Here is a 72089-nt window from a genome sequence, read left to right on the forward strand (position 1 = left end):
ATTGTGACTGACTAAGACTAAAACTGACGGCAATTTTCTGTGTGAAAATTCAATTTTCTTGCCCAATAGCTGGAACTGTCTTTTTTCAACAAGAAAATTCCAAACCACATTCTACATGTATCACAAAACAATGGCTTCAATGTGACTGAGTCTGGGCAATGAAAAGAAAAATAAGACAAAGGAAGCCCTGAATTTTTGACTGGATGAAATCCTACATACAGAAAGAATGAAACCCCCCCCCGCCCCCCCATTCCAAAAACCGAAGGGTTATTAAAGGAAGAGGTGATGCAAGACGGTGGAAATTACTGTTGTAAGTCAGTGTCAGTGCACCAAAATGTGCAACTGGTAAAGTGTTTGTGACATCAAACAATGAATTATTGTATATTATGCACCACACCGGTCACAGAATTCAGCATTACATTACTTGTCTTACTTAGCCTGTTATATATTAATAAAGACTGAACACATACTGTATGTGTGCTTAGTGAGCACCAATTGTGGCCTTCCATGTTATGTTTACCTTAATGTTGTACTTCTGCTCCTCTGTTGCAATAACATGCCTAAAATTCTGTGTTTGACGATGCTATGCTGCTGGTATATTGAGCCATACCTATGGTTTGTTTACTTCTCATTTCTCTTTCAGCAAACCAAACTGCGTCCCTACAAACTACATGAGAATGTTCACTTTGGTCATTGGGCAGATGTATAAGGGCTGGGAGCAACAAAAGCAAATACACAATGGTTCAGATCGGGGCCTGATCACGTTCACACCATAAAAGAACCGCTCAGGAGTTCATTTGGAAATGGACCAAGACCACCTCCTCCAAAGGCTCTCGCGGTGCTCATCTCTTTCTCTCTCTCTCTCTCTCTGTGTGTGTGTGAGAGTATTTATATATCTTTTTAAAGAGGAAAGCCAAAACAGTAGCACAGAAACAGAAGTCATTCCTTTCAGAAGTTAAGTGAGGGTTTCACTGACCTGCCTCCATCCCTGCAGCTAGAGGATACAGCACAGCAGGTGTTCCACTTTGTGACCTGAACCATGCATTTTATTTTGAGTCTTGGAGGAACAGGTTTCACAGCTATGGTTCTGTGGTGGCTTGTATAGAACTAAAAAGTTTTTTTTTTTTAAAAATCAATAGATGCCAAATGAAAGGAACAAATAGGAAAAGCAAGACTGTGGGCCTGGTTCTTCTGCCAACAAAAAACGATGAATAAAACCCAGAAGAAGCCTCATCTAATGAAACATTAAAGGTGAAATGTTAACAATGAGGTATTGCAAATTTACCTACGTAGATATATGAACAGTCAGCAGACAGACTCTACCTTTCCCAAGTATGAATTTTCACAGACAAGACGTGAAAACGTACATTTGCAGTTTTGAAGAATAGGGCCCTGGATAAGACCCAAATATAATCTCTCTAGGTTTAGAGGTTACTATGCTAATCACATTTTTGACATGTTGAGTCATACTGAGCTGAGCCATGTGTTTGAAAAGAGGATAATACCAACAGAAAACAGAAATATTCATATGACTTTCTGTAATAGTTATGCCTAAATGCTGCTTTGAAAAACCCTCCACACTTACAGACTTTTTTTTTCTCGAAGACGACGTTCTAAAGAATATCAGATTCATCTAAAGCTCAAAATCTATACTTTGCCTATACCTCTAAGATGGTAATTTCACAAAAACAATACAGTAACATTACTTTAGTGTCCTCAGTGGTAGTTGCAGCGTAAAATCAGCATCCACTTTAAGCGAGGTTGCTTCAGTTCTGCAGCAAATGCTATTACCTATCCCTCCACTTTATTCAACGTAGAATAAACAGGGAAAAAAATCAAATCAAGTATTTTGTATCACTTTTAAAACCGCAGCTATATCTCTGGAGTCATCTTCAAGCATAAAAATACATTTGGGATCAGTCAGATGGCTCACCAATGCCATTGTTTAATAAATATTTTTTACTCAAATAAAGAGCACTAAAGTTTTGTGCTTTACAGCATATATGTGGCAGTGGCACAACCAGAGAGCTGTCAAGCAAGCAAGGGTTATGACACGATGACACGTCTACATTGTTCTGAGAATCACTACGTCTTTGTCTTACAGCGTAATAGACTGAGCCTGTTTCGGTTGCGTTCGTCCATTTCAGCCTTGTGACTGAAAGTTCACGAGGAAGAGAAATGAACTGGAAAATTCTGACAGCTGCTTCTCCAAAAGTCAGAAAACCAACGCTGCAGAGATGGAAGCAGGTGAGGCATATCTGTGTTTCGGCCATCGGTGCATCACAGTGTGATTCAAATCAAAGCTACAAGCGAGCCGGAGTCGGCAGAGATGAACGCAGCATGGTGTGGCAAAAATAATGTCAATCAGTGTGACAGCCGCACCATAACCTACAGCTCCTCGCTGACACTCACCCCTATCAGCCACTTACCGTATAAATAATTCATTACCAAATGAGGACATTACCACAGGATGCTGTATGACACTCTACATGACTGCTCTTGAGGACCACTGATTTTATTGTGTGTACTCCACTTAGGAGAAAGGTGCACTGAATTTAAAGCAGTTACAGCTACTGAGTGGGTGTTGTGGCTCTGTTCCTGCATATACAGTAGCCTTAGCTGTCAATGTTTTTGTTATACAAAGATTCGTCTGTCAATCTCAATGTTACACCTTGTTGCTTAAAACCAAACAAAATAAGGTGTGAAAGAACAGTGTGCACCAGGTTTGACCTTTTGAAACATGTTATCTAATACGTTAACTGCTCAGTGAATCTGCAGTAATAAATAAAAACTCCCCAAAAAATTGCAGAAATGAGCAATATGCAGCTCCTCAAATATGCTCAACACATATGGATTTTATTTCTATAGCTAATTTGTATGTATAAGGCAGAGCCTGGTGATGGGCCTTTTATATATCGACTGTGATCAACAGCCAAACATTTCATCTTTTGCTTGTGGTAAGAAAAAAAAAAAGCACGTTTGCTTTACAAATTATAAAAGCACATATGCAAAAAAACCACAAGATCAATGCTGCCACTGCAAGTGATGAGCTATTAGCAGAAGGTTATTTATAAAGGTTGACTACCTGGATCAGTGGCTGACATAATGGCACCAAAAAGGAGGCAGTGAGTGAGGCAGAATTCTTCTTTTGGTTTGCTCAACAGTACCATCAGTTTGGTGAAGCCGTACATGCAAGCCCTGGGATTGAGGACAAACAGACAGAAGGAAACACTGTGAGGTCATCAGGGAGCGCCAGCCAGAGCAGGTCTATCAGTCATCCCTCTAACCACAGCAGGGCTTCCCCTAGAGTAGTCTGGGTAATGGGGCCAGACGCTACCAGCAGGTGAGTTGACCCGTTTCCAGGCCGTAGCTCCTTTTTACACAAGCGAACACACAAAGCTGCGACTGTGCTGGGAATTTTATTATTTTATCCATGTTAATGCGAATGAGTGTGTATATCCATATGCTCCGAACTCGACCCCACATCCACCTACTAAATGGAACCACCCACGCACGCACACACACCACAAACCATCTTGGGGGTCAGTATCCATCTATCCTAACTGTTTGCATTCTTTTAAGACACTGTTATATACGGTACTCTCCAACATAACAGAACAGCATAAGTGTGTATGTGTGTGTGCATGCACAATGACCTAGAAGACTAAATATAACCCACTAACAGTCTTTGTGAAGGGCACTTTGACAGAAATATAAATGACACAATATTTTTATCAGCTCTGGAGCCAAATACAAAAATAAATCTAGTATTGTATCTCCACTGTGTTATCTCACTTATAAAGAAAAAAATAAAACTGTACACAAAGACTTGATAAAGCGTCCAGTCAGTTCAGCTCCTTAGTGATAACTGATGTATGCTGAGTACTAATCCAGTTAGTGTGGGGCATGCCATAATAATCAGTATGCCAGTGTGTCCTCTGGGGAACCTTTCTGTCCACTGGCATAGCTCTGTCGGTGACAGCACATGACCTGCCCCCTGCAGCCAGTATTTAAAGCACTGTCCTTAGGTCAAGCAACTAAGCTGTGTTATTCATGTATCTTTAAGGAAGACTTGCGGTTAAGATGATTAATTGTGCATTGTGCGTTTGTGTGTGTGTGTGTGTGTGTGTGTTAGACATCCAGAGAGAGACAGAGAGAAAATGAGAGAGTCAGGCACAGAAAAAGACAGGAAGAGGACTGTAAATTGAGACAGAAAGATTCCCACACTCTCACGACACTAACTCCCTATGGGATATGACACACTAACAAGCAGCAGGACTGGCCAGCTCTGATGCCTTAGCATTAAAAACGGAGCACATGAGGCGCCATGAACAAAACCTTTCCTGCTTCCCAGAGGGAACGGGGAAGTTTGACAAATGCTGCTCCAGGTAAAGGAATAATAGATGGAGCAAGGAAAGAAGGCAACATCCTTTAGCCAGTTAATTCCAGGCAATACTTTAAGCACATGACCTTCAAACCCACTTGTTTGAAATGACTGACTGGGGGAGTTAAGATCATTTATACATAAACAGAAAACACAATAAGTAAAAATGACAACTAGTAGAAGCTTTAAAAGCCTATTAAGGAAATGTTAGATGAAATAATGCTGTGGGTTTTGTTTTTTTGTTTTTTTTTTGGGGGGGGGGGTGTAAATCCTGGACTGTTCAGTTTCTTCTAACCACAAAACGTGTTGAAGTTAAAGCAAGAAAATAACAACTAAGGAATTCTGAGGTTTTCTCACTTGCTCTGTGCAGCAATTAGAGCATCAGTGACAACTGGTTTAAAAAAAGCCTCAAATTCCTTCAGAGTGTGAGAGTGCCATCTAGCTATGTCAGGCTACAATAGCATCAGTAGATATCTGTACTCTCTCCAAAATCAATATTACTTGTGCTGAGTTTGGTGCACTGTAGTGTTATTACCGAAATTTTGATTAGTCGTAGAACCAAAAGCACAGGTGTAAGCACAGGATTTGGCTTATGGGGGCATTTACAGAACACTATTTCATATTACTGGTGACATGTGTTAGATAATGTCCATCAACGTATCCAATTCAGGGTCACGGAGGCATCTGGAGTCTATCCTAGCTGTCACAGGCAAGAGGTTGGGTACACCCTGGAAAGGTCACCAACCTGTCAGAGGGCTAACACACATGACAGACAACCATTCCCACTCACATTCACACCTACAGTCAATTCATAATCACCAGTTAACCTAACCTCAAGCATTCTTTTGGGCTGTGGGAAGAGGCCAGAGTACCCAGAGAGAACCAATGTAGAGATGACTTGCAAAATCCATACAGAAAGCCCACATGCTAGATTCAAACCCAGGACCTTCTTGTTGTGAGTCAGTGCTAACCACTGCACCATAAAGCTATGCCTGAATTGTTTAACCGCATTTGTCTGTCATCTCAGTATTTCTCTTACTTCAGTTTATTTGCATAAATAAACAAAGAATTCTTACCCTATGCACATGCAGCTGATTATGGTACCTGCAAAAGCGTAGGTGAGAACAGATCCCAGGTTTGCAAGGAATCGTTTCTAGAACAACAAATAAAAATTTGTCCAATTAGTAACACTCACAAAACAAACAAGACAACAGTTTAGTAGACATTAAATACATCTGGTGTAAGAATCAGTACAGTGCACCATATGGGAAGTCCTTAACAGATGGACAACCCATGTACATTAAAAGAAATGGCCTTTTACACCCTTTTGGGAAACGTGTCAGGAGAGCAGTCTCACCTGATTAAGAGTGTAAGCTCCATGGAAGATGATGGGTGGCAGGAACAGATTGAAAAGGACCTGCAGATCAAAGGTCTCCTGTAAACGACAGAGCTGCTGTGTTGGTGACTGACAATGTTTCACGGGGAGCAAGAGAGTCTGACTGACAGACAGATTACATACACAAACACACACACACAGTTCATTTCAGCAGCCCTGTTTTGGCAAACATGCACCTTTTCTCAATTGTGTTCAAGTACCTGATATCTCCTTTCTTCAAAAAACAAAACAAAAACACAAAATCAAATTTTGTAAATAACAAAAGTGGGATATGTGCTACGTGCATAGGCGTGCCTTAAACCTGCATTCTATCTGAAGGCCGCCAGATGGCGATAGTTTTGCGGCCTTATAGAATTCTACTGGAAAAACACATTCCTGTTGAGATAGCGGGCTCACTCACTCACTTTGGGTCATATCAAATTAGCCTATTGTGGTCATACTGTGCTTCAAAATGGATCTTATCTGAGCAGTAAGACCTGCTCCTTCTCGTCACATGTGTGTTTTTAAAGCCAGGATTATGATCGTAGAAACGGTCATATCAAGCCTTCAAAACAAGTCTGCACAAACTATTTGGTTACATCCATCTTTTATACATTTTCCACACCTGGAAGCAAAGGTTACCAATGAGTAACCCCACCCCTGGGTTCCTCAGTGCAACACTGGAAATGTTGCATAGTGATAAATAATACAAATAAATAATGTTATAATAGACTTTTTTCTAGTTATAGATGAAAATATTAACATTTTAACTTTATGATTTGGTTTGCTGCCCACTATTCCCTCAGTCCTGGTTTTTGTGAAAGTGAACTTAAATCAAAGTATGAGTGAAATACAGTGATTTGCTTCTAATGACCAAAAAGCCTGTGCTGCATGTTGTTAGTTTAGTCTTTATTGTGGCATTTATATTTATACAAGCCAGCTAATGCTGAAGTTTTATATCAGTTTCCAAGCTGTTTAGTAATTATTTCTGATTGTTTCCTATGGCTCACCCTCACTGGCTCATGGTCTACCCGGTGTCACCCCGTTTTAGAAAATCATGGAAACACCCGTGTTCATTCTTATGTACCACTTTTTTTTTCTTTTAACTGCTTCCACCTCATGATATATAGCAAAAGCAGGCTCCCACCTATCTAGATCTGTGTGCTCAAAAACATTTTAGTAATAAAATGCTACGAAATCTTCTCAACAACAATCTGAACTTTCAATCTGGCAGCTACAGTGCGGTTACATCACTTCAGATCTCTCAGTAGCTCGATGATATAATCACTGTGTACTGCCCAAGTCTTCTGACTCACACTGATTAAAGCAAGGCATAACAAGAAAAGAGAGGTCTAACTGCTTCTGTCAATCTTCATCATAGCAGCTCCCAGAATTTATGGTAACCCAGTGCTACATCCACACAGAAAACAAGTAAATGTCATTAAAACACAATCTTAAAAAAAACCCAACTGCATTACTGTCAATACAAATAAAAACCAGCGCGCACAAGTATTTTTGTACATAGCGTGCTCTCTCGCTGTCTGTTTCTCACCCAAGCCGATGTGATGCAATGCAAGCAGCTAAGCAAGGTAGCCTTTCATGTTCTTCATCCTTGAATCCTTTTTAAGTCTATTGTGGATACATTTTGAAGATCAAAAGGCAGCGATATTCAATTCAGATCAAAATAAAACTACTTTTTCTTGGTTCCTACATTGCACAGGGTCTTACATTGCTCAGAACCTTACTCGAGTTCAATTACATTTCAGGCCAAAGGAGTGAGACGGGGGAAGTGACGCTTGCTGACATACTGCTGTGGTCACAGGCATTTAAGAACGACCTAGATTTGGCTTGCTTTAACGAAGCTTTATGGAAAAAAACAACAACACAGAAGCATGACTATTTAGATGAATGAAAGTAGGCCTCTCTCTGTAAATCCTATTTCCAGGATGCACTGCATTTTGGTGAATATTTACCCAAGTACAGGTTGGGGACATTTGGAAGATTGCATTTTTGTTTTTAAATTAATATTTCGAATGCTGTAGAGTCCCCTATAGAGTAAGGAAAGCCAATATGCTTTCTCAGTAATTCACACTTGAGGTGCTTCTAGAGCTACAAATTGCTCCTTTCTTTGCTACCATAACCCAGCTCAATACAAATTACTATTTTGTGGTTGCAATTACCCACACAGCACTATATATATATATATATATGTTTTTTCCCCATTTATGCAGGCTGTGTATGACAAATACAAAACTGTGCAACACATACTAATACAGATACACTGTAATCAATAAATTATGCATATGCTGGGGGTTTTATACAAAGGGCCACCTGCACCACAGACTTGAGAATGGAGGTGTGGTGTATGCACTAATTGCCTCTTCAGCTGAGCAGCACTAAATTTAATCAGACCACAAACTTTAATGCCTTACTCCCCAGTGGCACGTAATGGACTCAGTAATGCAATGAAATCCTTATCTCTCCCTGCTAGGACCCCATATGTATCAGGCTTAATGGCGTGAAGGCAACACAGAACAGGTCTGACCAATGTAATGGCCTTTGTGGTAGCCTCTGCTGGTTTGCTAATGAGACCCCCGCATTCAAAAGGGGCCAAAAAGTCCAAGCCATTAGCGAAGAGTTACACTCGACCGGGATGATTCGCAACGTTCAAGCCTCACTGCTGCCTTTCTCTTTCGGTGAAATGTGGCACCGAGATTAAGAAACACAATTTAGAACGCCCTCGTTCCGCGTTCTCTTAAGCTCGTTGGTGCATGTGTGGCTGAAGCTCCGGTTTATCGTTTGGCTTCTTTGATATGACAAATCTCTGATCACGGCACTAAAATATGAAAGCGTGGCGGAAAAAAACAGTGTTCATGCTGATGACAGCCAAAGGTCCGCTCTTGAGGCTTAGGCTTTTCTGCTTAGAAGTGATGTTAGAGTCTCTGCTAATTCCTTTTTAACAAATAACTGCTGTGATTAGTTTGCAGGCTTGGGGCTTAAGGTTGCAGCATTACTCCTGTTGCACCTCAGTGACAGAAATAACATGTATTTACGGTACTTGAATAATCCGAATCATTGTCTGTAGGAGCTCAAACCAGATTTCGGATTTCAAAAACATCAAACCTGCTTCCAATTAAATGATTTTTAATCATACCATACCCCTATTTGGGTCTTTTTGTTATCATCAGCAGCAAATCCTTGTGTTTTGGTGTATTATTTACTTTATCATAGCCCCTCATTCTTGCATCATTACTGTGTTCTCTGACACAGATTGAAGCGTCCAACTTATTCTAAGAGCAAAATGCTACAATGCCTGTTGAGATGCTATCTTACATCTTTCCTGCACTGCAGAGAAAACTGCTTGCAAGAGTATCTCATTATAAGCTTGCTGCATGTAAACAAGCAGGGAAATGTCTTGAGAGCGCAATTTTGCGAGAAAGCGCTACAGTTGCTAGCAAAAGCTTAATTTAGTTGTTTTGTTGTTTAGTGATTAAACCCGTGTTGTGTTGCTTCATTTTACTTGACTGGAACTGTGTCCATATGTGGTCCCTTAAATTTAATTTCCCTCTGTATGCACGGCACACCTGAAAATGTAATCCCCACTATCTGATCCTGACTAAAACCTTAATAAAGGTTAAATTGCTCTCTCGTCCTCCCTTTCCTTGCACCACCACTCTTGACTTTTTCTAAGAACAAACAGACCATGAGAGTTTAAAGGAAAACCAATAACTAAGAACCATTAGAGGACTCTGTTGATGTAAATAGCCAGCATACTCAAGAGGCACAATATGGATCTGATCCAGGAAAAGACCATGAAAACAAAAGCTATTTCAGTCAAAAGAAATTACATCAGAGGAAAAACCATCCTGTATGCAGCTATTTGCTTTCAGATATTCTTAATGGGGTTTTTATTATGTAGTTTATTTTTGTTTTCTTGAGAAAATGTTTATTTTAGGGCAGATCGCTGGATTTATTCTGTTTTGATGTGTTTTGTCAGGGAAGGTGAAATCAAACAACCACAGTTACCTCAGGATGTGAGCTGAACTGGTCTTTTTCATTTCCGACATGTCCGTGTGGTGTGATGTTGACCATCGTGATGTTAGAAGTGTTCGCTTGCTCATTTGCTGCTGTTGTGTTCCCCGGACACTGCTCTCCTTTATCAGTCCATATTAATCTCACAGTTAACCCCAGAAGCAAACCTGCAAAAGAATTACAAACAGCAAAAACTGTTATTAAAGGGGTAATTCACTATATTACACTAAAAACAAAAACGTTGGGTTCTGGAAAAGAATGAAAGTGCAATGTGCCACATGTTGACATAAATGTGCACATTTTAAAACTATCTCCATGCATCAAGTATAGGACAACTGATTGCTTGTTACACCTGCATATCAGGAGTCACCTAAAGATGCTGTGTTCTCGTATAAAATGATGAATAAAGCAAAATGAGATGCCGGTGTCCAAAACTGCATGCCTCTGAAACCCCAGAAATGTCTTCTATAAACATTTTCGATACATCTTTCAAGCCCCGAGTCCAGGAAGTATTGCTTAATAACGGCTTCCGTAGTCTGTAAATATTTAGGCTACTTACCATAAAACATTGCAACCCCAGCTTCATTTACCAATTTATATTTGAACTGCTTTAACTTCCACACACTGAGGATGGTTATGAGTGCCAGGGTGACAGCAGCGAACACCGCTAACGCTACAGTATCTTGTTTTTGCTGCACAGCGCCCGACATCATCAAAAGCCTGGGTCAAACTTTTCGGAAAGAACTCTGCTACTTTTTTGGCTCAGACACAGCAACATCCGCATCAGCAGCGCCCTGAGAGCCCGTGCTGCCTTCAGTAATACTTGGAATTTGCAGTTTTTTCGTGCGAAGGCTTGGAGGGGGGAAAAGCACCATATTTTTAATTAAAAAAAGAAAGATAAGATAATGTAGGGCAATAAAAATGTGTTGGTATGCTTTTTGGGTTTTTTTTATTTTTATAAATGACGAAATACAGAGCTGCTTTATGCTTCGTCATTAATGCCACACAAATGTAGGCCGATGAAATCAGATACAATCAAAGAAAAGTTAAGCACACGCAAGAACTGGACATTCAGAGAGAGATATATTAAATCCTTTATCGCGTGGGAAAAGAATACGTGTCACAGTTACTTACCTGTTCTGCTGACATTATGTTTTTGCAAATCAATAAAAAATATTGACGTTGTTTTCGTAAGCCACAGAAAATAACACACGTTGGGTGTCATCCTCCTATTTTCCAGAAGATGGCAGACAATGCAAACATATGAAAGCGTGATTCTCAGCTGCGGCGATATTTGATCGTACTGTTTATCGTTCTTTATCAGTAAGTGAATCATTCATAGTCAGAAATTAACAGAGAATAAAATAAAATTAAGTGGTTTATGAATTAGTCTTTATTTTAGGCCACATTGACTGAGCACGACATCTTTTACTTGCAGTGTATTGTCTTTATTTTATTTTATTGTGCGCTTGTTGACTGAAAAAAATGAAAAAAGTATATCAATTAGACCTTGTATGAGTTTACTTTAGCTATGCAGCCGTTTATATTAGCAGTATGTTTTTTTTTACTTACCACCTCTAGCATCTTTCTTTCCTTCTCACATTAAACTAAACGGTACAACAATCTAAAATGAACATTAATTTCAGGTAATGCTACAAATTCTTTAAAAGGCTGGTGTTAGCCTAATTGGAGCGACATGAAAGGAAAAAAAATAGAAATTCTGGTAAAGTTTGCACTGGGGGCGGCATTCCAGACAAGACAATATTAGAATAATCGCTTAGCAACCGTGCCCGTAAACAGAGAACGGTTGTCGTAAAGAGTAAAGAGGCTGGTGTTGAAAAGAGTCGAAACAGAACCCATTGTGGTGTTGGAGAGGAGTGAGCAGCTGCCTGAGAGAACAAGAAAAGAGGCAATACCGTGACCGCGGACGGGACTCGCAACACGCGGACAGATATGGACGTTAATTCACCGCACGGACGCTGTTGTCCTTTGTAAAGAGGAGTCCGTCGTCCAGTCGGAAACATCCGGTAAACGAAGAGTTAAGGACTCGACAGCTCAACTGTTTATTTCAGCGGCTAGCAGGCTAGCTGGCTAGATACCTAAGAGCTAGAAATGGGAAGCCCGTTTGAGTGTGCTTGATAGAGATCTTCGTCGAGCTTTGAAGAAGCAGCTTTCGGCTGAGATACAATCGCCGGTGTTTTAAAGTCCCCTCTCGTCCGCCTCGTAAGTAGCCGCAACTTTGAAGAATGATATCAGCTGAGCGCTAACCATTTCACTACTACAAAGCCGGAGAGGGGGGAAAAGTCACAGGTTTGTTTCACAGTTGTTTCTTCTCTTTGCAGTCCGTGCTGCCTTTGAACTCTTTTTGTTTTTTGTTGTATTTTTTATTTAAAGCGAGAGGAGGTAAATTGTGCATTGCAGAAGTCGCTCACACGTCTATTTTTGAGCAGTTCGATAAAGGAAAAAAAAATAAATCCATAAAAGCAATAAAAACTCAATGTTTGGATTTTTTTTTTTTTTATATCAGTAAGAGGATGCATAACAGTTCGAGTGTCTGTCGTGTGACATTAGATCAAGCAAAGATAATTAAAGCAAAAAAGGACAACAAACCTCAGCGCTTTTTAAAAACAAACTCTTATCAGATGCCCACATCCACTGTGCGGTGACAAGAAGCATATTATTACCGCTATTACTGCTGGTGGTGTCATTTTAGTTGCAGCGGAACCGTCTAAGCATAGGTGGTTAGTATGTTTCCCTCTAATTACACGCTGTTTTTAATCTTTTCGTTATTTGCCTTGCACTAGAGAATATAGCAAGACTCCTATGCACAATTTGATGTTGAATCAAAAAAGGGGGGAAAAGCATTATGGGGGAAAAATGGATGAGAATGGATACACTGTAGAGTGAAGACAATGTGCTGCCCCTGAACTCTATTTGTATGCAGATCATACTAAATTACAGCAACAACGCTGGTGTCCAGGAGGTATCATGTTTGCCGGAGGCGCTATTAACGTTTTAGTATTTATTTAACAAAACATTGCTCCCCCCTTAATTTCCCACTGTAGTTTCAAGCTATTTAAAACACTTCATCTCAACAGGTTTGCTTTGGATTCGCCTTCCTTTTGGCAAAAACACAACAGGTTGAACCTGTTTCTTTTTCTCCATCAAGCCTAAAAGCACCTAAAATACAAGCTTAACTTTGAGAGGATTTAAAAAACAAATGAATAGATCTGACCATGAGATTTCTGTGGCATAGTAATAATTGCACTTTCTTTGAAAACTGCTGCCCTTGATTCCTTCAAAGGAGGAAAAAAAAAAAGATTAGCACAAGAGTTTTAGTGTTTGGTTCCACACAAAGCTCATAATAAGTCCTATGGAATTTCTCTTTACAGTCTAATGAATAGGACGGGCTGCTTAAAATTAATTTTTCTATATCGGGAGACTAATTGCGGAGGCTTTCTGCTAGGTTAGTTGATGAGGGAACTATGAAAATAGCCTGATACACTTAAGGCGTTCTGCTGGTGGTTGATTTGAATGTTTCTGAGTGCTCGGCAGGGGAACGTCTCATAATTGCAGCCTAAAAGCTCCCACAGCAGCAGTATATTTTTGTTTTTGACCTCCAGACTTGCCAAATCAGTTTCAGATAAAGTAACTTGTAGAGCAGACGGAGAAACAGACAAAGGTGGGAGAACGAATGTCTTTAAGGTAATCGATTTCATTTCCTCCCCATCCAAATGCATTTCCCGATTGTTTAAACTGCAGCTCGCTTTGACAGCTTGTTTTAATCATTTCACTCGGCTGACATGTTTGCCTTGCAGTAGCATTAACATGGGATTCAGATTCATGCCAACTCCCCAAACTTTTCCAGAGAGATCGTGGGTTGTGCAACCGTGCAGCTGTTTAAATTAAACAGAAAAGGGAGAAGCTGTTTTCAGTTGGGGAATCCAGAGTAGGTCTTCGCAGTGTGTTCTTAACAGCTGCGTCATTTTGGCGCAAAGCAGATACTATTGATATTCTCATTAAAACCCCTCTCGTGTTTGGTTTGGGCCAGAGATGAATGGACTAATGTTCATTGTGGGGATGCTGCTAATTGGTACTTATAATCCGAGGACTCAATTTTCCATTAGGCGTGCGAATGTTACTGTCATTTGTATCTATCCATCACTGTCTATGTGTTTGCTGTACTGAGGCAACCCGGCTGCGGCTGAATGTTTTTGTGATCAAACATTATTGACTCCCACGGTCGATAATCCTGGCAACAGTAGTTCCTCTCTCCAGCTAGAACCACACATTGCAAAGCAAGTGAGGTGGCGGTGGTGGCGGCAGCGGTGGTGGTGAGGGGCAGAGGTTACTTTTTTTTCCCCCCCTCCAGCTTTGAGGATTCGGGGGTAATGCCAGCGGTCCTGCAGGTAGCCGCTCTCGTGTGTGTGTTTGTGTGCATCCATTCAGAGATGGAGAAGTGCTGCTCTGTATTCAAGTGATCTATTTCCAGTCATTTCAATCACAAGAGCAATAACTCAAAGCTTCTCTTTTCTTGCTGGCCGCTAGTTATACATCAGTTATCTTTTTTTTCTCTCTCTCTCTCTCTATTTTACCGACTTCTCCACTGTATTTCAGTCCTTTTCCCCACTTCCCACCGTGCACTCTCTTTTGCATTTCCATTGGAATTAATCAAGCATGTTCTTGTGTGGCTTGACTTCATTATATCATAATGAAGTTTAGCCTCAGGTGCAGTCAAGAAATGGGTTAGCCGGAGAGTAGCCTTGCCCTTGCACACCATTATCTGAAGCTGGTTCTTACACAATGAGCTGTAGGAAAGATTATTCAAGAAAGAAATTTCCTTTTCAATCCCCTCCTCTTTATCTGAGTTTTTCTTTTAAAATCTAAGTTTAATAAAAGTTGAAATATTAGAATATTACCATGTCATCTTCCTCTGTCTCAACCTTTGTCATTCTGTTTTAAGCCAACATGGGGCCTATTGCTTCATCTTGTGCCTTTTCAGTCCCAGTAATGAGCCATTTTGCGGCTCTTAACATCTGCCAAACTTGGAACATTTTGAATGCGGGACTCATCTTCCATGCATGAGGAGTCAGGCATCCTTTGATTTGCCCTCTTTTCTTTGCTTCTCTTTCGAAGCGCTCACCGCTATACTTTGTAGACTGAGTACGCTGAAAAACTTTCTTAGCCCACTTTTGGCAGCGGCCCTGTATCATGAGAAGTAATTTGGTGCTTATTCTAAACAGAGTTTTTTCCCCTCCTCTTGGTATTCTACATCCCTCCCATCTTTTGAAGAGGCACTGTGACGGTTGTCTGGTAGGAAAAAGGGGGGGGGGGGTAATTTGAAACAGTTTTCTGTGGGCACAGTGAGGTTTGCCCCAAAGAAAACACTGCTTTAAATTTCAATGCCCTTCAATAAAAACATCTGGCTTTAATTTAGAACTTTAAGTGAACTTTGCCCTCAGCAAGAACCTGAGTAGGCAACCTTGCCATGGAGCCCTATGCAGTCTGCCTTTCTCTCTCGCCACGTTCTCTTAAATAACTCCCATCATACCGCAATAGTCAGTGAGGGGAGTTAAATAAATGGTTTTGCAGGTGTAAAATTCACGAGGAAGCAGTCTAGTGGGGTAATTACCAGGGAAAGAGATCCCCGTCTTAAATTGCCATGTCATTCTCCCAATAAAGCTGAATGTTTTCATCTTATTCCCACTATTACTGTGCTTGTAGCAGCAGCAGCAGGTTATAAAAAACCCTCAACTCCAGTAGCATTTCAAACTGCACCCGCTCATGCGCCATGCTAATCGTGGCACGCTATAAACCCATAGATGGCCGATTTGTGTGTTTCATTGACAATAATTTGAGTGTTAAAGTTGTCTTTCATTAAGAGGAAGAAAATGATCCTTTCGCATTGTGTGATTACTAACATAATGCAGGTAATGCTCCTTATGTAATTGTGGTCTAACGCTTTTTCTGGCAAGGAATACGAAGCGATGTATTCTCTTCATGCCGGCTGCCAGCTTGTGCTTCTCATTACTCGGCGCTGTCCAGGTCTTGTTCAGGGTTTGTTTAAGCTTGCCCTGGCTCTCTGTTTCTTTCTCTCACGGATGAAGAGGTGAAACACTTCTTGGCCTCGCTGAGGTTATGGTTCGTCCTCTCTGAGCCCTTAGCTCATCCTAGATAAATTTCATATCTGCTCCCAAGATCTTGCAGTCACGTCAGTGTCATGGCTGCCTGTGTCAGATGCTAAATGGCACTTGAATCGAGATTTTATAACAACAGGAAATTCAGTTTTCCCCTCAAGCAATCAGCTTTCTCTCACTCCCTGTAGTAAAAGGCACAGACATGCATCCTTTTGAATCCTTTTGTCTAAGACAGCCCAGTGTGGGCCTACTTTACTTATGTATTTATCCCCCCCTATTCAGAGAGCTAATTTCAAATGCTGTCTAGAAATAAATTGGAGGGAAAAAAAAACAGTTTCTGTTCTGCTCTTTTTTTTTTTCTTTTTCTTTTTTTTTTCCCCGCTTCTGAGTTATCTTGAGATGAGATAATGTGAGAATCAGTAGCACTTGCAATATATTCACGAAGTGCTCTCTAGATGATTCCAGCCAAATATTGCCATCATTAAGGATGCACCATTTGTTAATTTGAGGCCAATGGTAAGTCTAATGTTTAAAATAACAATTTAGCCAAAGGCCACTCCAGATACAGATGTTTTGTCATTGTGTGTCTCTGTAGCTATACATTATCCCTTTTGTGCCAGGCAATGACGGCTTTCCTGCTTTTTATTTCACAAGAGTCCAGGTTCAATAATACGAGTTAATGAAAAGCTGAATAATGAAAGTGGTCGATATTGTCTGATAAATCAGTGCATCTCCAACTTTCAGTGTAATGTGTTGTAATAGATGAATTTTTTTTTAAAAATGCCGCCATAGCACTTAAAATCATTGCATTTTAAGCTTGATTGAAAGGTTTTTACCCATGTAGAAAATGCAGGTGTAAAGTTTCTCAGTAACTCATTATCTCACTCTTTATTTATGTCAGAAAAAAAATCATATCCTTATTGCTGTGTTGAGTCACATTGTGCGTGGTGTGGCGAGAATGGGGGGGAAAAAAATGCTCGAATAACATTTTTCTTTGCCTTTTAAAAACATGCAGTGTGGCACTCTGTAGTTCCCTATTTGGATATGGTCTATTTTTACATTAGGCAACTTGGCCTGATCAGCTCGAGGTATTTCCAGACAGAGGTGTGGGGTAAAAGCTTCTCCATTCGGCTCTTATTTGGCGTGCTGCAGGCCCACGTTTCTCACAGCCGCCGCTTTCTCGGTTGCTTTTAACCCGCGTGTCCTACCAGAATCTCCGCCTCTTCGATCTAAAAGCAAGGGAACCCATCGACACACAAACTAATCACACTACTGTGCCTGCTCGTTAGCCATGCCCTCTCAAGTCAGCTGTCCTAATAGGCATGCCCTAATGAGCTCTAATTGAGGATGGCTAATTTGCATGGTCTGAGTCATTGTATTTCTTAAAGCGACTTAAAATACTTACTGCCTAAAAGCTGGATTGGGGGTAGGGGGGGTCTAACATGGTTTCATCGTGGACAGATTTTAGTGGGGCTTGTGGGGTTTTTCTAAGTGCTTTGTTCTCTCACTGTGATCCCAGATTTTTTTTTTCTTCTTCAGATAGGGCTTGCCATCCCCCTTCTTGGCTAAAATTAATAATCTCAGTAGAAATATTCAGATTCATTTTTTCCCCCTCTCAACCAGAAACGTTATTTTAGCGACAGCAGCCATTTTCAAAGAAACAGCATCAAAGCGTGATTAAAACGAAGCAGGGCAGCTCTGATCAAAGGTTAAACTTTGCACGGTGTGACTCTCATCACAATGCAAACCGAGATTCCTCCATCTGAAGCAAGAGAAACAAAATCAAGATTCCTGAGCTTAGAAGTAACCGTTGAGGTATTCAGATGGCAAGTTATTCTGCAGTACATCTTAGAAAAAGTGATGGATATTTTTATTGGTGCAGAGGGAGGGCCCACTGAGGGACTCTTCCTCTGAATGCAGGACATTTTATTTTAATACTTGCGGACGATGTTTTACATTTCCCCTTAATTTGATTACTGACACTTTATTTTCCCTTTTTATTTATTTTTCTTATACTTTGAGTGTACAAGAAATGATTTCCCAAAGAGAACACACTCAAACAGGCACAGGCAGGTTTATTGCATTGGCTGTGGGCCATCTCATTTCTGCTCAAAAAGTAATGAAATCTCTCAAATGACCCAAGCAATTCAAATTTGTGCGACTATTTCATATTCCAGAGAAGCTGCATTTTGTTTTACAAGGTGGGATCACATGTAAGCATTTAGGGTGAGAAGGAAATTAAATCAACCTTTTTCCACTGTTACTTAAGGCAAGGCACTGGAATTTTGGTATTATAAGGTGTAGCTTTTATATTTTCCCTCATGTAATGATTTTTTTCCGTCTCTTTGTCTGTTTGATTTCAGAACTGCTGGCCCAAGTTTACATACAAACTGCAGAGAGAACATGACGCACTGGCCACTGCCAAAGTCTGGCACAGTGCAGCTGTGCCAACCTCGCCCCTGTCTGCCGCTTTAGAAGGTTCCCCTTTGCACCATGACGGAGAGGCATTGAGGTTAGCTCCCTGACGATCATCTCAATACCTCTCCTCCTCCTCTTCCCCTGTCCCTCAACACCCCACTCCTGACCCATCCACATCATGCTGCGCTTCCTGCCTCTCAAACTTGGCCGCCTGTACCGCTGTCTAAAGCTCCTGTTGGTGGTGGGATTGTTTGTCATCTTGTTGATGAACACCCACAACCTGTTCGCGTCCTTCCAGAAGAATGAGCTCACAGACAGACGATTCATCAATCTCAACAAGTGTCCCGCCTGCTTTGGCACCAGCTGGTGCCGCAAGTTCATGAATGGCCAGGTTTCCTTTGAGACCTGGGGTCGCCTGCGGTTTCTAGACGTTTTCAATGTCAAGAATGTTTACTTCGCGCAGTACGGAGAGCCCAGGGAGGGCACTCGTCGCGTGGTGCTCAAACGGCTGGGCTCCAACCAGGAGTTGGCCGAGATAGACCAGAAAATCTGCAAGAGGGCCACAGGCAGGCCGCGATGTGACCTCATCCAGGCAATGTACAAGACTGAATTTGCCCGGATCAACGGCGATGTTCGACTGCTTACTCCAGATGTGGTAGAGGGCTGGTCAGACTTGGTGCACTGCCCCTCTCAGAGACTGCTGGACCGTGTGGTCCGCAGGTACGCCGAAACCAAGGACTCTGGCAGCTTCCTGCTAAAGAACCTCAAGGACACGGAAAGAATGCAGCTGCTCATGACGCTGGCATTTAACCCGGAACCACTCGTATTGCAGGTACTGTCTACATTTGAACTTCTTAAAATCTGGGTGTTTACAGGGTATAAAGCAGTCTTAGAGCTGATAGGGTTGTTGTTTTTTGTTTTGGTTTTAAATCATGCTCGACAAATACACGCTTCGAGGAAAATGTTGCATCTGGATAAAGATGCACGGATCATCTGACAAAGACCTCTTTGTCAGATGATCCGTGGCGGCAGCTGGTTTCAGAGCAGATGATAAAACACGGCTCCTGGATTACTCCCGGAGATTCAGAATATCAGTGCGACAGCGTGTTGGCCCACAAAGCCCCTACTAAATTACAGGGCGGGAATCCCTTTCCTTCCTCTTGCCTAGATCTGAGACAGGCTATCAAGTCCTCCCTAAACTCAGGGCTACTTCAAGGCTGCATGCCGGCTATTTGGAGCAAGAATATTCTTCTGCTTAGAATGGAGAAGGGTTTAAGAGCTGTGGCCTCTGAGAGGGGAAAAAGGCGATTTTTGGCTGGCGGCAGTGCTGCATATTTAACACCATATGTAGGGCAGTTTTAAATTATTCAAGGATGCATCTGTAAATGGTCCAAGTTGCTTTTAATTTTAATATAAGTCTATGTCCACTGGATTGTCATCATTTGTGTGTGACTGGCACGGAGCAGTCTCTGCAGGGCTGCTAAACTGTATCAGTGCCAGTATTCTTGATCCTTAATTTGTCCTGCAAAATATTTTTTAACTTGTTTTTCTGTGTGAATTTCAGTGTTGCTATAAGAAAAAACAGTTTTAAGAAATTGTTTTACTTTATCTATGAATTTTTTTTTTAAAAGAAGATTTTGGGATATGTACTGTTTAGTTTTGATGAAAATGCAACAGGACGCTTTGTTGTCCGGTACAGGGAAGATTAGAACATTCTTGATTTTGACGCATTCTAACCAAACAAACGGTTCATCTTGCTGAAATGAAATGAATGCTTTAAAAAAAAAAAAAAAAAAAAAAGTTTAACGTCTAGCTTTGACACGAGGAGAAAAATCCTGACCCACCTTTATTCAGTCATCCTGATGTCAAAGCAGGCATATTCCTCTGCGTCCGCATCCTTTTCACCCGCTGATTAACGGGCGGCCAATCAATTCCAATTTCTGTTTGGCATTGAGGGTCTCACGAGGGGACAGAACAACAATGGTCTTGGCCCGTGTAGACATTCAATAACTTGTTTTGACCTCCACCACTAGCCCCACCCCCCACCCCCCCCCTGCCCCCGCGCCTCACTGTCCCCCACATGTGTTACTGGACACCTCCAGGCATTTCAGAGGACAAAAGGCGGGATCAGCTTTTTAGTCTGGTCAATCTATAAAATCTGATTAGCTTTGTCCGGTCACTCAACCCTCCCCCTCGCTTCCTTTCTCCCCTATTCTCACAACATCCCTTTTTATTTTTTTATTTTTTCTTTCTATGGCTTCCTCCCCTACTTTTTCATCACACGTGTGCAGACAATTCCATCACTTCAGTTATATTTCAGTTCAGAGGCATAGGGAATCACCCCTCCCACCACCACCACCACGGCCTTAGTCTTATCTTGGACACACAGTTTAAGACATCACGCACAAACACATCATGCACTCACATTGTCCACAACTCTTTCCACTTCCCGCTCCGTGGAGACTTTACATGTTTACAAGGACTCATGAATTGTTGATCTCAGTCTGAACTTGTGACCTGTGGGTAAAAGAAGGAACCGTTGGGTCTCTGCTCGCGCAAGGCCGCAGGATAGCAGATGGCGCGCGCAGACTGCCGGGATAGATAACGCACAAAGAAATGTGCGAGACCTCTCAGAGACTCGCAGATCCTGAGTACTTTGACTGTTCGTCAGCATCACTAACCTCAAAAGATGAAAAAATTTGCTGTGAGACTGAAAGGGCCCTATGCACAAGGTTGGGCAGCAGCAGACCATAAAGAATTAATAGCGTCTATAGAGATTGAACAGAAGACGTGCTGTACTACAACACCTTGGTCTACCTATTTTTTTTTTTCCTTTATTTTTTGCTAGAGCTTTGAGCTGCTGTGTGGGGACAGGCTTTAACAGAAGATATAGAGGAATGTGGGCCGAGTTTTATGACTCGTTATTTAATCTAACCCGGGCCTTTTTTTCAACTATTTATCACTCTGCCTTCTTGTCAGGTCATGAGTGACGCTTTATTTTGCCTGGTTGTAGTTAAACACCTCTCCAGTAGGTTGAATAAAGGAAACTCTCACTCATTTTATAATTCAACTTTGCTATATTTAGCGTAAATAATTTCCTTTTGTCATCAGCTAGCAGTGTTGTTGTAACGGGATCTTTTTTTTTTCCCTTTCTCTCTCCTATGGCTTTATTCAGTTGAATAATGCGAATAACATTTCTGCTGTCTGCTCAGCGAGCTGCACTCTCTCTTAGAAAGGCTTCTGTTTCCAGTCTTTTGAAGCCACAGGCAGTAAATCGGCCCTGATTCACTATGAGAAACCAGACCTTCTTTGTCAGTGGGAAACAATCTGCTGTGTTGTTTTGGGTCTGGCCAACAATGTGTTTTCTGTGTTCTCGGTGTCTATGAGTGCACACTTGTGTGCTGCACGCACACACACCACCCCCACTTTTCTGTCACGTGGAAGACAATTTGGCTTTGGGGAATAAATATTTTTGGAAGACAAAAATGACGACAGCCAAACAAGGAAAAATCCTTGTGCAATGAGAGTCGTCTTATCCAGTTTCATCCATTTTTCCCTCATTTCCTCTTAGCGGTGCAGTTTAAGTTACCCTGGAAAGGTTTCTCTTTTACTTTGATAAATCTGCTTGTTCAAGAGGTTGTCTCTTTGCCAAGCGGCGGAATTACATGATGCTGTTTAATTTTTACCTCTTATTCAACAATAACTGGGTTTGCATGAGAAGCGAGTAATTCATTTTCTCATTTCCATGGCTCGAATCTTACTTGCCATCCTTGCCGTCTCTCCTGCAGCTAGATGACTCACCGATTCATCAGGTGATGGTTGTGTTTGATGGAGTACATCTGTCCCAACCTTAAATTAGTACAATTTAGCCTAGTCCTCGCTTCCAAATCATTAAGCTTAGCGAGTTTGCCAGAAGCATGTGACTGTACTCGCACCCTTTTTGGTCCTCAGCCCTGTCTTGCTCAGTGGAGCTGAGAATAGGATGTGACAGGCCTGTGGGGTTAACTCAGTCAGTGGCGCTCTCATCTCCTCTAAACTCAAATCTGTGCACTCCCAGACACCCCACCTCTCAGCTCTCTCTGCCTCTTTTTCTATTACAGTCTCTCCCCACCTTTCGCAGATCCACTGACTCGTTCGACGCTCTGGCCCCACCTGACATGGAGACACGCTCCTCTCACGTAACACTGTATTTTTTTTTTTCCCCCAAGAATTCTGACACTGATGCTAAATCAGGGGAGAGATTACATGGATGACCTTATCTCCTGTTCTTCCTAACAGTTTTGACAGCAACATTTTAATGCAAATATGGAAGGAAACATTCACAGCTCTCTGAGCAAACACACCAGTAGCTTGTTTGAATCTCTAAAAAATGGAGGGGGGGTGCCTCTTTGGTATGCTGCTGATTAATGAAGCTCTGCATAATCCATTACAATGTTCCGTCACTTCAGGAAGCTAAGCCAGAATAAACAGTTTGTGTTTGGGGTTTTTCCTGGCACAACGTGAGGCAAATGTGGTACCTCAGCTGCGACCTGCACAACCTCGATTTATTTTTGTGTTGGTAACATAAATTTAAATCCCTCAGTTTAAATGACTATAACTGTAAATTTAAAACGGTGGTGTGGTTTTAAAACATGCTCCAAGAGTCTTGTTGGGGAGATTTTTTATTTTTTTGACTAATATGCACATAATTTTCCCATATAACCTTATTTGTTGCACAGAAGCAATTATTTTTACAATTTGCTGTTGAAAAGAAATGAAATGAGGAATTTTTTTGGAGACAATATTGAAGTTTATAGACAGGTTGTTGTGATGTTTCGTGCAAATATCAAGGAAAAAACAAGTAGGAAAAACTGTTTTTTAAGATTTATGTGGATTGTAAAAAAAATTTCAGTTTATGCAGGGGAAAAAAAAAATTTCCTTTTTGCAGCATATGCTTGCTCTGGCAAAGTATCGACAGAATTTAAGCCTTTATAATTTCCGTGCAGGAAAACCCTTATGGTCTGGTTTTCTGGGTCATCGTGCCTCTTCACAAAGAGGATCAAAACCTGTTTTGTTTTTAGTTTTATTTATTTCTTTTCATTTAATCACACGCTGCACGCTATCGCAGCTTAAGTGAGAGCCTTCTGTCTCAAAGGCTGGCTCAGTGGCTGAGGTCGGCCAGTAAATAGTATTTAAGTTGGTAGTCTGTGATTAGTACCTTTGTTTTTGGGTCTTGGGGATTGTGACGCTCTTAGCACATAAGAGAGGAGGTTGTGTACGCCGCTTAACCCTCCTTCAACTGCTCCCAAACCCCCTTTCATTATTCTTATAGGCCTTTGTGTACAGACTGAATCCTGTTAGGATAAGACGGGGAGTTATCTGGGCTCGACTCCCCTCTTTTTGGCTGCCCTCGCTGGATGGAGGCCCTGGTGGAAAGGCGAGAAGAGAAGGAGGAGAGGAACCGAGGGTTTGTGTGACTGTGTGTGTGCGTGCACACGGGTGTGTGTGTGTTGTACAAGCCAGAGCCTTGTGGTGTTTTCCTCTGTTTGAATGAGCCAGACTGCTTGTGTTACCATAATCCTTTCTCTCTTTCTTCCTCTCTCCAAACACGCGTGCACACACACACAAGTACACACAGTCACACACACGCCTGACAGCTGTGTTTGGTTAGGTAAATGCCTGTGGCTAACCCCCCTCCCATCCCACCCACTAGCTTCTTTTTTAGATTTGTCCCTCAACACCCCCATCAAAGCTTCCTACTGTTACAGTGTGCACCCCAGCCTATCTTATGCCCTGCTCCTGAAGATACAGTTCTGCAGTGCAGGAGACAGTCATTCACAGCTCTCCCTGGACCCCTTAAGATAGCCAATATTGATCTGTAACAAGCAGCTCTTTACTATCCTCTGTCCCCTGGAGAGCCTGGGCCCTAATGTTAGCAAGAATATGCCTTTCAGCACATCAGTTTGCTTGCAGTAATAAAACTGCCCACTGCATTAAAGCAAAAGGCACTTGGTTCCTGTCAGAGAAATTATAAGAGGTTAGGGATATCTGTAGCATCTGTACAGTTTTGGCATTTCCACCCCTGCTAGTTCTAAAACTCTCTGCATTTTAACTGCTCACTGTATGTAAAGGGAAATGTTCACAGGCCCCTCTTTTAATGTTTGACTCTTTCTCTAGCATGTCGAATAAATGAATAAATATGTGTGTATATATATATGTGTATTTGCTCTTTGTAGAGGGGAATTCTCTTCATGCATCCTCTGGTCTGTAGAGAGGTTAGAGTACAGGGGCAGTGACAGCAGTCTCCCTGCTCAGTATGCTTACATGGTTGCCCCTGAGATAATTGGCACCTGCTCTGAAATATACAACCCTTGATGTAGGCCTCAAACCCACAGCCTTCAGGTCTGAGGCCAAACTGTGTGGGCGGCAATACCACCTAGACTGAGTGAACACTGCTGCCTATGACTTAATACATTCCTCATCTTCCAGCGGAGGGGATTTATGAGGTGACTCCATGTGCAGTGGCTCAGGTTCAGGTCGGCAAAGGGTTTCAGCTATCAGTAAGCGGCGGAGTGTGTACTAGCAACCCCGAGCTGTGCCGTCCTGTGCACTCATTCCTCATCCTGCTCTCATTCTCTCTGCAGAGCAAAGACCTGCAGAACTCAAAGAGCCAGCTAACCCATTTCTATCAAGACTTGAAGTAGCTCACTGAATCATGTGCATAGTCTTTCTGCCCTGTACAAGCCAATTCTGCGTGGTCTGATCGGTTATTATACTCGATGTCTTGGTTTTGTTTTCTCATATGAGCCGAGTGTCTTTTTTGATCTCCCACTTGGCACAAGCAGTCCTTTCAGTTTTTATACATGCAAAGATTTCTGATATTCATAAGGCTGTTCATACGCTTGTCTAGATGGACATTAATTGACTTTTAAATGAAAAATAAAGGCTGTCATAGCATGTATAATAAGATATTAAACCAGTAATATGAACATCGTCCATTGTCAGATGAAGCCATGGGAAAGGAGTACTCAAACATAAAGAAGGAAATTACCAAACCCTACCTGTAATATATTGGCCTAGTTTTCAGTGTTTCCTGCAGAACTGCATGGTATTTCTGGTGGTATCAAGACAGTGGCCCTCCCATGATTTCAAATCCACCACTTTTGATTGCAGCTGGCGACATGTAGAGCTAGTGCCACTAGCTCTACATGTCGCACTCCCAACCCCTTACCTTAACTCAGTCACCAGCCTCAGTTCAAGAAAGTGTGGTTAGTCTGTTTGACTGCAGAATAAGACAAGAGACAAGTGATTGAGATCAAGGACTGCTCGACAGTAGCAAAATACCAGTGAGGGCACTAGAAAAACCTATCACATTTTTTCAGACAATCAAAAAAAAAAAAAAACTAATTCCAACTATACTTGGGTGGTCACAGCAAGTATAGTCTTATGAGTGGGGAAACAAAGACTTGTGTGATGCATTAAACCCAATCAGAGATTAGTTGTCTTTGTTATCCTTCACAAAGGTATCACTTTTTGGCCATCTGTCCAAGGAACAGCCAGATCAGCATGTTTTCCAAAGCCTCTTTTATAAGGGTTCTGAATGGTGGAGTTGTACACCAGTGGATGTGGATGTTCCCCAAGACTGCTGCCAGTGGTACGCGCTGTAACTTTGCAGCCTTTGAACCATACGCCTGGATAAAGAAAGAGGTCAGGCTTATTCTAAATTCAGAGATCTACACAGTTGGCTTGTCTCAACCAGCAGACATGTATGCACTCCTCAGTGTGGTGCCGTGACTCGGCATTTCCTGGATCCGATGTCTGGAACATGTGGGATCATTGCCCTGTATCGCAGGTTTAGGGGCGGAACAAAGGGAGAGAGGGAGGGGAAACTAGGTTAGCAGGAAATGCAGCAGCGGGAGACGTGCGACACGGAAAAGAAGTTGCACCATGTGTGCTAGGATGAGGCTGGTTCCCCTGTGGTGTCTGAGCTCTCACTGCAGACTAACTGACTGGATTTTAAACATAAATGGCCAGCAAAGTGCCAGACGGGGTTCGCCAAACATCCTCCAGACACACAAGGTCAACAGGAGAGCTGCACAGAAAAGCAATAGGTTTTTTTTTTTCTTTCTTTTTTCCCCAGGTCCAGCTTGGCAGCTCCTGCCTTTCAAGCCTTGCAAAACAGATGTGGCTCCTTCTTAACACTAATCCCCCCTGATAAACAGACTGAATAATGTTCATTTTGTAATACTGAGGTTCAAAGTTATTTTTTTCTGTCTCTTTCGTTTTATCTGACTGATTGTGTCTATCCGCCACGTGTCATCAACTTTACAGTTTGATCCCAGGACTCTTTACGAGTCTTGTCCTGGCTTGTTTGTTACAAAGAGGCGAGGTTTTGTTAAAGACAGAAAATGTCGAGAATTTACGCCACGCCCGGCTTAGGGCTTTAACAAGCTGCACACTTTGGTTGCAACTACTAATTTCCTTTACGCAGAAAGTAGCTGTGGTTGCAAAGATGAAGGCAACTGCTTCCTTTTAAACTCAACTCTGCGTCCAACATATACGTGTGTGTGTGTGTGTGTGTGTGTGCGTTTGATGGTCCAGTGTTCTCTGCAAGCCAGCCAAGGCAATATCTTGGGAGCCACTCATGTTTACTCGGCCCTTGAATAGAGGTTGTTATCAGCCCTGGTCACGTTGCGTATTCTCATTCACATGCACTCGGATGGCGTTTCACGTAGACACACTCACACGCACACCCAAACAAGGAGCCTCTTTTTGAACGCTTTCACTCACACGCACGCCCACGCCCTCCCCAAGTGGCCCTGTAGAAGGGCATGCCTTTGTCAGCAGATGTCAGGACGCAGGTGTGTGTTCCTGTGCCTCTCGCTCCATTCGTTTCATCCTCTTCTCCAGAGGCTGCCCATTTGTCTGTGGCCCTGTTACATTTCAGCCCAATCCAATCTACCCCCGAGAGAACGCCAGTGTGTCTGTATTACAAGGGAGGGGGTGGAAAGCACCACAACCCCCCCCAGTCACTGCTACGGTGGCGAATTGGCACAACCTTAAAGATTAGATTAGTCAGACTTGGGCCTAGAAGTCACTATGAGGTCGTCTTTAATGAGAAGAGTCTGTTTTCCACCCTTGCTTTCATTGTCTCCCGAGCCCAGCTCATTATTTCTGTGACATGGCAAAAAAATTTTGCAGGGGAGGAAGGGGGGGTGGGGGGGAAAGCATTGGGCTCCATGTTTTACAAGTTCAAGGTTTTGCTAAGCAGGAAATAAAAGGTTCTTATCCAGTGAAGGGAACAAGAAGTGATAAGACTTTAAAAAGCAGTAAAAGTTGCTGGGATGTGTCATTGGCAGTTTTGCACCCTCAGCATTTTTAAATAGCATAACATGATTGGGTGACGACTGGTAAAATTCACTACCTTTGCAGTAACCCCACACACACACACACACACACACACACACACACACACACACACACACACACACACACACACACACACCAGAGTACCTCCCAGGTCTGCTCAGAGATAGTGCAGTGGATGTAATATTAGGCTGGGCTTTCCAATTTATCCCCCCCTCCCCACTCAACGCCTCATTGCGGACGTTAATGACTTCTGCAGAGTAACCGTTTAAAGAGCGCTAAGGGAGAATGATTGGTGGGACACGTAGAGTATTTATCAAGCCTTGCAATAGGCGAGTTTGAATCCAAAGCTCAGGTGCCCACTCTCGTGTGCCTGCCCACGCTGTTCGGTAGTTCTCACTTTCAGACTTATTGTGTATAAAATTTAAATACAGGAAGCTCATAAAAATGGCACCGAGGTAATTGACGCAGCGCAGCGAGCCTTCTAGCACCGCGAACGAGCAACATCTATGTTAAGAACCACGAACGAGGACCAGACAGACATGAAGGCGTTCTAATAACAGCCGTTGACAGTATATGAAAGTAGCCGTAGGGCATTCATCCTTCTCCTCCCTCCCATCAGCTATCCCCCCCATCTGCTGTCGCTCTACTTTTTCCTCCTATTCAGGGCTGTAACCTGACAACAAAGAGAGAGATGTGTTTAGCAGGCAGGTCTTTGCTGGTTTATTCCTCCTGTCTACTGGAGCGTAGAAGTGAAAGACACTCTGTTTGTCTCTTCTGTTTGCTGTCTCCATCGTATTCTCTTCTTTTCTCCGTTCTCTGGCTCTCAGGCTGGCCCCGCAACCCCACATCTCACCATCCACCCTGCAGGCGTGAGAGAAGAGGTTGATGCTTGGCAAAGGAGGTTTTAGTCATAATGTTGGACAGGGCAAGTTTTGTCATTGTGACAGAGAGCCGCTTAGGTTTGCAGCAACATAAAGGCTTGAATTTGGGTCAAAGGGAGGCGAGCCTAAGAAGGATATACCCCCTAACTGATCAAGCTTCAACTTAATCTTTATATACCACCCTCAGAAATTAGAAAGCCATTTTAGATATTTAGCCTATTAAATCTCTAATCCTAATTCTCTTAGCCCAGTGGCTAATGGCATCTCAGTAACCTGGGATTGTCTCCCCTCCAGCCAGTATTTGGGAGTGCAGTCAGCCCACCATTATCATTCATTTCTGAGCATGTGATGGACTTCCTTTAATTTCTCTTCTTGTCGAGTTTGCTGTATCTAAAAGTCTAGACAAAGGTTTTTGAAGCACAGGCTTTTGGAGAAGTTTGGGTGAGTCACTGCCAAGTCTAGTGATGATGAGCACAGACAGACAAGGCAGCAAGAAGCAAGTAGTGCTTCATGGACAGACTGTTGTCTGGCCCACGATTGATCGGGTCACCTCAGGGAAATGGGTTCGACCTACACCGCATGCAACTTATCATTGTCCTTCAGTCCAGCTTGTGACTCTTTCTTAAAACTGATGGGAACAAGAGATACACCTAAGGTATAGATTTACGCCACTTAACAGACTGATAGGCTGGAAAAAGTTTGCTGCTGTCTGGATTCGTCACATTGAGTCATCGCTGCTTTACTTGACTTTGTTGGGCTTAGAATTGCCTTGACTTCATTGCATCATGCACAGCATAGTTTGCAGAGTGTTCAAAATAAAACACCCCAAAAATAGTCAGTGGCACACAAGCAAAGCTGCAAATCGCACCATAGTCATCACCTGAATGCCTTTTGGGTTCCAGATCACTTGCATCCTCCCAGTGCCACAGTCTCCATGTGGCAGGAGTCCAGCTGCTGTCTTTGAGATAGCAGCTGCGTGGTGTGCGGGAGGAGGCGGATGGAGGGGGTTAAAATGTATGTCTTTAAATAATTTGTATTTCATTAAAGTTTAAAGAGTTGGGGCAGCCATGCATATTTAACCTCCTACCCTCATGACAGAAATTGAAAGCTGGTAAAGTATTGAATTACCTCGAGTGTAAAGTGAGATGCAACACTGATAGTAGTTCACACCTTACCTGCAGTGTCACGATGTGTTCCCTGCCTTATCGCAGGTGCGATTGGGTTTCAGAAAGGGAGGGCGACCGAGGCTGCTGTGAAAGACAAGTGCTCCCAATTCTCAGTCTGTGCCCATGTGGCGGCTGCCTGCCAAAAACTGCAACCCAGGAGAGATTTGTTACTTAGGAAATGCAGGCAATCATTAGGCTAGCATATGGACGGGTGTTTATTATAAAAGATGGAGTCCTATGGCAGCGGGTTTATAGGGTGGAGGGCGTACCGCTTGCAGCAATACCCATGTGTCTGCGGGAAAAAAAAAAACGAAACAAAAGAAAAACAGGCTTTCATTCTATTATTTTCTATTAATTTGTCTGACCATTGTGGCAGCCTGCGACAATGAAATGGGCCCCAGAGAAAAGAAATGGATGCAGGGAAAGTGTGAGACACGAGAGCTCATGGAGGGAGATCGAAGCGGTAATGAGACTTAGAGATTCGAGTCCCCCAGCAGCCTGCAACATTTGCCAGATACAGCTGCTTCATGCCTATCTCATTTAAGTTTCACATACGTTTGTACAACTGTCCACAGTTGTGTATGTGTTTGCCTGTACCAATGTGACCACTTGATTAGGCAATTGCAGATGATAGGTCACACATGCATATCTGACCCCAGCAGAGGCAAATAAATCCAAGAGAGATTAGGCTCTAGTGCGCTAGTACAGCCTTCATCTGGTGGTATTACCTTATTATTAATCAGTTTAACCTATAATACACAGCGATTTCTTGTCAGCATGCCCAAGCTGCATTAACTCAGTTAGTCGACATCACACAGCAGTTTAAATCGCCCCACAGCTGCATCACAACACATAAGGCTTTCCTGTTAACTGCTGTTACCACAAATCATCTCCTATCAGTTCTCTGGAACCACTGAATATAGCGGCGTACATCAACTCATAGCTGTAGGGCTTTAACACAAACTGGCTTTTGCTTTTATTAAATTTAATCCGTTATACCCACGTGATCCTTGGCAGATTTTCAGCTATTGTGCTTAGAATTGTGTATAAAACATCACCTCAGGCTGCACACAGAATCTTTGTGTTTGCTTTTTGGGATTTTTGTTTCATCTGTCCGTGTTAAAGAAGCCAATTCGTGTGCAAGTTAAACAAATATTTTCTGAATATTTGAAGGTTCTTCCAATTCATGTGTTAACCTTTGCTGTTCAGAGCCACTGTTATTGTTTTGTTTTTGGGTTCTTTTTTTCTGTCAGCCAACTACATTACACAGCCTGACTTCTTTTATCTGTTTTTTTTTTCTTTTTTTTAAATAAACTGCCTTCCACGCTCATCTGTTTCTCCTTCCCAGAGCTTTCCGTCAGATGAAGGGTGGCCGTTCGCCAAGTACCTGGGAGCATGTGGGCGCGTGGTAGCTGTCAACTACGTAGGTGAGGATCTGTGGAGCTTCTACAATGCGCCGTGGGAGAAGAGGGTAGACTTGGCACGCCAGCTGATGGACATTGCCGAGCAGCTCACCAACAATGACTTTGAGTTCGCCCTCTACCTGCTCGATGTCAGCTTTGACAACTTTGCGGTCGGCCCACGTGACGGAAAGGTCATCATTGTCGACGCCGAGAACGTTCTTGTGGCCGACAAAAGGCTCATCAAGCAGAGTGAGTGGCACTGCCAATAAATTTCCACACATTCACTTTGTGTGTATGTGTACACAGACATGTACATCCATAAGTCTGTGAGTAATGCCTCACAGAGTCTGTCCCTACAGTTTCCATGACAATAAGTCATTGTTCGTGAACATGTATGCATTGACGCCTTTAAACACAACCACTTCATAAAGAACTGCTGCTCATCTTTACAGGGTGTTATTTACATTAGCACATAAAGCAACATGCAGAAATGATGGACCTGTCATTGATGCTTCTCTAACGTTATGACCCCCCAATAAACCATTATTTTTATTTATAACATAATTACTCGTGAATTAATCCTCCGTCTGAAAAGTTTTTCCGAAGCCTGAGTGTGATTTTAAACGCTGTCCACAGTTTGTATTTTCTAGAAAACACTGCATTTGATGTCAGAACTATACCCGCAAACTGTAGCTTATGAGGAAGTGATGAAGGTTTGAGGAAAGGCCTCAAGGGACACGCATGCTCGAAGCCTCCTCTCTTCTAAGAATATACACTCCTCCAGCACCCCTTCTGCCTCTAACGCGCACGTCCCCATCAAAGCTAAGATCGTTCGGATAACGAGCCATCTCCGCTGCCCTAGTTTTTTTTTTTTTTTTTTTGCTTCTCAGAATAAACCTCATAACAAGGACAGAGATAGTTATACATCACACGCTCAGTGCTGCGGTTTCCTACAATTCTGTCCCCCTTCTAGGGGCCACTACAGAGAGAGGCAAGGCCACCTAGTAAGGCTCTTAGATTTGTCCCTTCCTGCAGAAATCCTATTAAAGTGATAAACTGTTGTGTCGCTGGGTGTTGAGATTCCACCATTATGCCCTGTGACAGATAGGAGCGTGTGTGTGTGTGTGTGTGTGTGAGAAAGAGAAAGGGGGTGTGTATGCACTTTTTTAGCTGTAGGCGAAGGTATTGTGATGAATTTATCCTGAGATAAAGTGCCATTTTGCCAAATTACAAGATCTGACACCAGAAAACTGCAAATTGATGTACAACATGGGAAGGTACTCCAACATGCCCTGGAGTTTTTGCCCCTTGAGTTTTTCCCTCATTTGGTGCGCGATAATGCGATATGTCAATGCACCACACTAAAGTGTGTATATTTGCCTTGGTGCCAAAACCTGCAATTTTCCGCCCTGTCACAAGTAGTCCTTTTTGCAAGCCCTAAAGCACAATCCAGGTTGAGACTCCCTTGGTCTGGCCGACACATTTAGAGGTTGACATCTCAAGCTGCTTACCCTGGCTATTCAGAGTTTAAGCCCCAAGTTTATTTTCTTCTTGCATGTTTGCGCGCCTGAATCTCTTTGTGTGCGTGCCAAGTGCCGGGGCGCAGCAGGACGAAGAGGGACGACAGCGATAATGAGTATTACGAGGTCAGTGCCATGTGTTGGACAGCGGTAGGAAATAGCCACGGTAACTTCCCAAGGCCCGACAAACAGAATTCAATCCCTACAATTAGAGCCTGAGATTGAAAGCGAGCTAAGGAGTGTGATGTGAATCTCATCAGTCTAAACTAAGGCCAATTGATTTGCAAATCAAACACGCAGAAAGCCGTGTGCTGTTCCACCCTCTCATTAGGGGCATCCATATTGATGTGATGGGTTTCGGCGAGATAAAACGCATGCTATGTTGAAGTTGTGCTGTGCGCTGTGTTTGCACAGTCCAGTGGTGCGAAAGGAGCCATTCCCCATCATTGAGTTTATAGCATTTGAGGATGTTTTCACCCCTAGTGGCTTTTGGAAACACATGCTGTATAATGTAACGCACACTTCACTCACTCTCTCTTTCTCCCTGACGCTTGCTGGCTTACACAAACACACACATGCAGCAGCACACACACACACACACCGCCGTTCTCATTCTCTTACATTCAATAATGCACTCTAACACAGGCATACATTGTTAAAACCGGCTCGTACTCTTGAATGCCACTAGTAAGGCCGCGCTAACAAGCATTTCAGGCCCAATGTCCCCTCTCAGTGCAGCCCAGTGAAGCCAGAGGTGTGAGGAGAATGTATACAAGTCAAGCCTGAGCTCCTTAACATGGAAGGTACCAGATATGCAGGAGACAAGTGAGGCTAGGCAGCCTACCTCATGTGCTGCTCTCCACTCATTTGAATTGGAAATTATTTAGTTTGTGTTGGAAATCTTCTAGCTTTGTTACACTCGCGCTTGCAGGAGGAGAGAACTGAAGGCATTGAGGTGCAAGTAAATAGACCTCGTAGTTCTTTTTAGCCTTTAGTTGAGTCTCAAAGTACTTTATTTTTTTTTTCTTCTTCTTTCTTTGCTGTGCTCATCTTTGTCCTTGAGAACAAACCTATTGCTCTCTTCTTCTTTTTAGGTGTGTGTGTGTGTGTGTGGGTAAAAGAACAGGACATTCTCCTGATGCCATCTGTCAATCAGTGCTGAGGTGTGATGCATGGCCAGCTCCAAAACATTAATTGCTTTCACCTCACCTTGCTGCTTTGGCGTGTACGTCTTTATATGTATGCGCCTGCTTGCGGTATATGCATACGCAGGCATATCCATCTTCATCACCCACACTGATTGAGGTTGATGTGCCCCTCCTCTTCGGGGGGCCATGGAGGCCCCTTGCTAACAGGGCAGAGTTGGATGTTTGATTGAGTTGTACTGATGAGCCAGAGGAGAAGTGCATTACATCGCTGATAGACTGATTATGTGTTTGCATCCTCTGGGTCCAAACCCCACCCCCTCCCCACCATGCTATTGATCTGGCTTTTAATGCACAAACCAATAGCTCTCTCGTCATTCCAGGTTATTTTCTTGGCCCCCTTCTTTCCCAGCACAATCCTCTAAAGGGGGGGAAAAAGCAATGTGAAATGAGCTGGAGAAAGAATTTTATTTGCTCAATAAATCTGGAAAGTGGTTCATTTCTGTCAAATGAAACTGTAGATGAGTTGTTTGCCTCTGGGCTTTGAAAATAGTATTTCGCATTAGGGCCTGTGGGGTGTCAAAAGTGGCACCTTGGTCTTGTCAGCTTCTGCTGAGGCTGATTTCATGGGTAATAATTTGCACAAACTAAAAAAAAATAAATATTCTTCACGGTCAGATGCGGTGGAACAGTTGACTGTAATTACCAAAGTTTCAAGTTTAGTTTTTCTCTTTAGTTTCGAAAAAACAGTTTGCTGAAAGAGAAATGCTCTTACTACACCAGGAAAGAATTCATCTAAAACTGCCTGCCTAGATCTGAGGGAGCTCTTTAGCAGAATACCCCGAATGCAAAGATTGAACCATTTTTGCGTGACTTACCCAACAACCCCCCCAGGTTTCATGTTTGTGTATCACTCTCAATAAAGGTGTAAATGCTAAAAGATTAAAAATGCTCTTGATTTTATAGCTCCAGGAGTTTCTTAAAGGTTTGCAAGGCCTACATAACCCAGCCTCACTTCATTACATTCACCTGGGGAAAAACAAAGCTTATGATCCACTAGATGCTTTTTTTTTTTTTATCTGTTTTAACTAAATGCTGTTAGTACGTTTTCATAGCCGCGGATTCATTAACCTGTGTATCTGTTCTCTTGCAGACAAGCCGGAAAACTACGACGTGTGGTACGAGAGCCGGTTTGAGGAGTGCGACCGGGAGGCCTGTCTGTCTTTCTCCAAGGACTCTCTTTGTTCCAGGGTCACTGTGGACCACAACTACTATGCCATATGTCAAAACCTGCTGTCACGGTATGCTACATGGCGGGGCACCACTGGAGGTCTCCTCCACGACCCGCCTGCCCACATAGCCAAAGATGGACAACTCAAGGCTCTGTTGGACGAGTGCACCAAACCCAAAAAACGTTACGGCCGCTTTCAGGCAGCAAAGGAACTGCGCGAATACCTCACACAGCTAGCTGCCGCTTCCTCCTCTGCCATGGCCAGGTAATGAATGGAGTCTGCGTTAGCCTGACGCAATGAGAGACTGAATTCTGTATTTTTGTCTCTGGACTCTTGAGATCCTGGTTCTTGTTCATGATGTCATTTGTTCTCCTTTATGCTTTGGAGCTGGAAGGTGTTAGCTCTTGCATCAGGAAGGGTAAGAATCAAACTTCAAAGCTGATTTCTCAAAGCTGTAGCTTTTACCTTACTTTGCTCCTGTGTAAAAGAGGAATGTGGCGCTATAAAATTCTGGTTAGAACCAGGATGGAGAGGGAATTGAGGTAAATTCTCCCCACCCAGGGTGGGCTGCCATCTCTGGGGGATGGGAAGATGAGAAAGGGCTCTGGTAAACGCATCCTTCACTGGACACAGGCTTACACAAACCAGAGCGTCCAAGCGGCCGCGGCAACATGACATAGCCCCGACCACGTCGATCCTCCTGCCATTCCTCAGTCCATCCGAACTGTTGTGTTTGATCGTAACACTAATTTCTCTTGTTTAAATTTGCTGTTCTTTTCAAAATTGAATCCAAGTTTAAGTTTTTCTTTTATTTTTTTCCTTCCTTTTTTTGCTGTGCCATGGCTTTGCCCCCCTCTGTAGCATTGCTGCAGAGAAGGTGGAAGTAGCATGAATCTGCCGTCTGGCAACAGAAAAGGCCAGGCTGCATCAAGCTTAGAGGATAAACAGAAAGTTTGGAGTTTTCATTTTCATGCAGGACGAAAGGAAAACCCTTGATGTCTGTAGAAGTATAATTCCCTGCTATTCCAAACAATCACCTGATCTCAAAGTTATAGAATTGATGCAATCATCCTGGACTGTCCACCCCCCCCAATCTTTCCCTTTTAATGGGACCAGTGAGCTTGAGACAGCTGTTTTTAGGAAAAAGAAGATACAAATTGGACATTGGTGGGTCTCTTGATGCAGATTTGCCTATACCAAAGAGGCTAGTTGTAAAATTAGGAATTCTAGGCAGTACAGAGAGTTATATTTTTGGTTCCCCACCAGAGCTGTCCAGAAAAACTTTAATGTGTACACACATCTTATGTGAGCTGTCGGACCTGCATACTGATTCTCCTCTCCTAAGAACCAAAACTCTAGGCAGATCTAAGGCATAAATTAGCCATATTAAATGTCACAAAACCCCCTCTACTTTGTTAGCATCTTGATAGGATAAATCTTTTTTTTCCCCAAACTTGATAAAAGTGAATAGTAGTGGCCTCTTCTTTCAGATTCTGTTTTTGTTTGTTTTTTTAAATATCTGTAATTATAAATGAATTCTTCTGTGCTATGCTCCCACTAATGTTGACTTCAGTAAGCTCCATCTAGCCAACGGTATAAAAAGCAATGAAGATAACCAAATTACTTCTTTGCTCCAGAAATGGCTTCTGACCTGCACTTTTTGAATCCCAGAAATGTCTGCTGAATATTTAAACACTCGGTACCACTTAGAGGTTGGGTTGATTTTACACTTGGTGGGCCAACAAATTAAAGCGTAATGAGCGCAGGATCAGCTGGTAATGCATTGTGAGAGATCTTTCTTTAAAAAAAAAAAAAAAAAAAAAAAAAAAATCAAACCCGTCTCTGGCTCCATATGTTTTATATGTCAACTGTTTTGATGTTGTGAATCAGATGCCCAGTGGAGTGTTGTGTAGCACAGTCAACAGACAGGCGAATAATCAAAAGTGAGCCACTCCACCTGTGGGGAAAGGAGAAAGCACAGCAGTTTTTGTTTGTTTATTTTTTGGCCTTCTCTGAGACCTGGAGAGCTGATGTGACCTTTTGCCAGTTTGGAAAAGCAATAAAGACAAGTTTGGCTAATGGATTTTTGTTTCTGAACCCCCTTCTCTTTTGTTGTGTCAGCTGTATTTCTGTTTCCCCGAGTCTGGAGGATGGTCAACTTGGAAGGATTTGTTCATGCGTAACTAACTGTCCTCTTTTTGTACTGTAATATATTTTTTCTTTTGAGTATTATATCAGCATTGTCTGATTTTTCCTGTGCCTTTCATTCAAAAGTTGTATTTACAACTTTTAGTGGGTTTAAATATTAAAATAAATGAAGATCTATATATAGATATATACACACTTATGCTCTGCGTGGCCTCTCTTTGATTCTGCCTTAATTTTCCTTTCATTATTTCCCATCTATTTATCTTGCAGGTGATTTGGCTGTGGCTCATATTGCCTTTTTTTTTAATTTTTTTTTAAAAATTTGATTCACTGTGGCACAGCTGGATATCGGTGTTTGCCAATTCCCTTTCCCTTTTTCTCATTCCTCCTTCTTGGTTTTGATCTTTCCTTTTGTTGTGCTCTCCACTCAACTGCGGATGCAAATCCTCGTCTTTTATCTACGTTTGAATAGATTGTTTTTGAAATAGTTTACTATAGCTACGAATTCTTTTGTGAAACGTTTATAAGGACGTTAGATTGCTCAAAATAAGCCATTCATGGAGGAGGGCTGTACTTGTTTAAATACATGACACAGAATTTTCAAATATACTCATCACCACTTGGAGTTTTTAGTTTTTTATTTTTATCATAAGTCTCTCCTCCTCATTGTATTTGTATGTAGTATATTTTTAGTGTGTGTGTGACTGTGTGAGTGTGGTTTTTGCTAATTCGATAGCTCTTCTGAGTCTCTCTGTCTATCTTGAGCCTGCTCATGCTTGTAGCATAAAAGCCTGTGGTGGAACAAAGTAGTGCTCGAGCCATAACCAAAATTAGAAGCTACATGACTGACACTCTTTGCCATTCTTCCTCTTCCTCTCTCTCTCTTTCTTTATTTCTTCACGGTCATTTTTCCACCTCTTTCCTTCTCCTTCTCCTCTGTAATTGTGCTACTCTTTGACACACCCGCTGGTTTGTGTGGAGAGCTGATGTCACACTCATTGTGGTGAAGTGCTGTTTAGCCCTCCGTGCTGTAGCTACACTTAGTCCAGCTGATGAATGGCTCCGGGGTTGGCTGGCTATAAGAAAACACCACAGAAAATGAATGGGGCACCAGGCGCTCAACTGCTGCCCCTCTAAGTTTAAATAAACATGAGGCCATTTCAGCGTGCAGCCACCAGGGACTGACACTGGACATGGAGAGGAGGAAGGTGGTCGTGTCGGAGGGGGGAAATTGAAACAATATGGTTTTGCAGAAAAAGCAAACTTCTTGTCCTCCAACTACAGCAAATAAATAAAACCCTAACTGCATTATCCAATTTGCTGTGAGTAAGCTTGCTTCCAAAAACTGCAGCCCAAGTTGTCAAAGTGAAAGCAGAGGAAAGAGCAGCTTCTCTTTGTATGTGTGCGTGTGTGCGTGCGCACTCTGTTTTGAAGCTTTGCAGCCACTATCCAAAAGGGAGACTAGATATTGTTGTAATTCACCTGCCAGTCATTGAGCGGGATGGCTAGCGTCACAAATGGGTAGGAAATAAATGTGCTGTCATGTGACTACCTTTGCATTATCACCAGGCTCTTTGCAAATCCAAAGCATTTTGAAATCCACCCCCGAATTCCCGCTTATCAGCACGGGGGAAGTTTGAAAGGCAGAGGTGGAAAGTATTGTATAGTGTTCAGCAGTCGCATTATCTAAATCTCTACATGACTTTAGCCGCGCCTGTCATATTCCAAACCTGGCAAACTGCTGATATCTTATTCAGGTCATAAACTGAAAGAGAAGGAGGGGGGGGGAGTGAGAGAACTACCATATGTTTGATTACAGCAACAAAGAGAGGATGAAAAATGAGCAATGACCAAAAAAACTTTGTTCGTCGCCGTTACTCATTCTAACCTGATGTAAAGTCTATTTCATGCTCTAGCAGGCCACAGGGACAGGCAGCCATTTTTAGAACCAGAATGACCCACATATATTTTTTTTCTTATACTAGTAGGGGATTAGCTATAGTTAGGGCTAGGGGTTGGTTATCAGCAGAATGTGTGAAGTTGTGTCACTCACCCGTGTGCATGTGGCCTGCTGTTTTGGGCCTCTTCCGGGTTGTGATGGGACTCGGGAGAGTGTTCTGAAGAGTCTTTGTGAGCGCCTCCTGGAAAATCATCACTAATGCAACACAAGAGTTGCTAGAAGCAATGTTCCTCTCGGGCTGCTTACATCCCTTCAACATGGTTGTGTCACTCTCACATCTAATGCCTCATTTAGATAGCACTCTGGTTCCAGGGGTTTTCTTTTTTTTTTTTTTTTTTTTTTATAAAGCTGTCGCACACTTCAGCCCAGCACAAAAATCCACAGTGGAAGCTATGTGTTGTTTGAAAATGCAGCTCAAAGAAGCTTTGACGAAGACCAAAAGGAAGGCGTCGCGGGAATCTAGACGCTCTAATGTTTTGTAAGTCAAACTGGTTTTTAAGTTTTGATCTGCTATTTATGTGCATTTGACATCAGAAGCACTTCGAGACAGAATTTGTTCAGAAAGAGGAGAGCGTGAACGAACGTGGCTCTCAAACTTTTTCTTGGGTTTCAGAAAATGCCGAAGAAAAGTCGATGCCTGGCATCCCACAGTTTTTATTGATTGTTACCAATTTAAAAAAAAAAAAAAAAAAGGAATTTAAGATGGATAAAGGTCAGCACCATAGAATCGGCAAACTGTTCCCTAAAATGTCACGTGCATTTAGCTTAGTTTTACCTTATGTATTTTCTCCTTGTCTTGTGGCCCACTCCACAGATTGAGAACCACTGCTGCCGTTCTCAATCTCATTCATTCAGTGGTTTTCCAATCTTTTGTCCACTTTTCACGAGCCCATCTGAGTCCTGTTTTTAGGACCCTGGTTCTGGGGCTGCTCCGTCTCTGGGCTGGAGCCCTGGCTGGGCCTTGGGGGCTTGGGTCCTGGTTGGTGTGTTGCCAGGGTTGTGGGCAGGTGGGTGTATGGGGGCCCAGCCCTGGCGCAGGGTGCCGCCAGTGCATCGAGCCACCTGGGGGGCTCTTCAACTGGTGGGGGAGGCTGTTAAATCTTGCAGGAGGTCTCCTCTCTTCAGGAACTCACTCTGCAGGAGGGGGAGTTATAGGAGAGGTGGAGGAAGATCTCAGCCTGGGCGTCTATTGTCTTGTGTAGTCTGGAAGATGAGTGGATGATGGGGTGGGTGCAGTTTTCTCTGTGGTGGGGGTCGGGTGGGCTGTCCCGGGCTCTGCGGGGCCGGACGGCGCTGCTGAATTGGGCCCCCTTTCCCTGGCGGGTTGCAGAGTATGGGGGTGCCTACTGGGGTCAGCGGGGGAGCTGGCACCAGGGAGGGGTCACTTGCCCCTCCCTTCATTCCTTCCCCATCTCCAGCTGTTTCCCTCTTCCCGCTCCACCACAATCACCCACACATGCAGGGCCTTGGGGTAAAGATGTGTCACCAGGGTGCAGGGAAGGCATCCCCCCCACGTTGGGTGAGTGTTGAGTAATTGCATATGAGAGCACGAGGGTGGGAATGGATGTTTGTATCTGTGTGTGCCTGTATGTCTGCGTCTATATGTCAGGTTGGGTACCAGACGCCACCTCTCTGGGGACATCTCAGGTCCTCCAAGGTATGGAGGCCTATCTCCCCCCACCACTTCCCCTGCCAGTGGCAGACGCCCTCAGACATCGGTGCGCTGGTGGTTCTTTGTGTCCGGGGGTGGGCGTCCGGGTACACTCCTTGGTGGCTGCTTGTCGGGGCCTGGAGCCTGGGGCTCGCTCGGGCCACTTCGGGGGTGGGGTGCCCTCAACCTCTCGGCCTGGGGCTCGGTCACTCAGGCACAGCTGGCTGCCGGCGGAGCTCACGGGCATGTCACTGCAACCCCCCCTGGCTTCTGCTCCGCGGCTGCTGAGTGAGCCCTCATCTGGGACTCTCCTCAGCTCTTTCTGGGATGGTGGTGCGGCTGCCCCTCTGTTGGTCTTCTTTGGTCTCTTGTGTTCTGGGGGCCTCTGGATGTCTGGAGTCTTGATCTCCTCCATACCTGCTTCATGCCCTGGAGGACGGGGCTGTGGCTCCCCACACCCTCTAACAGATCATTACATGAAGGAACCTTTTAAATACAAGCGCGCTCATGCTCATGTGTACACACGGGTGCTCACACACACAAACTACACCCTTTTTTGGCTCCTACCTCAAAGCACACTGTGCGCTGTCGATCTTACGTGCTGCACAATAATGTTTAATATTTAGTATTTACTGTTACTGTATATTCCCATATATCATCGTGATGTTGTTCCTTCGGCTTGTTTTCTCTTTTTTCTTTCTCAACAGGTGATCCAGGTGATTGATATGTATTTTTTGTCTGCTTATTTTGTTGGTTTTTGTTTTTTGCCCTTGTCCATCTTCCTCGCTGTTTTTCTTTCCCTCTTTCTTTCTCCCTTTTCTTTTCCCCAGTCAAGTCTGTCCCGTATTTAGCAAGTGAAAATAAAATAAAATAAACAATAAAAGGTGAATCAAATAGACCATTACGGCAAGGCTGGGATTGTCCATTTGGTAAAGTAAATCCGTTGGGCATCTTTCTTCGCCTTTAGACAATAATTCTGATTGCAAATAAGCCAAACGGGACAGACAAAAAAAATAAATAAATAAAAGGAAATGATGACATCCATTGTGGTCATCTGCTGCTGTAGCCCATCTGTTTCAAGGTTTAAAGTACTGTGCTCTTGGAGATGCTTTTCTGCATACCTCGGTTGTAGCGAGTGGTTATTTGTGTTACTGCTGTCTTCGTATCCACTCAAAGCAGACTGGCTGCTCTTCTCTGCCTCCCTGGGTATCTTCTCTATGCTGGATTATTTTCTGTAAATCCCAGATATGACTGTGTAGGAAAATCTCCATACAGCAGCAGTTTCTGAAACACTCAAACCAGCTTGCCTGCCACCAGCAAAAAGGCCAGTTTCAAAACCTCTTAAATTACTTTTTTTTCACCATTTCTAATGGTCTGTTTGAACTTCAGCAGGTCATTTTTCATCTTTTTATCCCAGTGCTTAGCTGACAATTTGAATTAAAAAATAGTCTCTAATTTTGAAATCAGTTTTGTTAGCAATTTAGCATATTAGCAGTAATTTTAGCAAATTATTGCTACTGTATTTTTTCACCTTTTGACCAATAGTTGTCTACTTTAATCATTTACTATTACTTTATGCTTACTTTTATGCTCACGTCTATAGGACTACCAGTTATTTAAATAATTTGTCATTTCTGAGTAGTCTTCTTTTGGGTAATTGTACCACTGGTTGGGAATGACATCCTAAACCGTTACCTTTTAAGTGATGCTCACACCATACTTCGAAATGTTGATACAAGAAAGCATGGAGCAGAATTTGATAATACTGACATGAATCAAATTTTAAATATATTAGGGGTGCAACGATACACAAAATTCACGGTTTGGCTTGGTTCGATACTTTGGAGTCACGGTTCGATATTTTTTCGATACAAAAAATGTTCATGCCTTTTTAATTTGTCATTTATTAAAATTATAATATACATTTTAATATAATATATTTTAGTGCAGTTTTAAATTTAATTTTGCTAAAACAAAACAATAATAAAACTATCTGATCGAGAAATCACTCATCTTTGGAAAAGAGAGTTTATTACAGAGAAACGTCTCTTTTTTAACAGGTTAACAAGCTAACTGCGCTAACACACTAGTTCACACCAATTGAGCATTGCGTGGCACATCCGACATACTGTTTTACTTTTGTCCATGACGCGCTTACCATCAGGATCATGCTTCACATGAAAACCAAGATAGTTGCAAACACCAGATCTGAATGAGGGTGGGGGAGGTTCAATTTCGGGTAGCGTTGAGGCAGTTGCTATGTTGCAACGAGCTTAGCTTCTGTATTGCTAGCTTGCGCTGCGCTCAGTGGATCTGCACTCGACAGTGCAGCCTAGGCGGAGTAGTCGAACGCAGATCCACTGAGCGCTCAACACAGACAGCATCGTCAGAAGAAAAGTTAATAAAATAAATAAATAATTTTGTATTGTTCGATACATATGCGTACCAAACCGAAAGCACTGTATCGAACGATTCAATATCAATACGAGTATTGTTGCACCCCTAATACATGTATATTCTCATTTATCCTGATTTTAACTTGGTTCCCTTGAAGTTAAAGAGAAATGGCTTGAATTAACTGTGAATTAATCAGATTGGCCCAGTGCTTTATATTCAGCTGAATGCTAATTAACACTGTGTCAGCTGTTGAATAGGTCTTGCAATAAGCAGTTTGATATGCAAGTTTTCAAAAGAACACCAGGCAACCAACGGAGCTTCAAAGAGGACAAATCATGAGTCGAAATCGGGGAAAAATTTTTTTTTTTCTTTTTTAGAATTGCTCAATTTCCCAAAAAGAACTGTCTGGAAAGTCATTACAACACAGGCCGCCTGAGACGAGCTGCATTCACAAAGTGGAATAGCGGCCACAAGTTGAAACTACCCAACAGAGAAAATATAAAGCTGCTAACCTGCATGCAATTCAATATTACTCAGTGTTATAACAGTGTTTAAAACGTGATCATATGGCTTTAGTTTCCATGACTTTAATGTAAAAAGTGGATTCCTAGCAGATATGACCCTTCTGCCACTTTAATTCCTTTTTTTTTTTTTTTAAAGGCCACTTTAATTCCTAAACTATCCCTTCCCCTTTATTTATTTTCCAGCTGTGGAAAAGTTCATGCCTCCCACCTGCACACCTACCGTTGCCCATTTGTCTCATACTTGGCGCCTTCAACCTAAACACGCAAACAAAATGAGCCCTTGCTACGATTCCCTGTCCCAGCTGTTGGGAAGGAGGTCAGTGGCACTATCAGAGCCGCTTATCCAGCAAGACACCAGCGTGTTCACAATCCCATTACCCACCCATGCAGCAGTTTAAATGCACATTATCCTCTGCCTTGGAGGGGCTTGCTCGGACAAATGAGAAACTCAGCACCACTCCCCCCTCAGCCCACCCCCCACCCCCACCCCATCTCCCCAGGCACATTAGTTGACACCCAGGGCTGTGATTATAAACATCATTTATTCAGCAGACTCACTTATCCAGGCGTGCACTCATCCCTTCTAAAGACAAATATTATCCACCGTGCACAAAGATCAGTACGAGCACCAGCAGTCTAGATACCGGAGGATGCCAATCGCGTTTCCAAGCCCAATAAATCAAATTTTGATGTGCACATCTGTTCAAAATCATCGCTTTATTCCATTGTATTTTTTTTTCTCAGGCTGTCTGCAGTGAAGCTCGGATAAGTTGTTTTTTTTTTTTTTTTCTCTTCAAATCTTATCCCTTGCCATATGGTATGCTGTGACAAGATGTAATAAGCATTTAACAAGTTGGAGATGATGCTAGGTGACATTTGCACTGATTGTGATAACTGTTCATGCTTCCACTTCAGAGGCAGGGTACAGAATTTTGGCAGGGAGGGAAGTCAGCACAAAACAGCAACCTAGATAAGACAAATGATATATCTCCGAATAACATGGAGAGAAAATGTACGTCCTGATATAGCAGTAGGTCCACTGCTTGCCCTTCTCCAGTCCTCGCTTAGTTGAAGCGCCTTTGATCCCTTTCACTCCAGAGCTGGAGGAAGGACAGCATATCTGATGTGAGCCTGGACCGAGGTCCTTAACACTCTCTCTGGGATATATTTACAACTTTGTGACCTCACATGGCATCTCCACTATGCCTGTGAAAAGCAGTGCTAAAATCCTTGGCACTATTCACATTTGCCCTACAGGCAGCTCCACAACTGTAGTCAAACTTACTCTGGAGGCATCCATCACTTAGTGACACGCGAGTGGACAAAATTTTCCCCTGATGACTGCTCCCCTCGTTGAGTGACATTTGACTAAAGCTGATAACACGATGGAAAGTTTCACCCTGGATTACGTCCCACTTGCTGAACTTTCCGGTTGGGCTCGGAAAAGCAATTAAAAGTATGCAGGTAGTACAAGAGCAGATAACAGAGATGCAAAACGGCCACCATCTTTCACCATGGTTTCACGCTGTGATGGAAGTTATTTTTCTTTCTCACTTTCAGTGGAGCAGAGTGACCAGGGATGATGAGAAAACACTCATCTGCTCTTGTTTTCAATCACCAGGCATTTATTTCATGAACAACAGTTCCTCTCTGACAAGAGCAATATGGATGAAAAGTTGATTACAGTTATTTAAAGGTTTCCATCTTTCTACAGCTTTGATTGGAAGCACTACAGGAGTAAATGTTACATAAAAGAACATGCTTGAATAAATACTAGACACATCGATCATTAGGGTCGATACTGAGCTCTGAGGCGATTTTACTTTCTTCAGCTTGTGATTAATGCCACTGATATTTTCTTTTTTTTCCCTCTTTTTTTTCTCTTTTTTTTCCACTGATATTTTCTACTCAAGTCAAAGAGGCAACACATAAAACATCCTATATTGTATACTTACAACAGAGTCTTTTGCACATCTGCAATTAAATTATAGGAATTTTCCACTGTCACTGCTGTGTGCACCCAACAGTTGCTCACACACTCTAAATGGTAACAAAGGCTTGACTGGACAAAACATCCTGCTATTGTCTGAATGTTTGGCTTGTCTCAAAAAGAAAGATGAAGGATGAGATTTGGTGGGGGAAAAAAAAGAAAGAAATTCTTTTCAGCAGCTGTCTCGTCCATTTGTTGGGGTCAGACCTCTAGCTTTTATATTCAGCCTCCGCTCCAATCTCATGTCTTCCCACTGACAAGTCTAACACTTTGTGGCTCGTGGAATTCGCTACAGATGAGAACTAGCATGTAGCGCACGTTTACGCCATGCCTATGCCCAACATGCTGACAGAGACGCCGAACAACTCTGTTACTGCCCCCCGAAGGGATTGAGCAGACGTCAAAGCAGCCAACGAGCAACGACAGACAATTATTTCCACACTTTACCCAGTCAGCCGCTGCTACGCTGAGATTGTGGCTTGCATGTGCAAGCAGATCACTCCAGAGAAACTGCACCACAAGCATTTCAAAGCTGTCGTCTGAATGCTTAGACGTGATACACAAGGCCTACTGCAGGCTGGACAGCAATTTATTGAGTAGTTATGATGTTCGGCTGCCAAGTTTTGACTTTGAGACAGAAAAGCAGAGTACGGGTGGGTCCACAGACAAAACATAACTGCTGCTGTCTCACAGTCCATACATTCATTTTATTGTTTCCTTTAGATTTTGAAAAAATATCACAGGGAATCAAATCGATTCTTCCATCCATCCACCAAATTTCTTGTCCAATTCAGGGTCAGCTGTCATTGGGCGAAATGCAGGGTACACCGTAGACAGGCCACCAGTCTACAGCAGGGCTTTAAATAGTTCTTTTTACTTGCAATCAGTTCTTCAGCATAATAATACACGGTCTACAACTGAGGTCCACGTAGATTCTTTTTAAAAGTTAAAGAACAATGGGCCAGGTAAGAGTTCAGCACAGAAGAAAAAAATGCAAAAGTTTCATCTTGTATGTGGCGTACCGTAGAATCTGTAGACCGGCCAATTAATTTGGGTAACAAAAAGAAAATGAAAGGTACTGAAAGCAACTACAGACATCACTGAGATGGGTAATTAGGATAATACTTAATGGGGTATCTATGCCTGGCTGTTAGTTATAAATGTGTTCTGATTGCGTTTTACATGTTAAATGTTAAAGTTCCCTTTTATGCATGCAAGGCTGGACAGCGCTGGGTACAATTATGCAGATTAAATACTGGTTTTCAGTATTCATTCTCAGGTTTTCTACATGAATAAATCCTTTGTTGCAAATGCCTTCACATGACATGAAAGATTAATGATTTTTTTTTTTTTACTCACCAGTTGCAAAGGTTCTTACTTGAGAGTCAGGAAATATGGAAATCGGAAAATAATGTTATGAATTTGAGCTGATTGATATTATGAACTTTAAAACTGACTTTGTAAATGGCTCTCTTTTAAAAAAAATAAATCTGTGGTCAGCATTTCCAGATCATTACGATTTATAACAGACAATGTTAGGTCTGCATGGTTTCAAGCAGTATGCATTGAGTTTAGCAAGTAGTTGTATATATCTGATACCCGGTATATTAAACAGCTTGTTAATGCATATATTTGATCAGCCAGTCACATGGAAGCAACTCAGAGCATTTAGGCATGTATGATCTGCTGCAGTTCTGGCACAGACTGGCACATTTATTTCTAAGGTTTACAGAGAAAGGCCTGAAAAAGAGAAAATATCCAGCGAGCAGCAGTTGTCTGGGAGAAAATGTCTTGTTGATGCCAGAGGTCAGAGGAGAATTGCCAGACTGCTTCGAGCTGACAGGGAGGCAACAGTAACCCAAATAACAGCATGAAAGCATGGGTTCATCCTGCCTTGTATCAACGGTTCAGGCTGCTGCTGCTGGTGAGGATTTTTTTGGCACACTTTGGGCCCCATAGTACCAAGTGAGCATCATTTAAACATCACAGCCCACCTGAGCATTGTTGCTGACCACTCAGAGATGGCTGCTTCCAACAGGATAACATGCCATGTCACAAAGCTCAGATCATCTCAAACTGTTTTTTTGAACACAAAAAAGGTTTCACTGTAATGGTCTCTAATAGCCTCCACCATCACCAGATCTCAAACCAGTACCTTTGGGATGTGGTGGACCGAGAAAATAACATCATTGGTTGTGTAACAGACAAACCATCAGCAGCTGTGTGATCTGAGAGGAGTGTTCCCATCACCTTGTTGAATCTGTGCTATGAAGATTTAAGGCAGTTAATAAAGTAAACTTGTTACTAGCTAAGTATACCCCCAAAAGAAAAAAAAAGTGTCTGCTGAGTGTAGTTTGTAATGTGCACGGTGGCCTCTTATTTAAACACTTTCCAAACCACTTCTATATGCAATTGAAAACTGCACACACTGGCTGGCTTATAATAATGCTTTAATAATGACCTAGCTTTTCTCCAGGCAAAGATGCATTCCACACATCCTATATTATTTTATCAGGCTACAGAGTAAAGGGAAAAACAAATTTGATGTCAGGCATTTTCCCTGATGTGTGGAAGCTGTTCTGTTCAGCTTCTGCTCTGTATTAGATTTGGATAAAGTAACAAAGCCACCCCAGCCAAACACATTGGTTCACCCTTATCCGGAACGCATTCTCTCTCCACGACGAAGCATAAATCAAAGCTTTGCATCTTGCTTGTCTATGTATGATAGGAAGCAACAACAGCAAGAAAAAATGTCCTCATTTTGTATAGTGCTATAGCTCTGTGCATTACAAGAACAATGCTGCAGCTGTAGCCTTTCAGTCTTAGTATGTTACCACATACGTAGCCATCGGGTGAATCAGTGTTATCATAATCAGTTAGGAACCTGATGATGAATTAATCATTTCAGAAAGTAGATTTGGAGGTGTGGGTGTAGAAATGAGAAGACTTTTTTTTCTTTTTCTACCTGTGAAATCAAAGACCAATTTTAAATAAATAAGTGAAAGCAGCTGATCTGCCAGTAAGATCTTTCAGAGAATTCCCGCTAATCTCTAAAGTGTGTCTTACAAGGAAGATTGAGTGCAGCTTCTGCTCCTGCCTGCTGTGGTGGTGTCACATGACACTGTTGCACCGCTAAGAGGTGAAGAGGCAAGTGACAAAGGTATAGAGTATATTTCATGCATTTACTAGGAGTTCGGAGTCTGTGAGCGTATTTTCACGGTTACTGGTCATGAAAAGCCCTAAAAAGACAGATATAAATGAAAAGTTGAGGAGAAGCTAATTTAACAGAGCAAATAGAGGAGAAACATTTCACAGGATTACAGTGTTTTTGGTGGCATACTGTCATTACTGCACTGCTATTGTAGAAGTGTGCATCTAATTCCTCACCATCATAAATAAGCCATTCAATAGCTCAATCTACAGCTCAGCATAGCATTTGCTTAATTTTACTTTAGGGTTCTTCCTCGTGTCTATAAGTGTCTATACATGCATGCATAATAGATGCAGAAGGCTTTATTTGTTAAAGTAGATCCCGGGTTAGTTGTCGAGGAAGCTCCAAATGCCTCAAGGGTCTCTGACCAATTTAATTGTGGAGTGTGTGTGTGTGTGTGTGTGTGTGTGATTGAGAGATGGGAATAAATATGGCCTATTTTCTTTGTAGCATCATTAAAAAAACATTAAAAAAACATTAAACCTGGGAGCCACTATGATTTGAATCTCCACCAGAGACGGAAAAACCAATCCGATTACTGTAGCCAAAACCAGAAGCCAAATCTTTTTCCCCACATTTCATTCCTGCTCCTGCACTTTTTACAAGGGGAAAAGTGAATCAATGCTTCAAACTGTGTTAACCCACTTATTTACCTGCTGTAGAGGTTAACAAGCTTAGATCCACAGTTATGACATGATGTGAACTAACAATATGCTGAATATACTGAAGAGTTTGGGGAAAAAGATGCATCAGTTTCCCATCTGGAAGTGACTGCTGACAGGTTCAGATTATGAACAAATGCCTGATATAGCAGGCAGTATAGTAGCTGCGTGTCCGCTAATCTTTTGTATTTGGGGGTTATGACAAAATGAGTTCACAACACAGCTCTTCAAATGACCAGAACTGTTTTCCCCCTTCTTTTTGAACTGGCAAATAAAAAATTCTACTCACACCCTGCAACGATTGATGAGGGGACTGAAGGGTATCGTCAGGAAGACGCTTGGAGGAGATGAAATCTAATGCTGAAATAAAACAGCACAAAGGATTAGATGTGGCTAGGTACTGTGCGATTGCAGGAACAAAAGGATTAGCCAAAGAGAGGGATGTGGGTCACAGCCGGCAGACAGTGAAACTAGCCAGTCAACCGGCCCTGAGGCCTCCCCATAATCCACCATGGATAGCCAGGATGGTGGAGGCCATGTGTGAGCAGGAGGAAAGGAGAGGGAGGGTGAGTGGAGAGGTGTCATTTGAGTCAGGGCTACAGTGAGCTTTATATAGGCTTAAGTCAGGGCTGTGTGGCCTTTACAGGGGAGCATATAACGTGTTTGTTTTCTTCTAAATTATTCACATGGCACAACTCCCCTCAGCTTTTCATTCAATATTTCTGAAGGGTTTCAATTTCCTGGGTCGTGCACTTTGACCTGCATCCCAGAGGATAAGTCACTGAAGAGGATTATGCCACATTAAGCAATTTGTTAACCCTGCAGCAGTGAACAAACCTTAGCATGACAAAAATGGGTGCATTAAATTAAATACATCTAGCTTCATAATAAAAGCTTGTTACTTCTAGGGACAAAGCAGAAACAAAGGTGGGTACAACCCGTGTCTTTAGCTTCTGTTGCTATCAGAGGATAAATGGGGGTAGATGATATCATGATGCAATAATTGCTGTGACATGACCTCTTCACAAGCCTCAAAAGTCACAGCTTTTCTTCAAAGACAGGAAGTAAGATGGGGCTACAGATCTGATAGGTTGCCAAAGCTGAAAGCGGCCACAGAAACAACGTCCTCTTTATCTGATGGGATCAGTGTGAGTGCAGGAAACTCGGTGACCTACATCTCCTTCAGACAGACATCTGTTAACTTCCAGTTCCTCCCTGTGCCAAAGTGGAAAGCACCTATTACTTTGATAAACCACTTTTGCAGCAGTCTTTGCAGCTACTGTGACTATGAATGTTCAGGTGGAATATTACTTTCTGTAGTCCGGAGAAATGTGTATCAGGGGGGATTTTTTGCTGAGGAATTTATTCAAATGTTAACATCTGCAGCGCGGGGATAATTACAAAGATTCATGGTGGCACGTGGCACAGTCAGGAGAACGGGACAGAAGGAGAAAAGATGATTATTGTTATAGTATCCTCTAAAAAGAGTGGTGTGTTCAGTCTTGTGCTCTAAACCCTAGAGGTCAGAGTATAAGAAAGAGGATTACAAACCAGGAGCCAAGTAGATTAAACAGCGGCTGACTCTAGAGTGTCCTGTCTAAACTCATTCCTTCATCCTAACTCAGGATCAACATGCACAGTGATTACAAAACGGTTACAATGATTACTGCAGGTCATATTCTGAAGAAGTTACATCGTGTAAGGAGTTCATCTGTGTGTGCTTGGAGCTGCATCGGTGACTGCTCGCTCTTGAGCAATCAACCAGCCATAATCAAAAAGAACTAGAAGCTCAAAGAGAACAATCAACCAATGCACGTCTGCCACGTCGCCATGGCCTGATTGTGCCCCAGTGATCGTGCAATCAGTGACTATAAATAGCCACTGGTCATCGCTGGAGTATCTAAAAATATCTATAAGCATCATCAAAAAAGTGGACTGATGTCTAAAAAAATATATTTTTCATTAAAGAGATGCCATACGAATAAGATTGTGGGGCTTTGCTTGGTATAGACAGGCTCTTTCAAAACGAGCTTAGCCCTGACCCTTCCATCCCTTAAAAATGTAGACTTTTATTTCCAAAAGTTGAGAAAAAGTAGTTTCCAACCAACGTTTAGAAGGTGTAACAGCACATAATATTTCACAAAGTTTCAGTTTGGTTATTGTCCCCCTACTGAAACAGCACTTCTTTTTCTTTTTAAATATGCTGCATATTTGAATAGAGATGGAGGTAAATATTCGGCTCGTACTGTTGGATCTTTCTGTTGCCTTTGACACGGTTGATCTTTATATCCTGACTGACACTTTGAACGTCAGTTGGCATCTCTGGGTCCGCTATGGATTGGTTCTCTTTCTATCGCTCTCACGGGAGCTTGTCAGCCTCTGCTGCTAATTTCTTGTCCCCTTCCACCACTTCATCTTGTGCTGTGGTCCACGGTTTGGTCCTGAGACTTTGTCTGCTGTGTGTATGCTTCCACTTCAGTGACTGAAGACATCTCTTAGCGTTGCTGCGTAGATGTTATCCAGCTGTACATGCCAAACTTGTCCGCATGGTAATTGAGAATATTGGACCCATTTCATCTTCAGTCCTTCCCAACTGTGAGAAATGTAGGTGTTACTTTTCATCAGCCACTCCGTTTTGATAAACATGTTGGTTATCTTGCACAAACTTATTTTTATCACCTGAGGAATATTTTCCATCTTAACCCTTTAAAGTCAAGTGTATAGCATATTTGATATATGAGTTTTTGAGACTCCAGTGTGATGAAATAAACTGCACAATACATTTTTAAGCAATAAATGACAAAAAAATTATACGTGCAGCAAACATGATACAATATCTGCAAATAAATCTTTAATTTCTTTTTTTTATTTGTCAGAAGGTTCAATAAAGACTGAATTTACTGGCAATTATTATTATATCATGGGTCAGGCTTTAAATATTTAAATAGAAATGTTTTTGTTTAATCAGCTACTCGATTATTGCGATTCGTTATTCCTTTGCATGAGCATATTATCCCCGGATCAGTTACAAATGGTTCAGAATGCTGCAGTGAGGCTTCTCAAAGGACCTCTAAAATTGGTCCCATGTGACAACAATTACACTGGCTGCCTATAAACCTCAGGGCTCAATTTAAGATTTTGGTGATCACGTTCAAAGCTCTTCACGGTCAGATGCCTCATATGTTTGTGAACTTCTACATCCATATGTAACTACCAGGTCTTTGAGCTCAAACTGATTAGTGCTTGTAGATGGTACCTTGGACCAGGTTAAGGCTCCCAGACTGTGGAAATCCCTTGTGCAGTCTGGATTCTAATTGGACTTAAGATTTGTGGATGCTACTGAGACCTTTAAATAGAAGCCCAAGACCCACCTGTGCAGGCCTGATTTTGTTCAGTTTTATCCACTTATACCCTTTAAGTATAAAATATCTTACTTTTATTCTTGAAAAGTGCAAAATAAATTACCTTTACTTCCTTCTACAAACCATTTTTGGGGGTCTGGGGGTGGAATTTGACTTTTTAAAAATGTATTTATTTTTGCATTTTCTAGTTGGATATTGTTTTGGCAGTTTTGCACTTTGGTTTATCCGAGTGGGAGTGTGCAGAAAAATTACCAGGTGGGGTCATGTTTGCAAACCTCTCCCTGGTCACTTGAAAAGTAATTCCATTAATGAATAACTACCACATCGCATGTTTGCTTGTGCACTTAATCGCGCTCTGGCTTGCGTGCTTGTGTGCATGTCAGAGGGCATGGGGAAGTTGATGCATCTGAAATAGGAGGTTGGAGTTGTCCTCTTAGAGGACACAGGAGTCACGCTTAGAAGGATATTTACAGCTTTGAATCAAGCACAGAAGTGATTCAGAGCACTCTAGATGATGGGATATCCTATCCTTCAACTTTGCAATTGAACGGGCTCTGATGAAATGGCACAGAAATGATAGAGAGCATGTATAAACAAAGCAGAACTATATGCCCCGAGGCTGATAACAAGGTTAATAATAGGATAAGATGCTAAAGAATTCCATCTGAACAATCTCTTTATATCCATGTAAGGCCGGTCTCCCCTTAGGATATTCATCTGGTGTTACTGTAGTTATCCAGAATCTCTATAAATGACAAACTGTGACTTCGGCTGGAATGAAATATCATCCAGTATGGAAAGCAGTGGCTCTCTCCATTTCTTTTTCTTCACTTCAGAAGCTGAAAAAAGTTCTGTCTTTCATTTTAATCAATCATTAACATTAAAAAAAGGATCCAAATTGACTTTTAGTGACATAAAGGTCAGCACAACACCACTACTTTTTTTATTTTCCAGCAAAATTCATACAAATACAATTGAAACCACCTCCATATTCCTCCAACCTGCAGTGGCTTCAAGCCCCACCAGTGGTTCCCACCTCAAGCTGAGAGCCATTAACGGATGCACCCATTGTATTAAACAGTCTACTCATGCAAAAGCAAAGAAGCCATGCATTTCTAATGGAGTTTTGTTGCAAATTTGTTCTAGCATAACTTGTCAGGAAATGAAAGGGTTAAGATATTTAGAAGGGTTATTGTGTATATGGAAAGCAAGTCTGAGCCATGGTAAACACTTCAACACACTCAAGTGACTTCTTATCTAAGCATGGCAAGTGTGAGGGTTCATCTTATTAGACTTTCAGAAATAGACTGGAGTGAATCTCTCCACTCATATGGAGAGATTGGCAGTGCAGTCAGGGAAGTGATTTCAGCACTGCATAGAATTGAATTGCTGGAGGGAGGTTGGTTAAGCAAGGGGTTTAATTTGCTCCGGAGTATGTATTCTCATACTGATACGCCAAAATGTAATTGGAGTCGGTACAAGAGCCGGTCGTTTTCATTTGAGATTTGAGAGTGTTCATTTGAGATTTTTTTTTTCGTGTGAATTGTATCATCTAAACAGTATGTTTTACCCTGTGTGGTGTGCACAGTGGATATCGTACAGTTATCTGATAGGGAAGGTAAATGAACAGCGACTCTGGAGATACAATCTTATCTGGCACGACAATACATGTGTAACATGCAACCACCACATGCAACATCGTGCATTGCACCTAAACCAAAGCCAGATACACATCTGTGGCTTCTGATAGGCTGGGGTCATGACATATGGAGATGAATGTCAGTAAACACCGGTGCACACACTGAGTCGCAGCCACTTCCCACACACCTTTCCCAGTGTGATTCCTGTGTAATGATCTGGGGAGTCTGGACAGCCGTCTGCTTAGCCTCACCACACCGTAGGGTGCTGAGCTGACTGATAGGAAGAGAACAGGGGGACAAGACAGGAGGAGAAGGTTTACTTTTTTCATCCTGGCAACTCTCTGCATCCTGTGCAGAGATGTGAGAAATTAACAAACACCGCCTCCTGCAGAGACTAAAAAAGGTACAAGCAAAAATCCTAATGAATGACGGCAGTTCACTGAACTCGCTAAGGAAATCAGCAGCTGCTGCTAAGATAAGAAACCACAAAGAATCATCTTACTGTGACTTATGTGTGTGATTTCATTCATGGCATCATTAAAAAATAAAAAAAAATAAGTCTTGTTGTGATTGTAGTTTGAACCAATTACATGACTGATACGAATCCCATTATTCTAGCTGAAGAACAAAGAGGAAATTCCTTGAGTTTGCTGATGCAGAAACTCACCCCTCTGTTGTAACTCTCAGTCCCTCTATGAATATTTTATATGCATTGTTACAGTGAAACCAAAGACATTAAGGATAAAAAGGCATCAAGTTGATCTTTTTGTGGGGTCTGGACCCTCAAGACCATTCAGCGGGGTTAAAAAGTCTTTCTGGAACTTGCAGCTGAATTAGTCAACAGTAGCACATAACTGCTGTCTGAAGTAGGCCACTCCTGCTGAGCTGATGTATTTTTGTACTTTGCACTCACATGTAGTCTACTGGTGAAGCTGCTGGTTTAACAGAAGGAGATTTTGTGGTGTGAGTGTTTTTATTTGGCACAGCTAGATAGTAAAAATATAACCACTGATAACTGTTTACACAGTGGAAGGAGTCCTCAGAGGGGTGGAGACTTCTGCCCTTTCTAACGTGAGCCAGTGATGCATAAAGACAGAAGCACACAGTATGATACTACGGGACCCTTTCTCGGATATCATGATTTTTCTTCTCCATTCATAAGAACACGGAGAAGGATGAGGTGAGGGTTTGGAGTAAGAAGCTTTTTGGAAATAGGAGCCATTGTCTCAGGAGAAAAGAAAAAAAAAGTGAGAGAGAAAGTTAAAGAAGAAGAACGGTGGAGGTGGGGTTTCAGATAAAAAGCACAAACCCTGGAGGGCTCTGTAATCCAAAAATGAGAGAGTTGTGACTCTGAGACACTCAATCTGACAAGATGCATTAAAGCAATGGAAGAAAGGGAAGAGGCAAAGCCTGATAAGAGGGCTGCTTCCAGGAAAAAAAAAGACAGAGATGGGATGATGAGCTGGAGATGTGACAAAGGAGACAGTGCTGGAAACCAGCCAACAACAGATCCATGAAACAATAGCATCATCCTGGGCAAAGCACACAATCACTAGGATTAGACTTGTGTGATACACTCTTATTCACTCTATCTCTGTGCTATGAACCTGAAAGGAGCATGTTGTGTTGCTTGATTACAGCCATTCTGAGCATGTCTGTAAATAGTGGGTTCACAACACAGACTGTGAATAAAGGAAAATGCACTCCATTGATGACTATGGTGCTGCTAATGCAAAAGCTTCTTTAACATAAAAAAGTATAAAATCTGAGCAATGTTGTGTAAAATATACAAACAACAAAACAACAACCTAACTCTCAACTTTATACCGATAAAAGTCGGACGAGTGCCACAAGGATTAATACCTTGAGTCCATATCAACAGGAAATTCTAACCGACTTCCAGGAAATTGTGGCTTATTAACAGGAAATCCTACCATTCTAATTGACAATGCATGGCGATATTTTTATAGTACTGGGTGATTAGTGAGCTAACATTTGCCAATTTGTACCAGAAAGTACTGCAAGTATCAGCCTCATCCTTTGCTTGGAAACGTTTGAAGACTTCACAAGAGGACAAAGGTTAAATTCTCTTAAGAGAAGCAAGAAACAAGATTTTGGGTATTTGAACATTTCTACATTTCTCTTGTAGTCTGCTTGTAATCTGAATACTACTAACCTTGGCTGCATGGATGTAAATGGTCTATATAGAGGGCTTTTTTTTAAAATCATCTGTATTTGTAAAATATTGATCATTAACCCAGAAAGGCCAAGTGAATAAATGAAACATAGCCTACATTTTCAGTGGTCATAGTTTGCTAAGTTTTGTCAACTGCTTCTGGAAGGAGCCTAAATAAGTAAAGCTTTACATGTGTGTCTAGGTGGATATAGTATCATTTGACATGGTTAACTGGTAGATGATTTCTTTGTTGTAACAATGCTTTTTGGCAAAAAATGTTATGCCGCCGGAAAGCCTGTTTACTTCCTCTTAAATGGTGCCACATTTTTAAGGAAATTGCATATGGGAGTTGAGCAGCAGAGTTACCAGATCTTCTCTGCCAATGCCAAACAGCTTATTCTAGTATTGACTCTTGCTTGGTGTGTTTGTTGGATTGGATACATGAACTCTGAAGAAAAGACATATTGTCAATTTAATAATTTATTCATTTAACAACCAGAACTATAGTAGAATGTGTAAGAACCATACATAGCTATAACAGCCTGGCACCTCCTCCTCATGCTGGTCACCAGCTTGGTCACACACTGCTGTGGGATGGTATCCTCTTCTTTAACTAGCATTTGTCACATCTCAGCTACTACAGCACCCACAAGCAGATTCCACAAGTGTTTAGTGAGGTTGAAATCAGGACTGCAGGCAGTCCATACTATCCTCTCAACTCCCAGTTTCTCAGGGTAGTCTCTACCCCACACTCTATGGGGGTAAGCGGTGTCATCTAAGAGGATAGAGCTCAGCCTTAGACTGCGGAGATGTGGGATTGCCACTTGTTGCATCTCATCTTGATATCTTTCTGCATAGGGAAAAGCTCTGCAAACACGTTTCCTATCAGTGCAGCCATCAGCAAGTGTCTTCACTACACTTTGACCCAACAATCTAGCTGCTATATGCAGAATCAGGATTCATTGCTAAACATAAAATTTCCCCACATATTCAGTTTCCGGTGCACTTGTTACCAACACCAGTGCAAACGGGCCTGACAGTGAAGGGCAGTCATGGCAGGTCTCCTGGCAGTCCAGTGAGACTGGAGATTGGCTGTGTGCAGTATGCTCGGGACTGCCTGGGTAGAGAGACCTGACCAGACTGCCAGATGGCCATGTTGCCCTGCAAACTTTAGCTGCAAATCTGTAGAAGACTGCCTACGGTTTCTAAGTGCTGACAGGTTAAGAAAACAATCTTCTTGTGATTTTTCTTCTTCTCACTGTTTCGGACATCCCCCCCGTTATATGGAAATTCTTCTATTTGAAGACGGTATTAAAGCTCACATAGATCCTAAAACGCAGCTTGTTGCTTTTGCAGAACACCAGTTCAGTTTGAAGGTACCCTAAACCACAGGCTCTGTCAACATCAGTCAAACAGGGCATGCTTGGAGCAGACACCATCTCACCACTATAGCAAGGTCCGTGCTCACAGGTGCTGCTAACCAGACACCTGATTGGCAGCACCTGTGGTACCAGAGGCTCAAAACAAGAATGGATAGCAGAATAAGTTGCTTGGCATGGGCATTGAAGATTTTTCATGGTTGCAACCCACATACTCAACTTTCCAGTGCTATGAGATTTATTACCAAGAAGCATTATAACAGCATAGAAATAATCAACCAAATCTAAATTCTCTAAGTTTTTGTGCTACGATTTATATTCTTCCTATAGCTTTACATTTAGCTTTATTTTAAGCCTTTCCCTTTTTTTCTCTCAAATGAATGAATTGATAGTCAGATTGGTGTGCTTCATTTTCAAAAGGTCACACTTTTTCTTTAAGCATGCATCAATGTCAAATCGTTTCTCATATTTGTATGTCCTTGAGTAACATAAAACCTTCATTGAAGGCTTCACTTTAAGTCGCTAATTTATATTTATAGAATTTCTCCTTGGAAGAAAAGCCAACTAGAGGCACTGAAAATTTCAGACCGGCACTCACATACTAATTGAGAAAAAGACTCGCAGTGAATTTCTCTCATAGAATCTTTTCACAGCAATACATACGACTTGAGCTGCTTCTAGCTTTCCTGCCCTTTAATCAGCAAAGTCAACGCGTGCTAATGTATTGATCCACATGGAGGCTTAAATAAAAAAAAAAAAAAAAAAAATCTGTCTATGTAAAACATTACGTTGTCTTAATTTAATTTTCCAGAGTGGTAAATATGCAATTTTTTTCCAATTCAAAGCTCAGCTTCTGCCTTAGTGCTTAAATTATGTTCCTTTTTGTCGAAATTTCTACCTGCAAAAACTAACATGAATAGCTTCACAGCTGTGATGTAATTATTGTGTCATTTCAATTAGTGGGAGGCTTTTGTGTCTCCCAAAGGGGCGCCTGATCACAGCTGAGCAGAATATCACCCGGAAAAGGAGAGAAAAAAAAAGTTTACTTTGGTTTGATGTTAATTTTGAACAAAATACAGACCACAGGACGTCGACAAACCAAACCTACGCAGAAGTTTGCAGGAAAGGAAAACAAGCATGCTGAGGTTGAGGGTCAGGCTAGAAAAGCAGAATCATTCTGTCACAGCGTTTTATTTACTCTGCCCACATGGTTAGAGTTGTTGATGTTTTAAGTGGGAGCAGAAGGATTTTCAGTCCTTGTGAAAAGATGACAGTAGACACTCATTGCCCAAAGAGCAGTGTCTGTTTATTCCAGATAAATCTTGCCCACCCTCCAGCATCATTTTATATTAATTTGAAGTGGTAGATTTTTATTTAAAAGAAAGAAGTTTAAAAAAAAAAACAGCGTAGAGAGAATGTTCAAATTAAATGCTGAATATTTAATGTCATTCTTATGTTGGGCTTTCCAATTTATTATGCAATTATTTGATATGAAGCCTTTTCTTTTGAAATACAGCCATTTCATTTCGATATGGCGTAGCTGTCAAATACAGCGGTTAAAGCAAGGTCTTTTCTTGGATTTCAAATTATATTACACTGACAATTACAAATTATATCTACCAGGAAGTCTTTACAGATGGATGGAGGGTCACTAGACTTTAAACGGTAAGTAAATTAAATTTCATAGCCTGTCCAAACTGCATTTTCCCCCAAAAATTGCATATTAACATTTTTACAGTGTTTGAAAATTAGACAGTTGATATGAGAACAGTTGTGGGGAAAATTAAGCCAGACAACTTTGCTGTTTTACATCAAGAAAAAACAGAATGTTACAAACTGCTTGGAAGACTGTGCTTCCTGAACATACACATCGTTGGTGTAATCCTTTCCCCAGAACAATGCTGTTGATGCAGATCTGGCTGTCGGTGACATGCGGAGAATGTTTTGTATTCATTCCTGCGTGAATTGGTGTCAAAAAGCCTTGGAGGCTTCTTAATCCGTCTACATCAAAATAGGACATGTTTCCCATAAATTACAATGGTGTACTTGCATAATTATTGTGGCCTCATGTTACATAAACAACTGCACGATGTGTGAGTGTTTATGTTTAAGGTTTGACTTAAAGGTGGATTTTGAAACATGCTGTAGGAGTCTGTCTAATAACCGTGTGCTTATTGGACTTATACTGGGGACGGCTATAAACATTTTTTTTTCATATTAATATTGTCTCACAGCCACTTGAATATAACAGCTGCTGCTAGTAGCAATGAACCTGTTTAAGACAGTCACTGGATTTCTGTGCAGAGCAGTTCAGTGCATTTGAAATATGATTTTATGGTATGACAAATTTAAATGAAGAAGACGCTGTTACATAAGCAGATATGCAACAGCCTACAGCGAACCGGCTAATGGGCTACAAGCTAAATTGGAGACTAAACTGGACCAGTGATTAGAAAATCTAATGGGAACCACAAATCAAAAGATCAATTGAACAATGAGGTGATTTTTGTACAACCAAGAATCTCAAGTCTATTTGCAGCCAGAGGAGTCGCCCCCTACTGGCAAATAGAAGTTGAACAAATAATAATAATGGATTGCATTTATATAGCGCTTTTCGAGACCCTCAAAGCGCTTTACAATTCCACTATTCATTCACTCTCACATTCACACACCGGTGAAGGCAAGCTACAGTTTTAGCCACAGCTGCCCTGGAGCAGACTGACAGAAGCGAGGCTGCCATATCGCGCCATCGGCCCCTCTGGCCATCACCAGTAGGTGGTAGGTGAAGTGTCTTGCCCAAGGACACAACGACTGAGACTGTCCGAGCCAGGGCTTGAACTGGCAACCTTCCGATTAAAAGATGAACTACCAACTTTTGAGCCACGATCGCTCAAGAGTTGGTAGTTTGAAATGTAAGACTGTTGGGCTCCAATTTCAGATCTCAAATCTACAACTGTCCTTTAGAGCTTGATTATAATTATGAAGGCCTGGAGTGACATAAATTTGGTCATCACAAAGTGAGTTGATGGACTGCTTCTACTTTCCAGTGTCCAGCTATCCAGCTGCCTATGTCCGTGTCTAAAACTGTAAAGTGTAAAAATATAAAAACTAGCTATAAACCGATTCGCAATCGAGCCTGGATTATTACACGGGTTTTATAGTTTTTGCATCTGTCCACAGAGACATGTAATATATTGCTATCCATGCGCACTTTAGGATGACTTCAAAGGAGCGTAACAGGAATGACTACTGGCCGTGGTGTCCCCATCTGTCTGTGTCTGTGTTCACAACAGAGTATAATTGCCCCTTTAAGAAGAGTGTGAGCACAGGCCAGGGATTAGAGGGGACATTTGATTATGGTACAAGGCACCATGCCCAGTGTGTATGACCTTATTTACAGTCTATGATCTCATGCCAATCCAAGATTGCCGTTATCCACAACCTTTAGCCGTTAGGGACAGCAAAATGTTTACATAAATAATAAATTTAAATTTAGCAAATGTCTTATTTTAAAAACCTTTCCATATATCATCAGTGCTGCACTGTTTATTTTATGCCTGAGTTACTTACCATAACTTCAATGAATAGACCAACATTTTGAGATATAAGCCCACTGTATTTGCTTAGAGTTACATAAGAAAATATAACCCTCTCTCACATCTGTATGAGCCTTGAGCTCTGGCTCTGAATAAAACTCACTAACTGACACATTAGTCATCTGCACACAAGTAAATGCAAAAGAAATCATTCTGGTTTTATGAGGAGTTATTTGCTTTAACTAGTTCTTGGTGAATGGCGGTGAAGCAGGGACCTTCAGAGGTTTTATGATACTTAAGGTTGCCAGGCAACCAGCAATGACTCTTAATCTTTTATTAAGTAACCAAAAACATCCCACGCCATGTGATAGTGAAATTGCAATATGTAGGTTTTGAAGGAAAGACCTTGTTCTTCCTCTTGCTTATCTCTTTACAGGACACATTTATGTTGTATTATGTTTTACTGCCAAGTGTTGCTGAGAGTCTATGGACATAAATCGTGTATACAACATCTCTTTGTCACTGTATTTGTGTACATGCCCTTTATCCACTTTCAAGGAGTTTGCAGTAGCACACTGTCAATGTCAGGGCACAGCTGGAGCGTTTGAAGTCCACTGCAGATATTCATTTGATGAGCGTTAATGCTACACTACCATTACTCAGGAAAATATCCTCCCTCAGACGTGTCAGACTGGAGGGATTGATCTGTTTTATTTCTGATATGTCCCTCTTACCTTGCGGCGGCTGGTATTATATGTTACTGTCGTTCTCAAATTACTAATTTATGCTGTGTTTATGCTTCTTAGCGAGCAATGTCAATCCCCAGGCTTTCCAGGGAACCTGATAGGTGTCCCTCTCTGAACAGCTTTATGAAAATCAGCCACCTCATAAGCAATGCAGAAAAGCATGACAGATTTTTGTATAATTACTTGTCTACAAGGAGAAATCCAGAAAATGCTGGCGTGCATCATTAGCTGTAGATACACGGATCCGGTCTCAGATTCATAATTTGCAGTAATAACGATCATCAAGGTTTGCTTTTTTTTTTTTAAACTGATTAATTTTTTAGCGTCTTTATGCTTCCAGGAAAAACAGCATATTGTTAAGACGCTGGTTGTTTGGATGGTTGCTCAAGATGGACTATTTTTAACAGCTGCAGTCTTCACTACAGTTAAAGCAAAATAGAAAACCTAAACCTTTTGGTGGTTTTATTTTATCAAGCATATTCATTTTGCTAGTTTGCTGGGGAAAGGTTATAGATATTTTGATGATTTTCAGCAGTACCACTGAGTGAACCTCATGACACCCTGTTGAATAGTGGGATAATGGATGCTGGTAGGTGCCACTTAGAAACAGATAGGACTTTACTCACACTGACGCGAAACACACATCTACAGGCTGAGTCCATACATTATTTCTAGGCTGACAAACACAGAGACTTGCAGTTTTTTCCCCCTTTTTTCAGCAGTGTACTAAATTTCAAGCACTTTATTTATATCCATCAAGCTAATTAGTGTGCACAGATCCAAATACTGAGAGGTTCTTACAATGTTTGGACAATTATAAATACATAAAGCGCCATCTGCTCTACACTGCCAGGCTAGCAGTGGCAGCTGAGATGGAGCAAAATACTGCCAACTACCTACTTAGATCTGGGTTATCATCATATGAATTTATAGGCTGTTGCAAAGTACAGTGATTTATGGCAACTAAACCTTGAGAGTTACAGCCCTCAGACAGCTTAAATAAGTTCTTTCTTAAGGATATACTTTCTGCACAAACACTTTAACAATAGCTGAATCCCCCCCCCAATGTTAACCTGTTTATTAAAGCACGGGCATGCATTGTAAGTACACAATAGAGGTCTCTTTGTGCTTAATAATCATTTCTCTTATGAATAATAAATGTACTTGCGGGAGCGTCAAGAGGAGACATTGTAAAACACACAGGGAAAATGCACCAGCATTTTAGTTAAAGAATCCATGCAAATGCTCCAGTTGCAGGGTACAGATAATATTGTATGCTGGGTCTCATTTTGCTCCCAGTTTACAGAGCACTGTGTTATTCTATGTTGCTTTGCATATTCTGGCTCTTGGGTATGTGTCTCGTATTTCAACTTCCATCTTATTTACCAAATATATAATACATAGTGCTTTTTTTTTTTTTAGCCCAGTAGTGCTACATTATTGCAGCATCATGGATTCATTTCAGTTGTAGTGGATTTAATTTACAATTATTTATTTTTCAGTGATGCTCTTCTAGTCATTTTTTTATTAGCATGCACTCACTGACCATTTTATTAGCTACACCTGTTCAACTGTTTATTAATTCAAATATCTAATCAGTCAGTATTGATATTACAAGATATGGTGACGATAACTTGCTGAAGTTCAAACTGAGCATCAAAATGGGGAAGAGACGTGACTTAAGTGACTTTTAACATGACATGGTTGGTGATGGCAGATATCAGAGTAGAGAGTAAAAGCTACTGATCTAGTGGGATTTTCCCAAACAACCGTCTCTAGTGCTGACAGAGAAAGGTCTGAAAAAGAGAAAATATCTAGTGAGCCGCAGGTCTCTGGGTGAAAATGTCTTGTTGATGGCAGAGGTCAGAGGAGACAGGCCAAACTGATGGGAAGCTACAAGTATCCACAAGAGCATCTATGAAAGTGCAATATATTGAACTTCGAAGCAGATGGGTCAAGCCTCACAGTTTAAATCATCACATATTGCTTCTCGAACATGACAGTAAATTCACTATACTTAAATGGTCACAATCACCAAATGTCTATCCAGTAGAGCATTTTTGGGATGTGGCGAAATGAGAGATTCACATCATGGATGTGCACCTGACAAATCTGCAATAACTGAGTGATGCTTTCATGCTAATATGAACCCGATTGTTTACATCTATGCTGCAAAATATTAAAGAAGTTCTGAAGGCGAAACCTGGTAATGTAAAGTATGCTCCAGTTTTTAATCGGTACTGCTGATGTTTTATTTAAAACATGTACAAAGTCATTCATTATTCATCATCATCATTTCTGATCTTCCTTTATTTAAATAATGATTGTTATTGATTGTAAAAAAAAAAAAAGTACAACATATAAATTAAGTGACTGCTGACTGCAGCTTTCAGTAAGAAGGGTGCAGCAAAGAGCTCAGTGCACCTTCATAGCCACAAGCCAAAGAGAATTTCTGTGCCATCTTTGGCTGGCCTTCACAGTATGTTTTTCCTTGCAAAGGGATTTTTCTGCAAATCCTTGCTGTAGTTTGGTTACTTCATTTATATCTGAATTACTGTTAAAAAGATAGACCTGTCCACTGATACAGGTTGTAAAGATGCCTACCGCCATTCGCTTTCCAAGTGAGCTGAACAGACCTTTTAAATCCTACAATTGATGTAAAAGTCTAGAAAAGTTCACAACACTTAACCACAATCTGATAGAGACCTTGCAGCTTTCAAACTGAGGAAAACAACACCATAGAGGGAATGACTGTTGAGGAGGACTGGAATGGACTTATGAGAAGACCTTCAAACACTAAGTGCCTATTTTAATTTCCATTACATTGTGTGGGCTGCCATGTCATATAGCTGTGACATGAAGGAAAAAATACAGATCTGTATTTTTTCCTTTTCTTCTGGACAATCACCCTCAGGCCTGCATTTTCACTGTAGCATATTATTTTGATGAGCTAACTGTGATGTGACGGCCGCTGTGGTTTCACCATCTTAGCCCTGCTTCACTGCAGACACCATGCTTTTCCTGTTGTGCCAAGTAAAGATAAGACAAAAGAAGAAAAAAGAAAAAAGTAAACTGTACCTGTTAATTCTACCTGTAGGAACATAAGCTACAAGGCCATCTGTGAAAAGCCCCACTATGTAGTAGGTTATATTGTACAGTAGTGTGCAATGGTTTTGAACCAACCCATCCATCCATCCATCCATTCATTTGCTTCTGCTTATCCTTTTCAAGGTCGCAGGGGGTTGGAACCTATCCCAGCTATCTTAGGGTGAGAGGCGGGGTACACCCTGGACATGTCTTATATATATTTCACGAGGATGTAATTTAAAATAAAAAAAAAAATCCAAAACTTAAACAGAAAAAATTGGTTCAAATGATCATAAATATTTATGGTCAAAATTCACAGTTCCATCAAAACTGATGGAATTATGAATGCAGGAAAGTACCATCAGATTTTGATCCATCAGATTTGGATGAGATATTATAATTGAAGTTTATCAGGAAATTCAGTGCGACATTGTTTATAGTTTGCAGTTGCCATCAGTAGATCTAAGTGCTTGTGGCTTTGGAATTAATTAAACTCTGTTTAACATTTTATTGCAAAGAAATAGCAGATGCATCATAAAACACATTCTGAAGCAATTTCACCTCATCTGGCTTACTTGCCTGCTCACAAAAAGTTTTTGCAGGTTTTACAGTGTTGACAGTGTTTGTTTTTTTTTTTTTAATTGTTTACTTCTCTGTGCTTAATCTAAATTATAGAGCTTGGTTGTTTGAACTGGAGCCCAATAACTTTTGGGGAGTGAATCAAATACTGATTTTTAGAGAGTAGAAAATTCTCATATACCGATTTTCTTCACTCAAACATACATATACATACAATATGGCAGTGTCATAAAGCATATAAGGATCATCGTATGCTGACTTTTCAGCAATATAACACAAACTATTTTGCAGCTTACTGTGAATACACAATTTCAAGGTCCCTGTAAGGAATGCATTGGTAGTCCTTTGGTGCTATGATGTGTTTTCCAGAGCTACGCCTTCATGTTGTAACAGTAATGTTATGTGGATGGTGTCAAAAATATGGAACAGCTGGTAATGTGGGTTACTCTTGTGTGTGTTTGCACTGTTTTGGCTCTTTAGCTTATGCTCCTGAACATGTATAGAAGATAGAAGTCATACAATACTAAAAACTGCTTTTTTTGTCACTTCCTCCTCTTTGTGGTGACCTGCGATCTCATTCTGTGTCCTGTTCAAGCCAACGTTTCAGCTAGCATTTTAACTAGCGCCATCCATGTGAAGCACAGCCATGTTGGCTTTGTGGAGGATGCTGGCACACATGTGTGTCAACAGCCTTTGCATTTTTTCTCTGCCTAGCCAAAGAGCATAAATTATTCATGCTATATTGCAAACTATAAAGTTACTGTATCTAAAATACACAGCTTCTTTGTTCTGTTGAAAACAAACAATAAAACATATAGGTGTATAAATGGTAAATGGGCTGGTACTTTTATAACACTTTTCTACTCTCACTGAACACTCAAAGTGCTTTTTACTAGAATCCACATTCATCCATTCACACACGCACATTCTTAGAGCTTCAGTCAATTCCTATAAGTGCTTTCCAATTTTCACACACTCACTCTGATGGAGGCATTAGGGGCAATTTGGGGTTCACTATTTACCTCCTGAGCCATAACCAGTGCATCAGTATCGCTAAAAGCTAAAATTTCATGACTCTCGTGTAATTATTTTCATGACTTTTTGATTGTTTATTTCACTGGAATTCAGATGGAATTTGCACAAATTTTTCCAAAAAAACTATAAGAATAATTTCCAGCCACATAATTTCACTGAATATTTAACCATAATTAGATTGTTAAAAGTAATTTTTATGATTAATTTTTTAAAAATAATATCACCACAAGTGATTTGCAGCCACGTTTAACTGTATGGGTTTCATAAAGTAATAAAAACATACTTTTTGAGATATATTAACTGTACATTTTTTCTCCAAGGACTACTTTAATTGCCTTGAAGCCTCTTAAAAAAAATAGTATTAACATTCATTGCAGACATTTAAAACCATAATGACAAATTCTTGTGAAAGTAGCTCTCTTGTCCTTACATTTGAGACACTTTTGTACTATGGTCACGTCAAGGTTTCCTATCTCCTTGTGATTCCCTCTGAGCCTGTTTATTACTGGGTTACAGCTTTTGATTGCTTGATATTCTTTGTCATACTGGACTTTATATTTGCTTTCATTCAATACATACATTCACCGTAGACTAGTTACTCTGTGGTACTGGAAATATTCAGTGGAGATTTTGGTCCATATTGACATGATAGCGTCACACAGTTGGTGCAAATTTGTCTACTACACAATCAAACGGTGTGGGTCTGTCATTCCACCACATCCCAAAGGTGCTCTACTGGATTCAGATCAGGTGATTAATTTTTACTATCCAAATGTCACAATAGAAATCGAGTGGGACCCGTTATGGTCTTCTGCTGCTGTTGCCTTAAGGTTTAACAAGTTACGCTTTCAGAGATGCTCTTCTGCAAACCTTGGCTGTAGCAAGCGGTTAATTACGTTATTAATTATTCTAATTTCTCCTCTGACCTCTGACATCAACAAGACATGTTCTCCCACAGAACTGTTGCTCACAGGATATTTTTTGGACTATTCTCTGTAAACCCTACATATGGTTTTATGGAAAACTCCCAGCACCTCAGCAGTTTCTAAGATTCTCAGACAGGCCTGTGTGGCGCCAACAACCACACCACATTTAAAGTCACTTAAATAACCCTTTGTCTCCATTGTGATGCTTTGGTTAGTCGTCATGACTACGTCTATGTCTAAGTGCATTGAGTTGACACTTTGTGATTGGCTGATTAGATGAATAGTTGAATACCTAATAAAGTTGCTGGTGAGTGTAAATTATTTTGCATTTTGAAGCTGAACTAACCAACCAAAAATCACATTTACATCACAGTTTTGTGCTTTGTGGCTGATTAATAGAAGCAAAGTCTGTTAGACACAATGCAGTTCATTGGCAGTTAAATGTGTTGCATATTTTATTATAAAATATTTCATTGCTCTCTCTTTTTAAAAATTCTGCATTGCACACAATGTCCTTTAGTCTGATATTCCAATGAAAGGACATTCTGATAATCAAGTTAAAATGTAAATTTATGTATATAGTCATAGTTATAATCTAGGTTTATTATGTTTAAATCAGGCATTCACAACAGCCGGTACCTTGTCTGGCTGCTGCCTTGACCTCACCTCACTTCAGCTGTTTTTGCCTCAGCCCTGTCTCACCCTTTTTGTTTGTAGTTATGTAAATGAAAAACACAAAACAGTGAAAGATTTAGAGCGAGGCTTGTGTCTGTCAGAGCAAGTTTCACTTTATTACATACCAATACAAAGCTGCAGTTATAATTTCAACATGCAATATAGTTCTACAGCACCTTTTACTCTATCGATGCAAATGCTGCCTTTGCATGGCTCTCTTAAGTCTGCTAAAAATGATGAGAAGACCTGGAATCCTGCGCGAGGCACAGTGCCACCTGATATATTCGACTCAACAATGTTGGCCGTGCCAGCTTGTCCAGGCTTGGCCAAACAAAGAGAAACTGGAAGTATTCATTGATTCCGAAGGGATTATTTTTTGTCTTGCTGAAGAGGTGCAAAAAGCAGAAATTTCTGATAACACTTCTTAGCGGAGATTCTTTTCTCAACCCACATGTGAGCTGAGTGGTGTGAGAATGCCAAAGCGCACATAAGGCAAGTCTGCAACCCAGGCCATATGGTCAGTATGAGCCAAGTCTCATGTCCACATGTCCACTCGTGATGCTCCCTCCACTTGACATTGATGCACTCAAAACTTAAGATGCTGTAACGGCAGGCGGAGAATCCCATTTCTAAATTTCAGCTGCTACATTGTTCACCAACTCCCCCAGTTTCACGTGCCTCTTTCCATTCTGATGGAAGAAGCTGCTTAAAAAGCTCAGGCCTGCAAGAATTATTTTTCCTTTTGGGGTTTTTATTTGATGGCAGACTATGTGCAAAGCAAGGTGGAAGTTAGGGACGTTTTCATGAGCAAAAAGGCACCTGGCAGTTCATTAGCCAACAGCTCTCTCAGACTGCCTAAATTTCCATAGACAACATGAGCTCTTTTTTTCGGCATGTCCCTGTTGCTACTTTGCTTGCATCGACTTGCATCTGCTTTGCTTATTTTCCCACAAGCCTTTGCAATACAACTCCACGAGGCCCTGTGCAAATGAATAGGAGTGGGGATTTCTGCATGTGAATCTTTTTGCTAGTGGACTTTCACCACTGGGTTTCCTTAGATTTAACTTCATACACCCTGCAGGACCCACTGGGGGGAGGGAGGGTCATCATTAAGATGCATGGTGTGAGGGCACGTGTGTTTAGACACATAAGCTTTGTTTTAAATTCAAGTCACAAGCACAAATGCTTCCAAAGCCTAGAGTAGTCGACTAAAAGATTTAAGCCCTTGCAAGTCGGCACCCATCATACCAGTTGGCTAAACTAATTTTCCATGTTGTAATTATGTAATGTCTGACATGTTATCATGCCACCCGACACTAGCTGGGGCTGCCGTCCTGACAGATGGGAGTGCTTCTCTATCACTGTGTGTGATGGGGACTTTGTAAACATCCAAAATGGGAAATAAAAAAGAATGCCAGCTGAGCTAACCGCACAATCCTGCAGTACTTTGATCTTTAAAGTGGATGGTTTTGTGTCGGCTGTGTCAGAGTAAACTGGTGTGTAACCACTCGACTGGAGCAAAGTGTAACCTCACTGGATGCTAGCCTGCAAGGAAAGAAGGCTGTTGGTGTTAGTAAGGTGCTAAAATTAGCCACATGCTGCAAATTACTGATTGACTGAATGTGTGCAATGCTATACACACATTTCACCTACGTATAAAGTGCGATTTGTTCATTCAAGCCTGTGATTAAGTGTTTCACTTGGCTTGTAAATTCACAATATTTCTACTGTACAAATAATTACAAAATGTTATTGCTTCCATTAGTTTGTGCTGAATTTTGACTGTTTTCTGAGTTTTTTTTGGTTTTGTTTTAGACTAATTAAGGACTAGTAAATTAGGCCAGGTTTGTGTGTGTGTGTAGCAAATGTGGCAAAATGGAAGCATCTTGTCATGAAACACACTTTATACAGTATGTAATCTCAAACGTGTGATCTAATATGTCCTTTCTGGCAAGACCTTCCTCTCCCCACTTCTCTCCACTTCCTTTGGCTCGTCTGGGGTGACACTGAAGCATTCCCGTACAGCTGAGAGACTTAATCTCTCCTGCATGTCCTGGGTCTAAACCTCCCATAGGACAAAACATTTTATTTACATGCGCCATGATTGTGACTTGACTGATCAGACCTACATCAGATAATTGTAGAGACTCTCCTAACATTCTAGGACTTGGCTGAATGTTCTCTGTTTGTCTTTTGTTTCTGTGTCTTGAGCTGCAGCCTCTCCTCTCTGTCTGACACACACAAACACAGGCAGAGCCATGTGGCGAGTTAACACACTTCAAGTAAAAGATAATCTATTTATTGAGTTGACAGCATGCGTGTTACTGTAAGTACCTTCACAAGTAAGAGCACAAAGAGTCCTGTATCAAATTACTTGTTCAACACATTATTTTTTTAATCAACTGCTTTAATCTACTTCCTGTATGTTATACTCTTTGGCTCATATAAACTGCTATGAGCAAACCAAAACAAATCTTTTTTGTATATAGAATTATGGCTCATATTAATATGTAATGTCATGCTGAGACCAGCTTCTCTCTTTCTAGCAGCAGTATCCGCAGGCAGTGAATCCCCAGCATGGCGCAAACAAACTAAGATGGACAAGAGATTATGAAAGTAATTAATAGTGACTTACATAGCAAGAACTCTTTGCAAATAAATTACACAGTAAGCATATGGATAAAGAACATAGTATGAAGCATTTTATTATTAGACTAAAATTATAGCCATTGCCAGTAGTGTGTGAAGGGGATCAAGTAGGTTGGCCTAATCTAGAACAGGGTTTTGATGGAGCCGGTAGGAAGGTAAAAGCCTTGTATACAATCAAGGTGATTAGAAGAGCATCTTTCAACAGACAATATATTGAACCTTGAAGCAGATGGGCTACAGCAGCAGAAGACCACACTGCATGTCACTGCTTTCACCTAAGAACAGGAAACTGAACATCGGAATAACGTTTCCTGGTCTGATGAGTCTTGATTTCTGCTGCAAAATTAACATGGTAGGATTAAAGTTTGGCATAAATAACATGAAATCATGTCTCCATCTTGCCATGAATCAGTGGTTCAGGGTACTGGTGGTGTTATGGTGTGGTGGATATTTTCTTGACACTCTTCTTAAAGCATCCTTTAAACAACACAGCTTACCTGAGTATTGTTGCTGGCCACATTGTACCCATCTTCTGCTGGCTGCTTCCAGCAGGATAATGGGCCATGTCACAAAACTGAAATAATCTCAAAGCTGTTTCTTGAACAAAGCAATGAGTTCGCTGTACTCAAATGGTCTCCACAGTCACCAGATCTCAATTCAACAAAGAACCTCTGAGATGTGGTTGAACGGGAGATTCACATCATGGATGTGCAGC

General features: G+C 41.6%; 2 protein-coding genes across 3 annotated transcripts in view; one reads left to right on the forward strand and one right to left on the reverse strand.

The window, feature by feature from the left end:
• LOC102301958 (sodium/hydrogen exchanger 9) overlaps positions 1-10595 on the reverse strand; it is a 62120-nt gene extending 51525 nt beyond the window's left edge. Inside the window, exons 1-5 of the mRNA XM_005912340.2 lie at positions 10351-10595; positions 9786-9958; positions 5742-5819; positions 5461-5537; positions 3086-3198 (exon numbers count right to left, since the gene is read on the reverse strand). Coding sequence (XP_005912402.1) covers positions 3086-3198; positions 5461-5537; positions 5742-5819; positions 9786-9958; positions 10351-10504 — 595 coding nt within the window. The 5' untranslated portion in view covers positions 10505-10595. The remainder of the gene's footprint in view (positions 1-3085; positions 3199-5460; positions 5538-5741; positions 5820-9785; positions 9959-10350) is intronic.
• A 1007-nt stretch (positions 10596-11602) lies between these two features.
• Positions 11603-39866, forward strand: dipk2ab (divergent protein kinase domain 2Ab). Of its 2 annotated transcripts, none has more exons than XM_005912341.3 (4): positions 11603-12014; positions 18292-19178; positions 31090-31393; positions 34963-39866. In XM_005912341.3, the coding sequence occupies exons 2-4, from the start codon at positions 18525-18527 to the stop codon at positions 35307-35309; spliced, it is 1305 nt and encodes a 434-aa protein (XP_005912403.2). In that variant the 5' UTR covers positions 11603-12014; positions 18292-18524; the 3' UTR covers positions 35310-39866. The 2 variants fall into 2 exon arrangements, with proteins under 2 accessions (XP_005912403.2, XP_014196532.1); XM_014341046.2 differs by having other exon boundaries at positions 11606-12101.
• The last annotated feature ends 32223 nt before the right edge of the window (positions 39867-72089 follow it).

The sequence above is a fragment of the Haplochromis burtoni genome, unplaced genomic scaffold (assembly GCF_018398535.1).
Source record: "Haplochromis burtoni strain Fernald_Lab_line unplaced genomic scaffold, NCSU_Asbu1 Contig_1, whole genome shotgun sequence".
Classification (NCBI taxonomy): Eukaryota; Metazoa; Chordata; class Actinopteri; order Cichliformes; family Cichlidae; genus Haplochromis; species Haplochromis burtoni.

Bases quoted from the DNA above. Each gene is read 5' to 3' on its own strand.
- dipk2ab (XM_005912341.3), top strand. From the start codon at position 18,525: ATGCTGCGCTTCCTGCCTCTCAAACTTGGCCGCCTGTACCGCTGTCTA. The intron at 19,179-31,089 runs GTACTGTCTACA...TCTCCTTCCCAG, and splicing joins CGGAACCACTCGTATTGCAG to AGCTTTCCGTCAGATGAAGG. The intron at 31,394-34,962 runs GTGAGTGGCACT...GTTCTCTTGCAG, and splicing joins CAAAAGGCTCATCAAGCAGA to ACAAGCCGGAAAACTACGAC.